This window comes from Lathyrus oleraceus, chromosome 6, assembly GCF_024323335.1.
Source record: "Lathyrus oleraceus cultivar Zhongwan6 chromosome 6, CAAS_Psat_ZW6_1.0, whole genome shotgun sequence".
Taxonomy (NCBI): Eukaryota; Viridiplantae; Streptophyta; class Magnoliopsida; order Fabales; family Fabaceae; genus Lathyrus; species Lathyrus oleraceus.
The window spans coordinates 207157979-207230067 of record NC_066584.1 but is presented as its reverse complement, the minus strand read 5'-3'; the positions used below and the strand labels follow the sequence as shown (position 1 = coordinate 207230067).

The window sequence follows — 72089 nt, the reverse complement described above, 5'->3', positions numbered from 1 at the left end:
GTTCTATTTCTTTTTCTCTTGTATACGCACATTTTGCAAAGTAAGATATAATATAATATCTCAATTTGAATTTGAATTGAGGCCAGACGTATCCATAACGAGGTCGATTGAGGAACTGGCTAAACAAATCCTTGTGTACTCTCTCTCTCTCTCTCTCTCTCTCTCTCTCTCTCTCTCTTTTATTTTTGTAGTTTGCAAACTATCAATTGCATTGATCATTTGATCAACATTGTTTGGATCATAATTTTGAATGCATTTTAAATTTTGTGTTATTGTGTAGATCACAAACCATTTGGTTGTGATTTGATTTTTAAGAACAACAAACCCTACATAACGTTCCAAACATTGTTGATTGCACATTAAGTGTTCGATAAATTATTTGACTTAAGTTTTTGTGTGTTTTGATAATTGGAGATAAACTTTTCCTATTATATTGTATTCAACTAGTTGTAATTAGTTGTTGTTGATTGACTTGTGGATTATTATCATTGCATATCCAAACTTTTTGATAGTAGGTTCGGTTAGACGATTTTTGATTTGGGAGATTTTTGAAACTTGCTTCCGCGCTATAATTTTTTTCAAAACCAATTTTGATTCAAATTTTAACTTGTGATCTATTCACCCCCTCTAGATCTTGACCTATCGTCTAACATCTTGAATAGAGTATCTACGACTTTGTTTGATGCGCCACTTTTATATTTAATTGAAAATTGAAACCACAACAATTTATGCACATAAGCATGTTAGTTTGGTGTTCGAATGACTAGCTGCAACAATTCTTTAATTCTCTTATGTGGTTAGTGTGAATAGTAAAGAAGTGTCCCAACATATATTGTCGGCATTTGAGAACTGCCTCCATAATAGCATGTAATTCTTTGATGTACACTAACGCCCCCTGCATTTTTAGACCCAGTTTCTTAATGAAAAATGCAATTGGATGTCCCTCTTGCATAATCATAGCCTCTATGCCTAACTTTGAAGCATTTGTCTCAATGATAAACTCTTGAGAAAATATGGTAAGCGAAGGACCGGGGTCCCAACTGTTGCCTGTTTTAATGCAGTAAAAGCAGGTGCGGTTGTGTGCGTCAAACTAAATGACTCATGGTGCAGTAGATCTGTTAATGGGGCAGCAATGCTCGCATAATTTGCAATGAAACATCGATAGTAACCAGTTAAACTGAGGAAGCCTTTGAGTTGTTTCATAGTATTTGGTTGTGGCCAGTTGACCATACCCTCAATTTTTCCGGGATCCCTATTGACGCCTTGGGAGGGTACAATGTGACCAAGATATGCAATAGATTCATGGCAAAATAAACATTTGGAGAGCTTGACATAAAAACAATGAGTTAACAAGCACTTCGAGACCTGTTCCAAATGCACGCATGGTTTTCTAAAGATGAGGTATATATCAATATATCGTCAAAGAAAACGATGACAAACCAACTTAAGAATTGTGAAAATAGTTGGTTCATCGTTGCTTGGAATGTGGATGGGGCGTTAGTGAGCCCAAATGGCATCACTAAAAACTCAAAATGTCCTTCATGAGTCCGAAAAGAAGTCTTGTAGGTATCCCAAGAATGAACGTGAATCTGATGGTAACCGACACATATATCCAGCTTAGTAAACATTGTTGCACCACCAAGCTCATCCAATAACTCGTCAATGGTAGGGATCAGAAACTTGTCTTTTACCGTGGCTGCATTGAGTGCATGATAGTCAACACAAAACCCCCATGTGCCATCTTTCTTACGGACCAACAACAGTGGCAAAGAGAAAGGGCTACAACTAGGAATTATAATTCCTTGATTAAGCATTTCACAAATAAGCTTCTCCATTTTGGACTTTTGGAACTAGTTTGGATCATTCGACCAAGTGAATATGGTGATCAATAGAGAGGTGTGGGGGAAGACCAGTGGGTGTAGAAAACACCTTCTCAAAGCATTGTAGTAACTCTGAAATTGGTTGGGGTATGCTTTGGGAAAAAATGAGGGATTGATTTAAGTTGGGTTCAGGTTCTGGGCAAGATTGAGTGAGGGTGAAAATACCAGAGATTACATCGCTCTGAACCAAGGCTTGCAGCTGATGAAGGGACACCGATTGGGAAGCTAAAGAGGTATCTCCCTGAAGGTTAACCTTCTTATCATGCCACATAAGTTCCACCGTAAGGGATGAGTAATCATGTAAAACTTTCCCCAAGAACTGAAGCCATGGAAATCCCAACACCATATCAAGGCCTTCAATAGCCAAATCAAACAATTCCACGGAGAATGAGATACCTTGCAACAGTAGAGGATCAACATTGAAACAATATTGGCAAACCAAAAAAGTCCCACAACCAATAGCAACATGAAATCGAGGGAAATGGGATAATGTCAATCCCAATCGTTCCACTAGCAAAGGCTTGCTGAAAACCCAAACCAGCACGATTCTTGTTCTCGACGACCTCTACCATCTGACCCCACTGATCAGAACTACCATCTTTAACAACTTTCTGCGCGTCTTTAAAAGAGGACATATGTGCCCCAACTCTCTTTTCTCCAGCAATAGATAGAGCTTGGAACGGAGTTCCAATCTCATCCTCAGCTTCAACATATGAGAAAGACGACAGGTGGCTGACCAATAAAGCTTTCTCTCCACCCACAATGACGAGCTTTCCATTCTTCACAAATTTCAATTTCTGATGCAGAGTTGACGTAACAGCTCCCACTTCATGTATCCATGGCCTTCCTAACAAGCAGCTATAGGCCGGGTGGATATCCATTACTTGGAAAGTAATTTGGAAATCACTCGGACCTATCTTCACTGGAAGGTCCACCTCACCAATAACAATCTTGCGAGAACCATCAAAAGCTTTGATGATCACTGTCATACGGTGAACTGACTTTGTGTGTTTTTGCTTTGGAAAGCAAATGTCGCGGATAGCAAGAGTCGCCACCGACTTTTCTTTTATCCAATAAGGAAAGGCGGAAAAGAACAGGAAAAACCTTGATTAGATTTTGGGTTCGGGAGGTACATTATACAAAGGGAAGGTGTTAGCACCCTTTGTATCCATGGTTATCCATGGGCTCTTAATTGCTTAATCACTTATGTTTTTCTTGTCTGAAAAAGTGTGTGAGAGCTGTTTAGAAAATGTTTTGAAAAAAAAGTTTAACTTTGTAATGATTCTTGTACGAATGTATACAAAGTATTTACCTCGTTTAATTTTGAAAGCTGTTTAGAAAAATATAACTTGGTAATGATTCTAGTATGAATGTATACCAAGTGGTGATTTTCTAATAGATGTTTTGCCAAGTGTGAGGTGTGAAAAGTATTGTAAGTTGTGAGTCAGCATTTAAGAGTTGTACCTAACCAAGGTTTTTATAGGTATTTCCTATCCTTAGGAGGGTAAGACTGTCCTTACTATTGAGAAATAAGTAGTCTTATCCTTTGGATGTAAAGGGACATTGTAGGGTCATCGATTGGTCATTGGAGGCCACATTTGTAAGGATACCTTAGCATTCGAAGGGACAATCATCATTAACTCATAGGCTACAACGAAGGGTCATCAAGGGACAAAATCATATATTCGCAGGCGACATCCGAGGGACTATGATTTTTCTTGTAGGGACATGATGATTTAACCGAAGGGTCTTTGCTAAGTGTATCCCCACATTCGCGGGACATGACCGTAATACCGTAAGGCAATAAAGAGAGGGCCAAGATCATATATTCAAAGGCAACAATTTATAATCAGTTAGGTAATTAGGATGAATCTCCACAAGGGTATCCCACAAATAAAGTGGAATACCTAGCAAGCTACCTTCTCCGGGAGTATGTGAGCCCTCACAAAATTCAGCAAACAGGTCAGAATACCAAATGGGGTGCGGTCAATAGTTGCACCGAACAAAGGAATCGCAGCAGTAATAATGTCGGGCAAATAATACACAGTTATGATAGAACATGTCAAATAAGCACATAACAGAACCAAAAAAAACAGCGACTGTCACGTTCGCTACTGCCTCGCCTAGCGAAGGCTTGGCGAACGCTCGCTACATGTTCGCTTAGCGATGTGCTAGCGAACGGCTACGGGTTTTGAGTCTAATAACAGTACGATTTCAGCAAGCTCCAAACCCTATGGCATCCCTTACAGAAATTACATGGTTAAACATTCAAGATATCCATGCATACTTAAATCCACATGCAAACCTAAGATATATTTATAAATTCAATCATTATGTCACATGTAAATTGGAAGCATAAAGCGGTAGTGGTAGTGCAAACCTGTTTGCAATTGAATTGCAATGTTGAATTGGCAGATCACTCTTAGGGTTGGTGTCGGATTGAGTTGGGCGGAGGTAACATTTGTGCAAATGAGTTTCCTTCAGGGTTTCCTTTAGGGTTGTTCTGAATTCTCTTGGTTAGCCTCCAGGGTTTTTCCGGTTGCCTCTGTTAGGGTTTGCTTGTTCCCTCTCCGTCTGTCCCTTTTTCTGAATGAGGTCTTGGTATTTATAATAGTTTTTGTGACCTAATGGGCTCAGAATGAAGCCCAAAATTTCTGGTATTCGCAAGCTTCGCTAGGCGAGTGGTGCAGCGATGAGTTCGCTAGGCAAAGGATTTTGCTCGCCTAGCGAGCAAGCCAGTTTAAGTCATTTTCTGGATTTGGCCACCTGTGTGCTGGGTCTTTGTTCCTTTAAGATCAATGTCTTGAAAAATGTCTTGCAAGATTAACGGGCAAATTTTGGGGTATGACAGCTGCCCCTGTTCAATATTCTTAAACCGAGAGAGTTAGAGTGGTATGTACGTCATTCGTGGTCTGGAGGTGGAAGATTATTGAACACTTAGAATGCCCCTAAAATTTGCGCTTGCTAATTAGAAGTTAGTCTTGATGGAGATGGGCTTAGAGATGCCATCCGGGAAGTTTGATGATGAAAGATCAGAATGGATCATACGCTGCTGGGGATAAAGGATCAGAGTGGACCATACGCTAGATCGTATCTGAATTGCAGAATGAACCGTCTATTAGGCTGCCTCTGGAGAGGTAAAGATCAGAATGGATCGTACGCTAGATCATATCTGAGTAGCAGAATGAGTTATCCGTTAGGCGGGTGACTTCACTGGGGATGAAAGATCAGAATGGATCGTACGCTAGATCGTATCTGAGTTGCGGAATGAGCCGTCTATTATGCTGTATCTGAGATATAAGGGTCAGAATGGATCGTACGCTAGATCGTATCTGAGTAGCAGAATGAGCCGTCCATTAGGTTGTATCTGAGATATAAGGGTCAGAATGGATCGTACGCTAGATCGTATCTGAGTAGCAGAATGAGCCATCCGTTTGGCTGTATCTGATGATAAAAGGTAGTCGTACGCTAGGCTACAATTCAGAATATACCGTATGTTAGGTAGTATTTGAGGAATAAAGATCAGAATGGATCGTACGCTAGATCGTATCTGAGCAGAATGAGCCATCCGTTAGGCTGTATCTGATGATAAAAGGGGTAGTCATACACTAGACTACCCTTCAGAATGTACCGTACGCTAGGCAGTATCTGAGGGGATGAACATCCAAATGGATCATACGCTAGATCGTATCTGAATCAGAATGAACCGTACGTTAGGCTATATCTGATAATATTTGTATATGATGTATTTGCAATAAATGTCTGGGATGGGCTTAAAGATGCCATCATTAGGAGGATGTCAGAATGCTCATCAGAATGAACATCCATATGGATTATATCTGTAAGATGCATCTGAATCTAAAATGTAACCGATGAGGGCGTCCGTCTGAATGAACCTTTATTTTGACTATATCGGGAGGATAATTAACCTGAAAAAGTTAGCCTCATGCCATGTCATGATGCATGAGATGTTTTATGCTTGTGAAAATAAATGTGAACATTGCATGCATGTATATGATGCGAAATGATGCATGAATGAATTATGCGTCTGAAAATTTTGCCGGGGTAAAATAAATCCCGAGATTCCGGTTGGAGACATTTGTATTGATGAATCTTTCTTAGCTGGGGGTATTTGATTTCTGTCTGATGGTAGAAATATTCAACAGAGCCTGACTGGGGGATAAAAGAGATGACCAGTCTGTCTAGTAATGCCAATTTCTTCTGGGAAATAACTGGTTTTTGCTGGGGAAAGGATTTGTAACCGGACTTGTTAGAAAGCATGGTTAGACCTTATCCTCGACCCTAAAGTCTTTTAGTAACTGCTATTGCTATTTTATGCATGTATTTTCGGTAAACATCAATCATGTTCAAATGCATATACTCATTCGAATAAAATCAATGGACGTTTATGCAAACAAAACAGAGAAAGTAAAACAAAAGCATCTTTTTGGAAATAAAATTGTATCGATTTTGACAGAGGGCCTATAAACAGGCAATTTGTGTACAGGGAGACAGAAATCCTAGTAAGAGGAAGTTGTCAAGAAAACAAAGACAAAGCTATGCAGAAAAAGTCCCATCGATTTTAATTCCACTACTATCATTATGTCTTCAAGCCTCTCATTTCCTGCTGTTGGATAAAAGTGATTGGCTTGTTCAGTCCCTTTGATATGGGTGAAGCTTGTAACACCCTTCTAAATACCCCAAATATTTAATTAAAATAGCAGTATATCATCAGAGTAATTATGCCCTTAAGGGTGTCACACAATCATTTCACACCATTTTCCAAAATATCCTGTCATGCTCATTTATTTAATCAAATAAAACATTTGCATAATACGCAGCGGATACAGATCAAATCGATCATTCAAAAACATGTAACTCATACATGTAAAATCATTCAACAACCAACAATGAAAATAAGACAAAACATCCCGTCCCGATGTTACATCTATCAGAGCATGACCCACTAAGGAATTACACTAGACTCCGAACATTAGCTTCTACTCAACTCACTGCTCGTTACCTGAAAAATAGTTGTAAGGGTGAGTTCCTCAATCGATATAATAAGCATTATAAATTAACATGTAATGCCAAGTAATTTAACACATTGATCACCCTAATCACATCGCACATTCGGTAACGGCACATCAGTTCAAATATCATACTCAACACAAATACAACTCATGCTCATACTCAATATCAACACAAACACACGTATAATATTGGAATACATCCATTCATATTATACGCCATACACATATTATGCAATGAGACTCCATGCATGCGGTACCGACTATTTGTGAACATATAGTTCACCTCACCGTCCAAATCCAGGCACGGCTACCAAGCCCACTAGTCCCACTCATTTGAGACCTAGTGACTCACTCACTAATTCCTCACCATGGGAATTAGCTACCACCCCCAACGGGCCATGAAATGCACGCTAATCACCTAGCATGCAAACATCAACAACAGTCCAAAATGACTAACTCACTAATTCCTCACCATGGGAATTAGCTACCACCATAAAGGCCACAATATGCATGCTAATCACCTAGCAATGCTAAATCATCAACCACAATTCAAGAATAGACATATGCTCACACTCTAAGCCATAAAACAGTCTATTCACAAATGCACACATAACTGATTCATTCACAGCATCATGCATACCATCACACATAATCAATATTTTATCACATAAGCATATCATATCATGCCAAATAACAACCACAGTATTAGCACACTCTACTAATACCTATACTACTCAAAACAACGGGAAATGATCCCTAATATATCATACATCAGTTGAATTACGTTACCCAGCTGAACAGTGAAAAACTGCACAACAACAGCTCAGGAAACTCACAATCCTGCCCATACGCGTATTGCCTATTCCCATACGCGTATGGCCCATTTCCACGCCAATCCCATACGCGTATCACCTGTCTCATACGCGTATGCTACGCGTACCACTTCCCCATACGCGTACCAACAGAGACCAAACCACGTTCAAAACCTCATCTTCCTCATCCATACGCGTATTGCCTAGTGCCATACGCGTACCAGGCCATCTCATACGCGTATTGCCTAGTGCCATACGCGTATGACCAGAAACCAGATTTCTAGATCTGCTATGGCTTTCTCTGCTACGAGATCTATCCAATTCAACCTTCCACAGTCCAATTTTTACACAGTATTCGTCATATCATCTAACACAAATCATATCTTATTCAATCTCACAAATCCTAACACTATTGCATCTAATTCCTACGAATTTCCTTAAATTTTAATCCAAATTCGTTCATCCCAAAAGTTCAGAATTTTCAGCACAATTATTCCAATCAGAGGTAAATCAATGGTTTATCACTACCCATGACATATTATCCCATAATACCCATTAAACGATGATAAACCCCCTTACCTGAGTCAATCCGGCAATCTCGGAGCTCCTAGCTTTTCCTTCCTTCAACCCTTGTTCTCTTGCTCTTTGCCCTTTTCCCTTTTCCACTTTTCTGTCTCCTTTTCCTTTTTCACGTGAAAATAACTCTTTTTACCAAATGGAACCCTTTTTACTGATTTCTACTTTTATTCCAATAATAATTATTCCAATAATAATAATAATTCCAATTATTTAAGTAAATTAATAAATATATTATTAACTCAATTTAAATAATTACCTTATTTTATCGGGGTGTTACAAAGCTGACTGAGAACGGGACATAGTCATACGCTTTTATCCTTAATTTTTGCCTGGACCGCGTTTTCAGGTTTTCAGTCCACCAGGATACCCTTTTTTGCCCAAGCCGCCTTTTCAGGTTTTCGACTTGCCGGGTGTACCTTTTTATATGTTTATCCCTAATTTTTGCAAGTGACGGCGGTAAAGCGATACGATAGGCTACCTCCCCTATCCTCTCCAAAATCTAATAAGGACCAATAAATCGAGGTGTCAACTTCTTCGACTTCAAAGCTCGACCAACCCCAGTTATCGGAGTAACACGAAGAAACACATGGTCTCCCTCTTGAAACTCAAGTGACTTCCTTCTCTTGTCGTGATAACTCTTCTGACGACTCTGAGCAATCCTCATCTTCTCCTGAATCATCTTAATCTTTTCCGTAGTTTGTTGAACAATCTCCGGTCCAACCACAACACTCTCACCGGACTCATACCAACATAAAGGTGTCCGACATCTCCTACCATACAAAGCTTCAAACGGTGCCATACCAATGCTCGAATGAAAACTATTGTTGTAGGTAAACTCAATCAAAGGTAAATAACAATCCCAAGCACCTCCCTTTTCTAAAACACAAGCTCTCAAAAGATCCTCTAGTGACTGAATCGTCCTCTCAGTCTGACCATCAGTCTGCGGATGATAAGCAGAACTCAATCTCAGCTTAGTTCCCAAAGCCCTCTGCAAACCTTCCCAGAATTTTGATGTAAATCTAGGATCTCTATCCGAAACAATACTCGACGGAATACCATGCAAACTTACAATCTTCTCAATATACAGCTCAGCTAATCTCTCTAACGGATAATCCATTCTGATCGGAATGAAATGAGCCGATTTCGTCAATCTGTCAACAATCACCCAAATAGCTTCAAAATTCTTAATCGTCCTCGGTAAACCAGAAACAAAATCCATACTGATACTGTCCCACTTCCACTCTGGAATAGCCAACGGTTGCATTAGCCCAGACGGCTTCTGATGCTCAATCTTCGACTTCTGACAAGTCAAACAAGAATAAACAAAACTCGCAATTTCTCTTTTCATTCCCGGCCACCAAAATAACTTTTTCAAATCGTGATACATCTTCGTAGCTCCAGGATGAATACTCAAGCCACTACGATGTCCTTCCTCCAGGATGCTCTTCTTAAGTTCGGTAACATCCGGAATACACACTCGATTACCAAATTTCAAAACACCATTCTCATCAACTCTGAATTCACCACCTTGACCTTGATTTACTAAAGTCAACTTATCAACCAAAAGCACATCGGATTTCTGACCCTCTCTGATCTCATCCAGAATACCACTCGTTAACTTCAACATTCCCAGTTTAATACTATTGTGAGTACTCTCACACACCAAACTCAAGTCTCTAAACTGCTCAATTAAATCCAATTCCTTAACCATTAACATAGACATATGCAATGATTTCCGACTCAATGCATCAGCTACTACGTTTGCTTTACCCGGATGGTAATTCAAACCAAAGTCATAATCCTTCAGAAATTCTAACCATCTCCTCTGTCTCATATTCAGCTCTTTCTGATCAAACAAATACTTTAAACTTTTATGGTCACTGAAAACCTCAAATCTTGACCCATATAAGTAATGCCTCCATAACTTCAGAACAAAAACCACAGCTGCCAACTCTAAATCGTGTGTCGGATAGTTCCTCTCATGAACCCTCAGATGTCTCGAAGCATAAGCTATAACCTACTTATTTTGCATCAAAACACCACCCAAACCCAACAACGAAGCATCACAGTAAACCTCAAATGGTTCCGATGGACTCGGTAATATCAGAATAGGAGCAGTAGTTAACCTTCTCTTTAACTCTTGGAAAGCTTCTTCAAGATTTGAGTCCCAAACAAACGCTTGCCCCTTTCTAGTCAACATCGTTAACGGTAACGCCAACTTAGAAAATCCCTCAATGAACTTCCTATAATATCCTGCAAGTCCAAGAAAACTCCTTATCTCAGAAACTGACTTCGGAGCTTCCCACTTAGATACCGCTTCTATCTTAGAAGGATCAACAGCCACACCACCTCTGGAGATCACATGACCAAGAAAACTAACCTCCTCTAACCAAAATTCACACTTAGACAGTTTAGCAAATAACTTCTTTTCTCGTAGAACTTCTAAAACCACTCTCAAATGTTCAGCATGCTCTTCTTCCGATTTCGAATACACCAAAATATCGTCAATAAACACCACAACAAACTTGTCTAAATACGGATGGAAAATCCTATTCATATACTCCATAAATACTCCAGGCGCATTAGTCACACCAAAAGGCATTACAGAATACTCATAATGTCCATACCTTGTTCTGAAAGCAGTCTTCTGAATATCCTCAGTTTTCACACGTATCTGATGATAACCCGATCTCAAATCTATTTTGCTGAACACACTCGCACCAACCAACTGATCCATCAAATCATCAATCCTCGGCAAAGGATACCGATTCTTGATCGTCACTTTATTCAGTTGCCTGTAATCCACACACAACCTCATAGTACCTTCTTTCTTCTTAACCAATAACACTGGTGCACCCCACGGTGACACACTCGGACGAATAAATTTCTTATCCAACAGATCTTCCAACTGACTCTTCAATTCAGTTAACTCAACAGCAGACATACGGTACGGAGCCATCGATATCGGTCTAGTACCAGGTACCAAATCAATCGAGAACTCAACTTCACGCTCTGGTGGCAATTCATTCACTTCTTCAGGAAACACATCAGGAAAATCACACACCACGGCTAGATTACCAATTACCAGTTTATCTTTAGCTTCCAAAGTCGCTAACAGCATAAACAACTCTGCCCCATCTGCTACTGCCTCATTCACCTGCCTTGCAGATAGAAACAAACTCTTCTCTTCCTCAATCCCAGGAAAAATCACAGTCTTATCAAAACAATTGATATAAACTCGGTTAAACACCAACCAGTTCATACCCAGGATAACATCAACCTGCACTAGTGGAAGACACACTAGGTCCATCCCAAAGTCTCTACCAAAAATACTCAAAGGACAATTCAAACAAACCGAAGTAGTAGTCACTGAACCCTTCGCAGGAGTATCAATCACCATACTACCATGCATCTCAGATATCTCTAACTTAAGTTTCACAGCACAATCCAAAGATATAAAGGAATGAGTCGCACCTGTGTCAATAATAGCTACAAGAGGAAAGCCATTAATATAACACGTACCTCGGATCAAACAATCATCTGCAGCAGTCTCAGAACCCGATAAAGCAAAGACCTTACCTCCCGACTGGTTCTCTCTCTTCGGCTTAGGACACTGTGGACTGATATGACCCACCTCTCCACAGTTGAAACAAGTCACAGTCTTCAACCGGCACTCTGCAGCCAAGTGACCACCCTTTCCACACTTAAAACACTTCTTCTCATTACTGGTACATTCATGGATACGATGCCCAGCCTGACCACATCTGTAACACTTAGCAGGGGCACTGGAGTCTCCCCCACTAGGCCTCTTCATCCCACTCTGTCGCTGGAAACCTTTGCCAGCTGCATACGGTTTCCCACGATCATTCTGATTCTTGCCTTTCCTATCAACCCTCTGCTGATAGCTCTCCGCTCTGGCTTTGGTATCCTGTTCAAAAATCCTGCAACAGTCAACCAAATCAGAAAACACTCTAATCCGCTGATACCCAATAGCCTGCTTGATCTCGGGACGCAACCCGTTCTCAAACTTCACACACTTTGAAAATTCCCCAGTAGCCTCGTTATAGGGAGTGTAATACTTCGACAGCTCTGTGAACTTAGCAGCATACTCAGTAACAGACCGGTTGCCCTGCTTCAATTCCAAGAACTCTATCTCTTTCTTTCCTCTAACATCCTCTGGAAAATACTTCCTCAGGAATCTCTCTCTGAACACAGCCCAAGTGATCTCAGCATTCCCAGCAGCTTCCAATTCAGTGCGGGTAGCAACCCACCAATCATCTGCTTCCTCTGACAGCATATGCGTACCGAACCTGACCTTCTGGTTATCGGCACACTCAGTCACTCGGAAAATCCTCTCGATCTCCTTCAACCACTTCTGAGCACCATCTGGATCGTATGCTCCCTTGAACATTGGAGGATTGTTCTTCTGGAACTCACTCAATTGACGAGCAACTCCCATTCCTGCAACATTCGGATTTCCTCCAAGTACTCCAGCTAGCATACCCAGAGCCTCAGCAATCGCAGCATCGTCTCTACCTCTTCCAGCCATCTCTATTCTGAAAACCCAACAACTAAAACAATAAGTACTGATAGGGTTACACAACACCTATCCCGTACAGGGAACAGAATAATTACGACTCGACTCGACCGACTATGCTCTGATACCACTAATGTAACACCCTTCTAAATACCCCAAATATTTAATTAAAATAACAGTATATCATCAGAGTAATTATGCCCTTAAGGGTGTCACACAATCATTTCACACCATTTTCCAAAATATCCTGTCATGCTCATTTATTTAATCAAATAAAACATTTGCATAATACGCAGCGGATACAGATCAAATCGATCATTCAAAAACATGTAACTCATACATGTAAAATCATTCAACAACCAACAATGAAAATAAGACAAAACATCCTGTCCCGATGTTACATCTATCAGAGCATGACCCACTAAGGAATTACACTAGACTCCGAACATTAGCTTCTACTCAACTCACTGCTCGTTACCTGAAAAATAGTTGTAAGGGTGAGTTCCTCAATCGATATAATAAGCATTATAAATTAACATGTAATGCCAAGTAATTTAACACATTGATCACCCTAATCACATCGCACATTCGGTAACGGCACATCAGTTCAAATATCATACTCAACACAAATACAACTCATGCTCATACTCAATATCAACACAAACACACGTATAATATTGGAATACATCCATTCATATTATACGCCATACACATATTATGCAATGAGACTCCATGCATGCGGTACCGACTATTTGTGAACATATAGTTCACCTCACCGTCCAAATCCAGGCACGGCTACCAAGCCCACTAGTCCCACTCATTTGAGACCTAGTGACTCACTCACTAATTCCTCACCATGGGAATTAGCTACCACCCCCAACGGGCCATGAAATGCACGCTAATCACCTAGCATGCAAACATCAACAACAGTCCAAAATGACTAACTCACTAATTCCTCACCATGGGAATTAGCTACCACCATAAAGGCCACAATATGCATGCTAATCACCTAGCAATGCTAAATCATCAACCACAATTCAAGAATAGACATATGCTCACACTCTAAGCCATAAAACAGTCTATTCACAAATGCACACATAACTGATTCATTCACAGCATCATGCATACCATCACACATAATCAATATTTTATCACATAAGCATATCATATCATGCCAAATAACAACCACAGTATTAACACACTCTACTAATACCTATACTACTCAAAACAACGGGAAATGATCCCTAATATATCATACATCAGTTGAATTACGTTACCCAGCTGAACAGTGAAAAACTGCACAACAACAGCTCAGGAAACTCACAATCCTGCCCATACGCGTATTGCCTATTCCCATACGCGTATGGCCCATTTCCACGCCAATCCCATACGCGTATCACCTGTCTCATACGCGTATGCTACGCGTACCACTTCCCCATACGCGTACCAACAGAGACCAAACCACGTTCAAAACCTCATCTTCCTCATCCATACGCGTATTGCCTAGTGCCATACGCGTACCAGGCCATCTCATACGCGTATTGCCTAGTGCCATACGCGTATGACCAGAAACCAGATTTCTAGATCTGCTATGGCTTTCTCTGCTACGAGATCTATCCAATTCAACCTTCCACAGTCCAATTTTTACACAGTATTCGTCATATCATCTAACACAAATCATATCTTATTCAATCTCACAAATCCTAACACTATTGCATCTAATTCCTACGAATTTCCTTAAATTTTAATCCAAATTCGTTCATCCCAAAAGTTCAGAATTTTCAGCACAATTATTCCAATCAGAGGTAAATCAATGGTTTATCACTACCCATGACATATTATCCCATAATACCCATTAAACGATGATAAACCCCCCTTACCTGAGTCAATCCGGCAATCTCGGAGCTCCTAGCTTTTCCTTCCTTCAACCCTTGTTCTCTTGCTCTTTGCCCTTTTCCCTTTTCCACTTTTCTGTCTCCTTTTCCTTTTTCACGTGAAAATAACTCTTTTTACCAAATGGAACCCTTTTTACTGATTTCTACTTTTATTCCAGTAATAATTATTCCAATAATAATAATAATTCCAATTATTTAAGTAAATTAATAAATATATTATTAGCTCAATTTAAATAATTACCTTATTTTATCGGGGTGTTACAAAGCTGACTGAGAACGGGACATAGTCATACGCTTTTATCCTTAATTTTTGCCTGGACCGCCTTTTCAGGTTTTCAGTCCACCAGGATACCCTTTTTTGCCCAAGCCGCCTTTTCAGGTTTTCGACTTGCCGGGTGTACCTTTTTATATGTTTATCCCTAATTTTTGCTCGAACCCTTTTGGTTCGCCGGGATGCCCTTACTTTTGCCTAGATACGTCGACCTAGCAGGTCTCTTTTATGCGTAGTATCTTTTAACTATGTCTGCGTTCACGGGATGTGAGAAGTCTTCGCCATCCATTGTAGCAAGTATCATGGCTCCACCAGAGAATACCTTCTTAACTACAAATGGCCCTTCGTATGTGGGAGTCCATTTGCCTCTGGGATCACCTTGTGGTAGAATGATACGCTTGATCACCAAGTCGCCAATTTGATACACCTGTCTCTTGACTCTTTTATTAAATGCCTGGGTCATGCGCTTCTGATATATCTGCCCATGACAAACAGCCGCGAGTCTCTTTTCATCAATCAAATTTATCTGATCGAGTCGAGTCTGAACCCATTCATCCTCGTCTAAACCTGCTTCTTTCATAATTCTTAGAGAGGGAATCTGAACTTCCACTGGTAAAATAGCTTCCATTCCGTAGACCAAAGAGAAAGGAGTTGCCCCTGTCGAAGTGCGCACTGAAGTGCGATAACCATGAAGGGCAAAGGGTAACATCTCATGCCAGTCTTTGTATGTTACTGTCATCTTTTGTATGATCTTCTTAATATTCTTATTGGCAGCTTCTATGGCGCCATTCATCATTGGCCGGTACGGAGAAGAGTTATGGTGTTTTATTTTGAACTGCGTGTAGAGTTCAGTAATCACCTTGTTGTTCAAATTAGTACCATTATCAGTGATAATTCTTTCAGGGATGCCATACCGACAAATAAGACTATTCTTGATGAACCGTGCCACCACATTCCTGGTGACAGAAGCAAATGAGGTTGCCTCTACCCACTTCGTAAAATAATCAATAGCAACAAGAATGAAACGATGTCCATTAGAAGCAGTAGGTTTAATCTCTCCAATCATATCAATGCCCCAAATTGCAAAGGGCCAAGGTGCTGTCAACACGTTCAATGGAGTAGGAGATACATGTACTTTGTCCGCATAGATCTGGCACTTGTGACAAGTTCTGGAGTGATGGTGGCAATCAGCTTCCATGGTAGACCAATAATACCCTGATCTCAGAATTTTCTTGGCCATCGTATGTCCACTAGAATGAGTCCCAAAAGTACCGTCGTGTATGTCTTCCATAATCTTTTCTGCTTCCCTTTTATCCACACAGCGAAGCAAAGTCGAATCATGATTACGTTTGTATAATACTCCATTACTCAAAAAGAATTTAGCGGAGAACTTCCTCAGAAACTTTCTGTCATTGATGGATGCCCCTTCAGGGTATTCTTGAGTTTCTAGATATCTTTTTACTTCGTGGAACCAAGGTTTCTCTTCCACTTCATTAGTATTCAGTTCATAACAATATGCCGGTTCATCTAATCGTTCAATGGTAACCATGGGAGCTTCATTGTCCCATCTGATTCTGAACATAGATGACATGGTAGCCAATGCGTCTGCCAACTGATTCTCTTCTCGCGAAATATGTTCGAATGTAATCTCTTCAAATTATGGGATTAATGTCAACACCCGCTCTCGATAAGGGATGAGATTCAGATGTTTAGTGTCCCATTCTCCTTTGATCTGACTGATTACTAAGGCTGAGTCTTCGTACACACTCAAAAACTTGATTTTTAGGTCTATAGCAGCCTTGAGTCCCAAAATACATGCTTCATACTCAGCCATATTGTTGGTACAGTCAAAACATAGTCTAGCAGTGAAAGGCGTATGGCAACCCCTGGGAGAAATAATTACAACACCAACACCATTGCCCAACGCATTAGAAGATCCGTCAAAAACCATAGTCCATCGGGATCCCAGTTCGGGTCCTTCATCTGGTCCAGGTTCTTCATAACAAGCATGACATCCTCATCTGGGAACTCAAAATTCATAGATTGGTAATCATCAACTGCTTGATGAGCCAAATGATCAGCTAACACGCTTCCTTTGATTGCTTTCTGAGTAGTATATTGGATATCATACTCTGTCAAAATCATCTGCCACCTTGCTATTCTTCCGGAGAGGGCAGGTTTCTCAAATATATATTTGATAGGATCCATCTTAGAAATCAATAAAGTGGTATGATTCAACATATACTGTCTTAGTCGGCGAACAGCCCAAGCCAAAGCACAGCAAGTTTTCTCAAGCAGTGAGTATCTTGTTTCACAGTCGGTAAACTTTTTGCTAAGGTAGTATATGGCGTGCTCTTTTCGACCAGACTCGTCATGTTGCCCCAACACACACCCCATTGAACTTTCTAACACGGTCAAATACATGATTAGAGGTCTTCCTTCAACTGGGGGCATCAAAATCGGAGGTTCTTGGAGATACTTCTTGATTTTGTCAAAAGCTTCTTGACATTCATCATTCCATATCATCTCTTGATTCTTTCTCAGTAATTTGAAGATGGGTTTGCAGGTAGCAGTCAAATGGGAGATAAATCGGGAAATGTAATTCAAACGTCCCAAGAAACCTCTGACTTCTTTATCTGTACGAGGAACTGGCATTTCTTGAATAGCTCTCACCTTAGCCGGGTCAACCTCAATTCCTTTACTACTGACAACAAAGCCCAAGAGTTTACCGGATCTTACTCCAAAGGTGCATTTGTTCGGGTTCAATCTCAACTTGTATTTCTTCAACCTCTCAAACAATTTGTATAAATGATCGAGATGTTCTTCTTCAGTATGAGATCTGGCTATCATGTCATCCACATATACCTCTATTTCATGATGGATCATATCATGGAACAAAACCACCATAGCACGCTGGTACGTTGCCCCTGCATTCTTTAAACCGAATGGCATTACTTTATAACAGAAACTGCCCCATTGCGTCACAAACGTAGTTTTCTCCATGTCCTCAGGTGCCATCTTAATCTGGTTATAACCCGAGAATCCATCCATGAATGAGAATACCTTGTGTTGAGCGGTGTTATCTACCAGAACATCAATGTGCGGAAGTGGAAAGTCATCCTTGGGACTCGCTTTATTCAAATCTCTATAATCTACACACATTCGTACCTTACCATCCTTCTTTGGCACTGGTACCACATTAGCAACCCATTGAGGATAAGAAGTAACAACCAGAAAACCTGCATCGAATTGTTTCATAACCTCGGCTTTGATTTTCTCAGACATTTCAGGACGCATGCGACGAACCTTTTGCTTAACAAGACGACAGTCTTCCTTCATTGGCAAACGATGCACTACTATATCAGTATCCAGTCCTGGCATGTCTTCATAAGACCAAGCAAAAATCTCTATATAGTCATGTAACATCTGAATCAATCTTTCTTTGACACTGTTTCCCAAGCCTGCTCCTATCTTGACTTCTTTCTTGTCTACTTCAGTACCCAGATTTACAGTTTCAATTGATTCCTCATGCGGCTGTATAGTCTTTTCCTCTTGCAGTAACAGTCTGGCAAGCTCTCCAGGTACTTCACAATCTTCCTCACTTCCATCCTTGGCTTGGTAGATCGGATTTTCAAAGTCATAATGAACAGTAGCAGAATTATTATCAACAGGATCCAGAGTGGATATGGATCTGCATTTTGTTACGTGAGTGTGTGTAAGAAAGCATAGCTTATTTGAAAGATGACAGGAAAGATAAAGAGCGCAATATTTGAATGCGAAAAAGTCCATTGATTTATTGAATGTGGATATGCTTATGAAAATGACAAAACCCTTAACAAATTAGCTATTTGTGCCCCGGGCATAGACACAATGCTTTAAGAAAGTTCAATTGTAAAAATTAAAAATTTGCAACACTAAAATAAGCAATAACAATTACTCCTGACTAAACGAAATTGAGATAGTGTCTTCAGCCTTCCAATTATTGAGTCTGTCACCAATTGTTGGGAAAATCCAGCTATCCCAGTCGCAATCGCTATCAGCATCTTCTACAACATTAATCTGATTTTTGACCACCTTTTCAGAGCTAAATCCCAGGCCAAATCTATCAGACTTATACGGTACATCGATCAGTTGACCCCAGCCAGTACGACCACCATCTTCAACCACAGCTTGAGCATCTTTCAGAGAAATCATAGCAGGAGGAGCACGAATAACCTTGGGCACACAGGAAGTTGGCTTAAGGACAGGACTGGTCGGAGGAACTACTTCAAATGACTGAGAAGGAGTCTCAAAGAATTCACCATCCATCTCGACGTATCTGAAGGTATGCACACTACTGACAATATACTCTTCTTCCCCACACACAGTGACGATCTTACCCTCTATTGGATACCTCAGCTTTTGATGGAGAGACGAAGCTACAACACTTGCCCCATGAATCCAAGGGCGTTCCAGCAAGCAGGAATAGGCAGGACGAATGTTCATTACGTGAAAGATAGTGTTGAAAACCTGAGGTCCTATCTTGATAGGGAGAACCACTTCACCATGGACAACACTCTTCGCACCATCGTAAGCACGCACCATAACGTCACTAGGCTTCAGTTCAATGCTTTTACAATCAAGCTTATCGAGTACAACTTTCGGTAGCACATTCAAAGAAGAGCCATTATCGATCAACACATGAGCCAAGGTGATCCCCTTACACTCAATGGAGTGTGCAGAGCTTTGTTATGATTCTTTCCTGCTGGTGTCAGGTCAGCATCGGAAAAGCCTAGGCCATTGTCAATAGTCAGGTTAGCAACATAGTTTTCGAACTGATCGACAGATGTCTCCTGAGGTACATGGGCGGTCTTCAGGAATTTTATCAATGCATTGGCATGAGATTCAGAAGATAACAACAAGGATAACATCGAAATTTTAGACGGAGTATGCCCCAACTGTTCTACCACATCAAAATCACTCTTGTAGATGATTTTCAGCATTTCTTCCATTTCCCGTTTGGCAACATCTTCGGTAGTAACTTCTACCGGTGTCCTTGACTGAGAAGGATTGGTTACTGGTTCCTTTCCTCGAGTTTCAGGGGCGGGAGGTGAGATTTCTGGAGAGAAAATCCTTCCACTTCGAGTAATTTTACTAGTCCTAACAATGTCATTAGGATTAGCAGAATTATCAACTTGCTTTATGCCGTGGATGTAAACATCACCTCCATAATTCCATGGAATGGCTTTGCTTGAGGAATACGGTATTGGGCCAGGTGCAGTAATAATTAGGGGAGCTACCTTGGGCTCAGCAGTAATCTTCACAGGCACTCTAGTAGCGGTAATCTTCACCGGAACTTTGGACCTAGCAATCACAGATATTTCTTCAATAGGGTTTTCCACCTTAGGAATCTTTTCGAAGAGAATTGTGCGATCATCCATCAGCCGTTGAATACCACTCCTCAACTTCAAGCAATCATTGGGTCGGGGTATACAGAGATCGCAATTTTCGGCACAACCTGGAAATAAACCAGCTTGCAACAACTTCTTCTTGATGGTCAAGAGAGGAGATGCTAAGTCAGCTACATTAGAAATGTGAGAATTGTCATCCACAGCATTAACAGTCTTGTCATGGTTAGGCATAGGAGCAGTGATGACATTAGGAGTCTCCGGAGGATCAAATTCAATTTCTCCAGCGTCGATCATATCCTGAATCTTATTCTTCAACAACCAACAATCGTTTGTATCATGCCCGGGACTATCGGAGTGATATGCACACCTGGCATTGGGATTATAACGAGGAGAAGTAGTGTTGGGATTTGCAGGAGGATCTCTGAGGGTAATTAAATTCGCTTTTAGCATACCCTGCAGTGCTTGTGCTAAAGTCATATTGATCTTCGTAAACTGTCTTCTCGGCCTGTCTTGTCTGTGTTGGAAGTTATGGGATGGCGGTGCTGCAATCGTAACTGCTCCGACAGCATGGTCACGATTTTTCTTGTTATGACCTCTTTGACCGTACACAGCATTTGATTCATTCTTCCCCTGATAGGACTTTTTGGTGCTTGCAGAGGTAGTCACCTGTATCTTTCCATTTCGAATGCCACTTTCAACACGTTCACCCGTTAATATAAGTTCAGTGAAACCTGATGAGGAACTTCCCAATAGATGGTTGTAGAATGGGCCAGTCAGTGTACCCATGAACATGTCCACTAATTCTCGATCAGTCATAGGGGGTTTGACTCTGCCAGCCAAATCTCTCCATTTTTGAGCATATTCTTTGAAGCTTTCTTTAGATCCCATAGTCATATTCTGCAACTGTAGCCGAGTAGGCGCCAATTCAGAATTATACTGGTAGTGTTTGTAGAAAGTTGTCGCTAAATCAGTCCAGGTGCGGATGTTAGAGCTCTCGAGCTGATAATAGCACTCTAACTGTGTGCCAGACAGACTCTCTTGGAAGAAATGGATCCATAGCTTCCTATCAGTGGTATATGGCTGAATCTTTCTCACATAAGCTCTCAGATGCATCTGAGGACAAGACGCACCATCATACTTAGTGAAAGCGGGGACCTTGAATTTGCGGGGAATGACCACATCAGAGACTAGACCTAAGCTTTCGAAATCCAGACCGGGCGCCTTTTGACCCTCCATAGCTAGCATACGTTCTTCTAGCAACTTATACTTATCATCTTTTGGAGAGTACTGTTCATTTTCATAGTCGTCATCGTCGTCCTCAGGGTTGAAGGGATCAACATTTTCCTCTTCCGAATCATTTTCCGTCTCCTCTTCGTGATCCTTCGGAATTCTAATCTTGACTCCTGCGGCCTGTCCTTTAAGCCTTCTTCCCGGGTTAATGTAACTCACAGCTTTCTTGTCTTTCTTCTTCTCGAGCAAGAGAGCCTTCAGCTCCTCCTGCCCCTTGGATAAGTTCAGGATCATCTCCTGGAATTGAGCATTCTGAGCCTGGAGATCTTTGACAGTTTGTTCGAGAGCCATCTTTCTGTTTAGAAGGAAGACCGTGAGAACAATGATCCTTTAGAATACCTGTTATGCAATATTATGTTATGTTATGCAATGTATGAAATGTTTTCAAGGACTGTTGGATTTTAACTTTGCGTAAACCACCAAAAGAGGGAAACTTTTATTAATAATTTCTTTAATCAATGTTCATTACAAAAAAGAAAATAATAAAAATACAACGAAAGCTCAAGTCTCCCAGGGACGACTTCTTTTGGGGCGGAGATATGCATTGAGTCTTCTTTCCTCATTAAGTTGGCTGGTGAGCTCTAATACTTTCTTCCTTTCTGCACCGAACTGAGTTTCAAAAGTATCCCTTTCCTCTCTCAACTGGATCCAGGATTTCTTCAATTCTTCAACATTGGTAGGCATATCTGGATAAGGAATGATCTGAGGGGCACCTCCTTCAACTTTCGGTTCGACAATCAGAGGTCCGATTGCAAGATATGGCATGGTAAGCTCACGAGCTCTGGCGCGTATCCATCTGAGATAAGGTTCCATAGGAATAGAGTTTTTCTGTCCTAAAGTACTTCTTTTCACCATGCCCCAAGCTCGTACAAACCTTTGACGGAGACCTTGAGAGTCGTTGTCATAGTCAAACACAGTGTCTTGAATAAGTATTTCATGTGGACTGTCTCTTCTAGCATAACCGAACTGTCGTAGGGCTAAAGCTGGGCTATAAGTAATACCTCCTCTTATCCCCAGGAGTGGTACGTTAGAGAATTCTCCACAACGGTCAATGATGATAACATTTTCTTTGGGTTGAGGACACCAATGGATGTCTGAATGGGAGAGCGACATTATCCGTTGAGACCATTTCAAATTTTGCTCATTCTTCAAGACTGATTGAGGAAGGTGCGAAATAAACCACCTAGATAATAAAGGTACACAGCACATGATAGTCCCTTGCCTTTTCATAGTACGAGTGTGAAGGGAGTGCAAAATGTCTCCAAGCAAGGTGGGCACAGGGTTATGAGTGAGAAATATCCTAATAGCGTTCATGTCTATGAATTGATCCGGATTAGGAAATAACACTAAACCATAGATTAGCAGGGCTAGAACATCTTCGAAAGCATGGACATTCATAACTTTTAGGAATTCTCGGGCCTTATTTATCAGAAATTTGGCAAGTAAACCCTTAACTCCACTTCTTGTTACCCAATTAGTTTCAATGTCGGACTTTGTCATGTGTAAAGCTGCGGCAACTTCTTCAGACTTCGGAATCTTTTCTAAACCACTGAAAGGTGTTTGATCAAGGATAGGTATCCCAAGCAGCCTGGAGAATTCTTCTAATGTGGGTACCAACTGATAATCTGGGAAGGTGAAGCAATGATATTTAGGATCGAAGAACTGGAATAGAACCCTCATTATATCTTCTTTGAAACCGGTGGTAACTAAATTGAGGAGAGAGCCATGTTTCTTGATGAACTGAGCATGATCGGGAAGCTCTGACACTAAATTCTTGAGTTGAGGAGAGATTGTTACAAGATTGATCCGGATGGTCTTCCTGGAAGCCATAGCCTGTTTAACAGAGCAAAGTTAAATCCCTAAGTCCTTGAAATGGTTAGTACAATGCCATGATGTCATGATGTTATGATGTTATGATGTTATGATGTTATGTAAGTAACAAACACAAACAAGTCACACCACAATCATTCCTAGGTTTTAAGGCTTGCATGAGTTCCATAGGTAAGTACCCTCCCCACTGAAGTTTGGTTGGTTTCACCTGTCCTAGAATAGTAACCGGGTTCTAGCAGGATCTCAAATCATCGACCTTTCCTTAAGTCCACTTCAGTGCAACACCAAGCGGTTGACCAAAATTTCCCTAAAGTCCAATCTCAAAGAGTGTAGTATCGAGTATCAACCAACCCCAGTCGGAACCGAAGTCAGTTATCTCACTACTTTCTAATGGCTAGGATGAGTCAATTAGGGTTCTAAAGGTCTGGTTAATACCTTGATGACACCACGCAGACGCCAAATTTTTCCTCGAGTAAACATGAGGAACATCAGGACATCTAAAGTGTCACATTAACCGTAGCCATCATTTTAACCATTCCAGTATACACCGGATAGTCGCGATGATCTTCCGCTACTTACCTAAGGTACACTAGATCCGGGTGTAGGATCTTTCACTCAAGCAGAAAATACCCAAGCAATCCCTTAAAAGTAAATCAGACAATTCAAATAAGTGATCTTGTCTTTTTTTTTAAGGCAACCTCTCTTTTTAAGTCCCCAGCAGAGTCGCCAGTTCTGTCATACAGTGAACTGACTTTGTGTGTTTTTGCTTTGGAAAGCAAATGTCGCGGATAGCAAGAGTCGCCACCGACTTTTCTTTTATCCAATAAGGAAAGGCGGAAAAGAACAGGAAAAACCTTGATTAGATTTTGGGTTCGGGAGGTACATTATACAAAGGGAAGGTGTTAGCACCCTTTGTATCCATGGTTATCCATGGGCTCTTAATTGCTTACTCACTTATGTTTTTCTTGTCTGAAAAAGTGTGTGAGAGCTGTTTAGAAAATGTTTTGAAAAAAAAGTTTAACTTTGTAATGATTCTTGTACGAATGTATACAAAGTATTTACCTCGTTTAATTTTGAAAGCTGTTTAGAAAAATATAACTTGGTAATGATTCTAGTATGAATGTATACCAAGTGGTGATTTTCTAATAGATGTTTTGCCAAGTGTGAGGTGTGAAAAGTATTGTAAGTTGTGAGTCAGCATTTAAGAGTTGTACCTAACCAAGGTTTTTATAGGTATTTCCTATCCTTAGGAGGGTAAGACTGTCCTTACTATTGAGAAATAAGTAGTCTTATCCTTTGGATGTAAAGGGACATCGTAGGGTCATCGATTGGTCATTGGAGGCCACATTTGTAAGGATACCTTAGCATTCGAAGGGACAATCATCATTAACTCGTAGGCTATAACGAAGGGTCATCGAGGGACAAAATCATATATTCGCAGGCGACATCCGAGGGACTATGATTTTTCTTGTAGGGACATGATGATTTAACCGAAGGGTCTTTGCTAAGTGTATCCCCACATTCGCGGGACATGACCGTAATACCGTAAGGCAATAAAGAGAGGGCCAAGATCATATATTCAAAGGCAACAATTTATAATCAGTTAGGTAATTAGGATGAATCTCCACAAGGGTATCCCACAAATAAAGTGGAATACCTAGCAAGCTACCTTCTCTGGGAGTATGTGAGCCCTCACAAAATTCAGCAAACAGGTCAGAATACCAAATGGGGTGCGGTCAATAGTTGCACCGAACAAAGGAATCGCAGCAGTAATAATGTCGGGCAAATAATACACAGCTATGATAGAACATGTCAGATAAGCACATAACAGAACCAAAAAAAACAGCGACTGTCACGTTCGCTACTGCCTCGCCTAGCGAAGGCTTGGCGAACGCTCGCTACATGTTCGCTTAGCGATGTGCTAGCGAACGGCTACGGGTTTTGAGTCTAATAACAGTACGACCTCAGCAAGCTCCAAACCCTATGGCATCCCTTATAGAAATTACATGGTTAAACATTCAAGATATCCATGCATACTTAAATCCACATGCAAACCTAAGATATATTTATAAATTCAATCATTATGTCACATGTAAATTGGAAGCATAAAGCGGTAGTGGTAGTGCAAACCTGTTTGTAATTGAATTGCAATGTTGAATTGGCAGATCACTCTTAGGGTTGGTGTCGGATTGAGTTGGGCGGAGGTAACCTTAGTGCAGATGAGTTTCCTTCAGGGTTTCCTTTAGGGTTGTTCTGAATTCTCTTGGTTAGCCTCCAGGGTTTTTCCGGTTGCCTCTGTTAGGGTTTGCTTGTTCCCTCTCCGTCTGTCCCTTTTTCTGAATGAGGTCTTGGTATTTATAATAGTTTTTGTGACCTAATGGGCTCAGAATGAAGCCCAAAATTTCTGGTATTCGCAAGCTTCGCTAGGTGAGTGGTGCAGCGAAGAGTTCGCTAGGCGAAGGATTTTGCTCGCCTAGCGAGCAAGCCAGTTTAAGTCATTTTCTGGATTTGGCCACCTGTGTGCTGGGTCTTTGTTCCTTTAAGATCAATGTCTTGAAAAATGTCTTGCAAGATTAACGGGCAAATTTTGGGGTATGACAATCACACCACTGTATCTCATCGGAGCTCCTTGATACGACAATCTTGACAGAGTTGACTTCAGGAGTACATTCAATGAAGAACCGGTATCAACCAACACATCCTCCTTACAATTCATCGATATATCCAATGCCAGATTATGATTTCTTCCTTCCTCGGGAAGTTCTTCGTCACAAAAGCTCAAATTGTTGCAAGAAGTGATATTATCCACAATATGGTCAAACTGATCTACTGTCACATCGCGTTCCACATAAGCTTGCTCCAATACTTTTTGCAATGCTTCTCTGTGCGCTTCAGAAATCATAAGCAGAGACAACACTGAAATTTTGGAAGGATTTTGGAGCAGTTGCGCTACCACATTCAATTCACTCTTCTTAATTAAACGAAGCACCTCATCATCATCATTAAGCTTCAAACTGCTGGATTCACCAGACTGACACTTTAGAGCACTAACCGGATCTACTACATGCACTTCCACCTTCTTACTGACATCCTCTACATCCTTTGGGAAAACAGGACCAAAAACACGACCACTACGGGTCACCTTCGCTATATCGATAATATTCACAACAGAATTAGTCGTAGGCAATGGAACCTCTTGACCATTCTCTACCATTGTCGCATTATACTGATACGGAACAACTCTATCGGATGCATACGGGACTGGACCTGCTAACCGTATTACCAACGACAATACCGATCTGTTGCTGTTGTTACTACTGCTGCTATCAAACTGAATTACCACCCGCTCAGGGGTCTTAAACACTAGCACTATTACATTGACATCATCTATATCCCTTGACTGTTGAATCTGAATTACATTCTCCTCCATCAACTTCTGGATATCTCTCTTGACAGTCGAACACCCACAGGGGTTCACACTACAAATTGTACAACCGACATGGTTATTCTCACAATCACTAATGGTGCACAGGGTCTTATACATCTCAACCAAAGATCGATGAATACACTGCACATCAGATACTCGGAAACTTCCTGGACAACCATCTACCATATTAACAGAGGAATTACCATGAGCAGACAATGGGTTTGCTTTCACATTCGGCGCACGGTCCTCAAAGGACACCATCCCATTCTTCACTAGATTTTGGACTTCATATTTCAACGGGTAGCAGTTCTCAATATCATGGCCGGGAGCCCCTTGGTGAAAGGCACATCAGAGTTCTGGCTTATACCACCATGGAAGTGGTTCTGGAATTTGTGGCGGATTTCTTGGTTGGAGAAGGTTCTTGAGAACCAAAGATGGGTACAATTCAGCATACGACATAGGAATGGGGTCTAAAGAGACCTTTTTCCTCTCAAAATTCTATTGTTATTGATTATTGTTAGTGTTGTTGTTGTTGTAGTTGTTTGTTCTTTGTTGTGGTTGTTGTTGACGTTGTTGTTAAACTGGCATTGATTGATTGTTGGAAAACACTAGAATAACAGATGATACTTTATGATGATGTTGACGGGGTTGCGGACTTCTTCTGACATTGAGGCCTCCTCTGCCTCCCAACTGACACTGCATTAGTCTCTCCTTCCTTCTTCCTAGCGAAACTGTTACCATACTTCTTGCTTGAAGACACCTCTTCCTTAGATAACCGTCCCTCACGGACACCTTCTTCTAATCTCATCCCCATATTTACCATTTAGGTAAAGTCACTTGGGGCACTAGCAATCATTCGCTCATAGTAAAACGAGCTCAGGGTCTTGAGGAAAATCTTGGTCATCTCTTTTTCTTCCAACAGAGGGTTGATCTGAGCAGCAAGCTCCCTCCATCTTTGGGCGTACTCTTTGAATGTCTCTTTGTCCTTCTGAGACATCGACCTCAACTGGTCCCTATCTGGCGTCATGTCCATATTGTATTTATACTGCTTCACGAAAGCCTCACCCAAATCATTGAATGTGCGGACACTGGCACTATCCAAACCCATGTACCACCTCAGAGCGGCACCAGTCAGACTATCTTGAAAGTAACGAATCAGTAATTGATCATTATCAGTTTGTGCCGACATTTTCCTGGCATACATGACAAGATGGCTAAGTGGACAGGTGTTTCCCTTATATTTTTCAAAGTCGGGGACTTTGAACTTCATCGGGATCTTGACATTGGGCACCAAGTAAAGCTCCGCAACACTATTACCAAACAAATATTTCCCCTCAAGGTCTTCAACTCCTTTCGTAGCTCAAGGAATTTGTCTTTCATCTCGTCCATCTTTTCATAAACATCTGGACCCTCAGACGGCTCGGAATGGTAGATGGTGTCCTCAACACGAGGCAACGTGTGAACAACTGGAGGCGGAACAGACATAACCGGGCTAGATGTCTACATGGAAGCAAAAGTAGGCGCAAATCCTTCGGGCACAAAGTTCGGCGACATTCCCCATGGGAATCCGGCAGGCATAGCAGGCGCAAACTGAATGGCAAGCACGGTTGAAGTAGCAATCTCTGAAATGACAGTCCTCTAAGGAGGAGGAGTTGCAGGCGTTGGAGACGACTGACTCTGAGCAGCTAAAACAGACTCTGTAACACCCCGATAAAAATAAGATAATTATTTAATTTAAGTTAATATTATATTTATTAATTTAATTAAATAATTGGAATTATTGGATTATTATTATTATTATTGGAATAATAATTATTGGAATATATATATATGTTGGAAATAAGAAAAAGAGTCCCATTTGGAAGAGAAAGGGTTTCACGTGAAAAGCAAAGAAGCGGCTGAAAAGAGGAAAAGGGCAAAGAGACAGAGCAAGAGGAAGAAGGTTGGAGAAGAGAAAAGCTTGAAGCTTAAAGATTCGCCGGATTAACTCAGGTAAGGGGGGTTTATCGTCGTTTAATGGGTATTATGGGTTAACATGTAATGGGTAGTGATAAACCGTTGAATTGACCCTAATTGGGATGTTGAATGCTGAAAAATTGTGTTGGATAAGTTGTGTTAAAGCTGTAATTGAATCTGCATTTGTGTGAGTTGTGATTTCCCGAACGTATAACTTTTTACGGAATCGGAATCGGAGGTCCGGAAGTCCTCCAACGGCGGAAAATGCGGAGAATTCTGCATTCTGCTTCGTGTTAGCGCAGGAACAGCTTTCTGTCTTGCGTTAACCGGTTAACCCAGGGTGTTAACCGGTTAACACTGTTAGGAATTGTGAGGTATTGCTGTTTTGCTTGCGTTAACCGGTTAACCCAGGGCGTTAACCGGTTAACACTGTTGTGAGTTGTGAAAATATTGTTGTTCTGTCTGCGTTAACCGGTTAACCCAGGGCGTTAACCGGTTAACACTGTTGAGTTTTGCCAGAAAGCGTGTTCTGTGTTGCGTTAACCGGTTAACCCAGGGCGTTAACCGGTTAACACTGTTGGAAATTGGAAAAATTAATATTTGAATAATGTGTGCATAATTGGTGTTTGGCCTATATTGGCGTATGATGTAATAGGGATTAATTCCCGCTGTTTTGAGCAGTATAGGTATTAGTGGAGTGTGCTAATACTGTGATTAATTACTTGACATGATATGATGTTTTGATACATGTGTTGATGAATGTATGATGGTATGCATAATGCTGTGAATGTATATGTTATGTATGCAATTATGAATGGACTGTTTATGGCTTAGAGTGTGAGCATATGTCCATTGTGGATTATTGTTGATGATTTTGCATTGCTAGGTGATTTAGCATGCATATTGTGGCCTTTATGGTGGTAGCTAATTCCCATAGTGAGGAATTAGTGAGTTAGTCATTATGGACTGTTGTTGATGTTTGCATGCTAGGTGAATTAGCGTGCATAGCATGGCCCTTGGGGTGGTAGCTAATTCCCGTGGTGAGGAATTAGTGAGTGAGTCACTAGGTCTCAAATGAGTGGGACTAGTGGGCTTGGTAGCCGTATCTGGATTTGATCGGTGAGGTGAACTATATGTTCACGAATAGTCGGTACCGCATGCATGGAGTCTCATTGCATAATGTATGTATTGTGTATAATATGAATGGATGTGTTCCAATATTATACGTGTGTTTTGATGTTTATGTTGAGCATGATTATGATGTTTGAGTGGAGGTTGCCGTTACCGAATGTGTGATATGATTAGGGTGATTAATGTGTTATTTACTTAGCATTACATGATATTTTATAATGCTTATTATATCGATTGAGGAACTCACCCTTACAACTATGTTTTCAGGTAACGAGCAGTGATTGAGTAGAAGCTAGTCCTTGGAGTCTAGTGTAGTCTCCTTAGTGGGTCATGCTCTGATAGATGTAACATCGGGACGGGATGTTTTACCTTGTTGAATAATTTTACATGTAATGTGTTACATGTTTTGCATGATTGATTTGATTTCTATCCGCTGCGTATTGTGCAAATGCTTTATGTTTTGAATTAATAAAAGAGCATGACAGTTATTATGGTGAATGGTGTGAAGTGTTTGTGTGACACCCTTAATTGCACCTTTACTCTGATGTATATATTTGTTGTTTTAATTAAATATTTGGGGTAATTTAGAAGGGTGTTACAGACTCCATCATGGTAGTCAAGCAGGCGATCTCGTCCTTCAAGTCTCGGTTCTCTTGTTCCAAGTGCTCCATGATTCTCGGATGATTGGCGTGAGTATTGCATCGATGAGTCAGCTTGGCTGAAGCACAGAAGGATAACCAATAAGACATCTGGCGGAAGAAAAACCTGTTATGCAAATGATGCATGAAATTCAATGCTTTGATTGTTTTTATTTTCAAGAAACATACTATTTTATTTTCAAATATATAATAATAACAATTGTAACAATTTGATTGACCATAAAAAATCTCTTTTATTTATATAATTTGGAAGGATTACACTGAGTACAATTTCAGAAACCAAAAATAAAAAATACAAGAGAAAAGGAAACTACTCATCCTAAGGATCCCTTAGCAACTGTGTCAGATGACCTATCTGCAGGTGCGTACTTCCTTCGGATGCGTCGAATCTCGGACTCAAAATAAGTCTTCATCTGATCCTTCTCGAGGACAAGCTGATCTACAATCTTCTTTCAAGCAACGGAAGGCTGAGGCATACTAGAGGAAGATGGACCCTCTGGTTCTCTTTGTCTCTTCATTGCCCGGTCTTCTAGAAGCTCAATAAGTGCATCTTTGTCCTTAGACTCAAGCTGCAACTCCTCATTCTTTCGGCTCAAAGCATGAAACCGCTCTTCCCATATATCCTTTTCTTGCTTCATCTTGGCAAGTGTTTCTTCCAACTCCTCTACATCTTGGTTAGGGAGAGAAAATGGCTTAACCACAACCATAGACATAGGTCTTTCACAAGCATACAACATATTCAATTCCAAATCTCTCTACTTCACCCAAGAAGTGTAAGCTTCCAAAGCTACACAGTTGCACGGACCAAGCTCGGATCTTCCTTTCCTATGCACATTATGCCAAGCATGCACTATCTTTTGCTTTAAATGTTAGGGATCTTTACCCTATGGATAGAAAAGACCTTCTAACTGAGTGTTATTAGGTTTGTCTCTTAAGGGGAACCCAAGTTGACGACGAGCCAAAGCAGGGTTGTAATTGATTCCTCCTTATGTACCAATGAGAGGCACATTAGAGAATTCACCACAATAATCAATAATCTCCAATCTCCCCAATGAAGAATCATACCAAACTATATTATCATTAGTGAGAGACATAAGTCTTTGAGACCACCTTAGACATTGTTTGTTCTCCACAAAAGCAGGCGCCTGAGGCAAGTGCAAAATAAACCACTTGTACAGAAGAGGAACACATCATACAATAGTTCCACCACCTTTAGAATTCCTTAGATGTAAAGAGAACTACATATCACCCAACAAAGTAGGCACAGGATTTCCAATCAAGAAGATTCTAATGACGTTAACATCAACAAAACCACCAATGTTAGGGAACAAAGCCAACCCATAGATGAGCAACACAAAGATAGCTTCAAAAGCATCCACACTACCGACTTGAGCAAAGGCAGTAACTTCCCTAATAAGGAACTCAAAAGTCAATCCAAACATTCTTCCTTTCTTCACCCAATGAGCCTCAATCTCAGACTTCTTCAGATGAAGAGCTTCAACTATAATATGAGATCTGGGAATCTCCTCCAATCCACTAAAAGGCACCTTATCAGAAACAGGTATTTCCAAGAGATAGGCACACTCCTCCCACGTAGGCACGTGATGATAATCGGGAAAAGTGAAGCAACGGTAGAGAGGGTCATAAAACTGAACCAACACGCTCAAGAGTCCTTCAACTACATCAGCAGACAAAATAGATAAAAGCTTCCCATGACGTTTCTTGAAGTCCAAGGGATCTAATACAAAAGATGATAACTTCCTTAGCTCTTTCAAATCCAGACATCTGAAACTGTACTTCTTAGTGTTCCTTCGTCCATAATCCATGGTCTGAAAATATTTGCAAATAAAACCTCAGCTCCTTGAAGTCATTTTTCGTGTGATGAATGTCATGATGCGCATGAATGCATTCATGCAACAATCACAAGTAAAGGATCACACACAAGGAAAATAAACAAAGGTCAAGGGATGAATCAAGTCATTGTCAAGATCAATCATCCATTTTGGTGGATTATGGTTTTCACCTTATCAACACCCAAGTTCCATTGATATTGACAAGACTTGATTGGATCAACTAAGAATCAAGGTTTGTTGTGAGTCACGAGCATGGAGTCGGGTTAAGAACCATCCAAAAGGAGTGTACTAAGGATAAAACCTATAAATCATGTTCTAAAAAGTTCCCAGAGTCTTAATTCCATCTATCGGATATTACAGGTTAGGATGACTGACTCATCAACCCATAATATTCTCAAGAGAAACTCGCCTGAGTGTAGTATCGCGTAACAACTGTTATCAAGTCTACACTTGAACAGTCTCCGCACTACGTCCTAAATAAGCCAAGTTGGGTTAAATGTTCTAACGGTCCTCAGCTTCTCGGACCCCAAATCAGAGAAAGTAATGCCTAACCACCAATAACTTGTGTGACATCAATAGCTCCAAAAGGGTCTCCACTTAGTAGATGGGTCTCAAGCCAACTTGTTAAGGACTACTCCACACAAGTCGAAATCACTATACCATCCTCCTATCTTAAGTGCACTCAAGTTCGAGTTAGAACTTATCTTATCACTCAGAGATCACCAAGCAAACAAGCAGATTATATCATACAAACAAATATACAAACATCAAATACACAATTATATACACACACAAAAGTAGGCTAAACCCACTAAGGACTACTCCCCAGCAAAGTCGCCACTTAATTTCTGTAGCGGTAAATTCATGACCATTAAGCTATGATAAACTTAACGTCAATAAAACCAGAGTCGCCACCGCGCTTTTATTCTTTCCAAGGGAAAAGGGAAAAGTACGAACAAAACCCAAAGATAAGAAGTTTTCAAATCAAAACTAATAAAATGCCAGAGATTACAAGTAAGGGGATTGGTTACACAGAGGGAAGGTGTTAGCATCCAAAGTGTCCTAGGTACTCCTAGGGAGCCATTTTTTGTGTGTACATGTGTTTTGGTATGAAAATATGTTTGCAATAAATAGAGTGTGGGGATGAGAAAATAATTCATTATTATATTTTTGTGTTTGACAAGACCTTCGGACTTGTGCCTACGTACCAACATAAAAATGAGGGATCAAAACCACGTAGTTCGTGGTAACAATTTCAAAGTGAGTGAGTTGCTTTTAACAAAATTTTAAGTTTAAAAGAGGCACCAAAGGCCTAAAAGAGTTTGAATGGGTGTTAGTTCTTTTTGTCTTTTGAAATTTTAAGTCAATATGGTTATATTCATTTACAAATTTGATTAAGAAAAAGAGTTTAAAAATGCAATGGCATAAGGCCAAAGTTTTTAATTTGCAATATAGAGTCTAAGTTTAGAAATCACAAGCAAAACAGATTTTTAAAAGGGGGGAGAGATTTAAAATTAAAGAAGTGAGAGGAGATGAAGAGACTAATCCTAAGCAAAAATTTAAAAGTTAAGAGTTGAAAAGGTCTGACCAACGGGATGCAATCCAATAGACAAGAATGTCATATAGAAACCCAATTTTCCCTTGGACTTTAGAATCAAGCAATAACAATACACACATAGCAAGATGAAGAGCAAGGAATTAAATAAATATAGCCACATCCAAGCAAGCAACTCCATAGTCTTCTTCATAATCTCCTATGCATCAGATGACATACTCCTTGAATAGCTCAGAATAAGGCATTAGACACAGGTTCTAAGTAACAACTTCATTAAGACCATGTAGCAGATGAACTCAAATGGATCTCAACACTTGCATCAAATGGAAATTCAATTCACAAGCACTTGGTTTCAGAAAAGTTGGCATTGGCCAAGTCCTTTTGCATAAGGAATGTTGCCTAATTCTAAATTCAAGTCTCAGATCAAATCCAACAATCCACGCAAATCTTTTTTTAGAGCTTTTTGTTGTTATTATGTACATTAAGGTCAAAAGACCACAAATACAAACAAAATACACAAACAAGTATATACAATCACAATATATGGCTCAAATGAGCAAAGTGAAAATGACATTAAGATAAATAAGTTAAATGGTATGAATAATGGCAAATGATAAAAGACTTGAATTTAAAGTGCATAAAAGTAAATGACTTGAAATTAAAAGTTAGTTAAATGTTAATTGATTATAAGTTAGTATTGTGTTTGCTTTTCAATTGTTTAAGTCATTCTTTGGAGAACACTCAACCCTCTATTCACAAGCATGGATCCTTGAACCAAGACATCTTCCAAAGGAAGGAAAAAAGACCAAGTTTCCACACAATACCATGAAAGGGGGGAGACTTACAATCTCACTTACTAGAATGCTATGCTTTTAGGTCAAAATTTAGCGCTATGTTAAGCAATCGTAATTGGACTTATGTAGAAGTCACAACTATCTGAGGTCGGGCAATATAAATTTTAGTGTTAATGCATGTTAGAGATATGGTATAATGAACCATACTCCTAAAACATACCACACTTAAAAGAAAATGGCAAAATGGTCGACCTAATCTTATCCATACTTATATTGGTTTATGAACCAATTATCCTTAGGGTATAGAGATATCATAGGTCAATGAAATGGATGGGATAGAAGGGGATTGGAGATGAAGAGGGAAGGGAAATGAGACAAACACAAATTGGTCATGGGAGGACTTTTATCAAATTAAAATTATTCATTCATTTTGGGAGATGAAATGTATATTTCATCAATCCCCTAAATCCAATGATTTTAATCCAACAAAGTCAAATCAATATTGACCAAGGCCCAAACAACATAGTCAAACTCAACAAGTCAATAGAAATACCTCAACACAATTTATTCACAATCAAACAATAAAAAAAACAATTAAAAATGCATTAAATTAATTTATGGTTGATCAAAAACCTAAAACCTCTTCAAAATACCAAATAAATGGCCAAGAGATTTATCATAGGTCAAACAAGGTCAAAGGACCTTGGAGAAAAAATTTCATTATTTTTGGAAACTTAAAAGTATTTTTAAACAATCAAAGATATGCACAAAAACAATTAAATTATAAAAAATGATAATATTGATCCAAAAAATAATTTAATTCAGAAAATGAAAGAGAAAAATATTTAAAAATATTTGGTGAAAGTCCCATATTTTTTGGATCAATATTATAATTAATATGAATTAAGGAAAATAAGACAATTAAAATAAAAATCAGAAATTACAAAAAAAACATGGACCACTTGATCTCCCTCATTAATTGAGGTGGCAGATCAAGTGGATCAGAGCGTGCTATCCAAGTGTTCCCTAGTCAAATGTCCCACACACGTGGTAATCACTTTGGACGCTCTGGATTAAAACAATTTAAACAGATCATGTGGTTCAAAAGGATGCCAACACATCGCCGGAGCCAAAGCTTCGGTCTTCTTCTCCGGTGGACCTTACCGGACCGGTCCACCCTCAACCATCACCAAAATGAAAAGGGAGGAAATGAATTTAAAGAAAAAATGCTCAGGAGCTCGAATCTGGCCTCATTTTTGTCTAACTCCAAGTATATAGAAAGATACAGGGAGTTGAAATTTAAGGATCATGATCTGAATTGCTTTGATTTGACCTCTAAGCAACTCAATCTTGTTGCCTACATTGGTAGGACTTCAGACAACCCAAAATCAACAAGAATAATGGATAATTGAGTGAGAATCGAAGAGATGAATTTTTTTGAAAATCACCTTCAATGTAGCTTCATATTGGCACCATCTTGCTCTCAATTATGCTTGGCCTTGCTTCAGATGCTTAATGGAGTGGAAATGGATTAAAGAGAAGGAAGGACTCTTGGAATTTCAATCTAAAAAATAGTGAGAGATTCAAACTCGATTTTCAAAGAAAATCTTCAAGCTTATCCTTTGAATATGAGGGTTTAGGGCTGCTGACTCAAAGCTTGCGCGCCAGGGTCCTTAATTCTGAGCAAGAGGACTTCTATTTATAGCCAAGGAGATTGATAATTGCACCCTTCCATTTTTGGCCAAAGTTGGAAATCTTACTTGCATGCTTGCATGGGCATGTGATAGGCCCATCAAATGATGCACTTAGGTCCAAAATCATGTGTAAGCAATGCTGAAATCATGTGGAAGGGCCATGCAATTGTGTATGAAAAGTGGAACTTCAAATCTTCCAAATAACCCTTCAACTTTAAACCATGCGGAAGTCATTCATATTTTGTCCAAATGATATGAATTTGGACTTTTTTGGAAAGGTTAGATCAAGAGGAAAAACTTTCATATTGAACATTTTTTAATTTGAAGCTTGGATCATGATTAATTTTGAGGTGGAAGTTTGGAAAATCAAACATATCAAAAAAAAATCTAAGTATCAAGCCATATGTTCACTTCTTCCACCTTGAGTAACTTTTTCTATGGACTTCAAATAAGAAATGTTCCTACATCAAAGTTATAGCTCTTCCAAATCCCTCCAATTAGGTCACAAATTTGACCTCATTTGGATTTAGAATGAAGGAGTTATGCATTTTAGAAGTTGAGGAAAATCACTTGTTCAATGGTATTAGCCCAAAATGAGCTATAATATTTCCCTTTATCACATGTATTTTCATGTTTAATTTGCAATTACTCCAAACATCAAAGTTGAAGTAGACATCATGAATTTGATCATGCAATTTTAATCGATTTCATATCATGAAAATTGAGCAAGTTATGGTCTTGAGAAGTTGACCTCCAAATTAGGGTTTAAACAAAATGACCTATAATCTTTCACCATAAAAAATGACTTTCCAAGAAAACATAGCTCTTGACCTCAACATGAAAGTTGTTTGGAATGTCATTTAGAGTAACTTTGATCTTGGAATAATTTTCACATGACAAAAATTGTAGGAGATGGGGTCTAGGGAGCCCCAGTTTTGACTAGTTAAATTCCTCTAGCCAACCACCATGAACCAACTTGCTAGCTTGACATTATCTTGACTTTTGGGACTCATGGAGGATCATATATGCATAATATGATGAAATGTGAAGTATCCATTGAAATGTTTGACCATGTGGTGAAGAAACTTGTTGAAGAAGTCACATAAGATACCCAGATGAATTAGGGTTTCCAAGGCAAACCAACTCTAAACTCTTGATGATTTATTGATCAGAATAACATGTGAAGATCATGGGGATCCATATATGATACTTAGAGCCATAGTAAACCATTTATTGATTGACCTCCTTGCAATGAGGGTCTTAAACCCTAGATATGAGCTTGATGGAGCATGGGTGATTACACACACTACCTACAAAAGTTCAAGGACTGTTTCACGTGGGATTACGATGAGATGCCTGGTTTGAGCAGAGATCTGGTCAAGTTGAAGTTGCCAATCAAGCCTGGAAAAAAGCCCATCAAGCAGAATCTAAGTTAATTTTCATTTGCAATTCTCTCAAAGATCAAAGAAGAGGTCGAAAGGCTTCTTTGTTGTAATTTCATCCGTACAACCAGGTACGTCGAATGGCTAGCCAATATTGTACCTGTCATTAAGAAGAATTGTACTTTGAGGGTGTGCATAAATTTTAGAGATCTAAACACTACAACCCCAAAAGATGAATATTCAATGCCCGTGGCGGAGATGCTAGGAGATTCTGCCGCGGGCCATGAGTATCTTAGCATGCTCGATGGGTATTCTGGATATAATCAGATATTCATTGCTGAAGAGGATGTCCCAAAAACAACATTTTGATATCCTGGAGCCTTAGGCACCTATGAATGGGTGGTGATGCCTTTTGGCTTAAATAATACTGGGGCAACATACCAAAGAGCAATGAATTCGATCTTCCATGATTTCATAGAGACTTTTTATGCAAATTTACATCGATGATATTGTTGTTAAGTCTATTTCAGGGAAGACCCATATAGGCCATATTCGACTATCCTTTGAAAGGATGAGAAAACATGGCCTAAAAATGAACCCTCTTAAATGTGCTTTTTGTGTGCAGGCAGGGGATTTCTTAGGCTTTGTGGTTCACAAAAAAGGAATCGAAATAAACCAGAATAAGACCAAGGCCATAATGGAGGCGAAAGCGTCATCAACGAAGAAGGAATTGCAGTCACTACTGGGCAAGATCAATTTTCTGAGGAGATTCATCTCGAACCTTAGCGAAAAAATGCAAGCCTTCTCGCCTTTGCTTCGACTTAACAAGGAAGGTTTCAAATTGGGGCAGGCTCAGCAAAAAGCTTTCGAAAAAATCAAAGAATACCTGAGTCATCCACTAATTTTGACACCACCTTGTAGGAATAGGAGTATGAGATTATACATATCTACATCTGACAAGACTTTGGGGAGCATGTTGGCTCAAGAGGATGATAATGGCGTCGAAAGAGTCATTTACTACCTCAGTAGGGTCTTAAATGATACAGGAACTAGGTATAACATAGTTGAAAAATTGTGTTTATGCTTGTATTTTTCTTGTACGAAGTTGAAGCATTATATAAAACCTGTTGATGTTTATGTTTCATCTCGCTTCGATGTTATTAAACATATGTTGTCTAAGCCAATTTTGCACAGTCGAATTGGAAAATGGGCACTAGCATTGGCTGAATATTCCTTAACTTATATGCCATTAAAAGTTGTTAAGGGACAAGTGGTGACAGACTTTATAGCCTACCACTCCATAACTGAGAATGCACTGGACTACCTCGAATTAGAACCCTAGAAGTTGTACTTCGATGGGTCTAGTCATAAAGATCGAACATGCATATGAGTTCTGATTATTTCTCCTAATAAAATTCCAACAAAATTCCAATATAAAGTGGAAGGCCTGTGCTCGAACAATGAGGTTGAATATGAAGTTTTGATAGTCGGACTGGAGATATTGTTGGAATTGGGGGAAACTCGAGTCAGAATAATGGGTGACTCAGAATTAGTTATAAAACAGATCATAAAAGAGTACAAGTGTGTTAAAGAGAATCTCATAATGTATTTCATAACAACCAGTCGATTGTTGAAAAGATTTGAGATGGCTAATATTCGGCACATACCTTGATTGGAAAATAAAGTGGCTAATGACTTGGCTCAAATTGCGTAAAGAAAGCTTTAAAATATTAGCAATAGATAGCCTGACAGACAGAGATTGGAGGAAACCAATAGTGGAGTATTTACAGAATCTAACGGTGTTTACTGATTGAAAAACCAGGTATCGAGCTTTAAGTTATGTTCTTTTGGGGATGAAATTGTTCAAAAAGACTCCTGAGGGAGTTTGGTTACATGTCTTAGTGAATCAGAGTCATATTTAGCCCTTTCGACTGTCCATAGTGGGGCATGTGGGGCGCACCAAGTTGACCATAAGATGAAATGGTTATTATTTCGCCAAAGGATGTATTGGCTCATCATGTTAATATGATCATGGCAAATAAAATGGATGTACATGAGACATACATCTTATTAAATTTAAATGGCATTTTCAATTTAACTCAATAACCACAATCAAATGACAAATTCAAATGGAATTAAAATGGATTTTATTTCAATGAACATGGTATATGAAATTCAAGTTAGCAAAAAATAAAAGTTAACCTAATGAAACCTACACATGGTAATTGAATCAAAATGCAAAAAAACAATAGAATAAAAGATCAAGAATCAATGGCTAATCAATTATTTATTTTCCAAGGTATTTTCCAAAGTTTAACAACAAAACAATCAAAACATAAACATGTTAATTTCTAATTACAACTAACTAAGCAATTAATAGGTATTTTTATTTGTAAACATGGTAAATGAATAATTGAAATAAAAATAGTAAAAGCATTAGAAAACATGGAAAATATATGAAAGAAAATATATAAAAAAAACAATAAAAAATTATGTAAAGGGCCAAGGGGGTTCAAAATTGGAAAAGGGTGCTGAAAGTCAAACCAGACACATGGGCCTAGGGCCAAAGGCCCACTGGAATTTGAAGTATTAGTCAGGGGATGTAATGAACACAATAGGATGGTGGCTAATAAACTGAGGTTGGGCCCATGTACATGGAGCCCAACGGAAATAATGCATAACAATGGTGACAATTGAGCATGTGAAGTTCAACATTAATTGCTCACGTGGGACAAACGATTCAAATGAATTGAATTTAAATGAAAACATAAAAATGCACACAGGGTCACAATTTATCAACTCCGGCCATGCTCAGCTGAAGCCAACGTGGGCCACCGTGTTGGAAATTGCCTCTAGCGGCGGTGGCCACCAGAAACGAAAATTGCCTCCATCATCAACTTCGTCTTGTCCCTCTCTCGCTGAATCTCCCCTTTATTTCATGAAATCTTACACCTAATCCCAAAACCTAATCAAGTCCCCCAAGAACCATAACCACTCAGTCTTAAATTAATCCCTCGGCTCAAAGAACCAGAGCCCAGGGGATTGGGACTCCGATTCTCCTACTCTCTCTCCCTCTCTTTCTACATCATGGTGACAAAGAATTGAATAAAAGAAGGAATTTTGAGATTCACCTAGCCGGAGGTGACGACGACGATGGAACCTCTTTTTCTAGGTAATGACTCTAATTTCTTCTTCCCCACTCTTGACTCTGATTTTTTCTCTTCTCCTTTTCTTTTTCTTGATTCTGAGATGTTGTTGATTTGAGAGTGATTAAGATGAGTGTTGATGATGAAGGTTGAGGGAAATTGCAGGTTGAATGATGTGGGTGATTGATGAAGATGAAAATTGGGAATGAGAGAAGAATGGAGAGCGTGTGAATCAGTGATGATGAATGATGAAGATGTTGATTCTATTTAAGTGAGAGAGTGATTGGTGATTGATGAAGGTTGGAAATTGAGAGTGAGAGAATGAGGTTGATGATTGAATGATGAATGATTGGAGATTTAAGAGAGAGCTTGATCAATGATTGAAGTGGGTTATTTATAGGTGGTTGGCATTGGGATTGATGGAAATTCAGTTGGAGGAGTTAATTAGGGATTTGTGGAATTCAATGCAAGTATTTAGGAATTCAGTTATTCTGTTTGGGTTTTGTGTAGATCCCAAGGCAAAGTCCATCTGGAAATTAGTGAAGTGTTGATTCAGTTATTTTTGTTAGGCTAAATTAGTTCATGAGTGTTAGTTGGAAATAATGAGGGTAGTGTGAATGTTATGTTGGTAGGACAGGTTGTGTGATTTCAGTTATATTTCAGTCAGGGCATTGATTTAGTTTTGATTGATGTTTGAATGTGAGTGATAGCTTGTGATAGGTTCAGTTCTGGTTTTGATCATCCTCTGATTTGGTTTAGTTTAGTGATGCTTTGATATGTTGTTTTATGGTTCAGTTTGTGTGCAGACTTGTGAATTTATTTGTGTCGTGATGCTTTCATTGCAGATTTGGTTTACAGCACCAATATGTTCTGCAACATGTTCTGATTGCCATTCTGACTTAGGTGATTTCATCTCATGCCTTGCCCTGGTCTTGTAGGTCATGTATACATGTTCTGACTTGTGATTGCATTGCATTCTGACTTGGTTTCATGCTTGCATAGCTTCATGGTTGGTGTTCTGCAGCATGGCACTGCAGCGGGTACATTATGGTTCTGATGTGTTTAATTGCAGAATGGCTTTTTCCTGACCTTGCTTAATTTGTGCAGGATTACATGTCCATGTTTTAGGTACATAATTGTTTTAAATAATGAATTTAGTTGAAGTGAGGTCAGATTTTATTATGTTGCAAACGGACTTGTTGTACTGCAGGTCTGATGCAAAGTTGCAACAAGGATCTACAATTGGTTGCCATGCACTACAACTTGCTACAACAGGTTTGTGTTTTGACTTGGCTCAAAGCAAGTTTATGGCCTCAATACATTTGGCATGATTATGATTGGCTTCATGCAAAATTTGCCCATAGTTTATGTCTTTGGTTGGCTCATGTTTGGGTTGCAGCAAGTACGGGCAGGCTAGTCATGGAAGTATGGTTTGGATGGTCAAGTGCAAGGTTTATTGCAAGCTTATTGTGTTATTTTGATAGCTTGTAAAGGTAATAGATGATTGACCTTATTTGAATGCATATGATTCTGTTTGGAATGTGATTTACATAGGCTTGAACATGTTAGAATTCACTTGGTTGGTTTTGTAGGTTTGTGGAAATGAACGTGACATGGACAATGTTACTTGTAAATAAAGAAATCGGAATGGAAGCAAGCTAACATGAATTTTGGATGATAAATCAAGGCCCATGGGGGGAATTAGGATTAGGTTTGGGAAATTAGGGTTTTAGGATTTTAGGGTTGACTTTGGTCAAAGTTGACCTCAACATTTGATCAAAATTTCCATTTCTTATAATTTTCCATACTTTTGACATTTTCATGCTTGTAATGAATGGAATTGACATATAATGGATTATATTTTAATGGAATTGAACAACTTCGAAATTGTACATGAACATGATGCTTAAATGAACCATGACCATGAACTGTAATGGACTTTGAATCAAAGCAAAAGATCCAATGAATGAAACATGAGAGAATGGCCCATGACAAATCTTGAATGAACCATTAACATGAATCAATAAACATGAATGAATTGTGGGTGGACCAAAACCAAACTAATGGAAATATGGATGATACCAAGCATAGATGAACTTAGGTCTTAACATGAACCAATGGACAATGAAATTGCATGAACCAATGGACACCAAAATGAACAAACCTTAGATGTATCATAAACAGGACTTAATCAAAGATTCATGAACCAAGCAACAATGGCAAAAGATGGACTGGAAATACAATGACCAGATGAAATAGCAAAGTATAGACTAGGCACTTGAAATGGCCATATGAAATAGGCCTAAGCAAGACATGAACTTGGACTAGGCATGAAGAAATGATCATATGAAATGCTAGGGATGAATTGAATCAAGTGGAAATTAAGCCATAAAAATGGGATTGAACCAATGATCATAGACAGGCAAGAGATGAACATGTAAGGCCATAAGGTGAATGTCAATCAAACCAAGGAAACATCATGAACAAATGGGCCTTGACTGGATCTTAGCCAAGCATGTGATACACACACATACACCATGGAATGATGATGAACCAATGAAGTGGGGGTTAAGGGAACACCCAAGGAGTGGTGGCCATGATTAGGGTTTGGGAACACCATGATCAAGTGAGGATCCCAAATTAGGGTTTTGTTTCACCAGGAAGCCACAGATGAATCACCAATGTTGGGCACAAAACACAAGCTTCAAGAGTTTCCTTCAGTTAGGGTTTGATAGTTTGAACCACCTCTGATTGTAGAGAAACCCTAGCTCCCACTAGGTGCAAGCACAAAGCTTGGAATCCATGATACCTGTCCTCTTGTACTGGACCATGGCTATGCAGATGAAATGAATTATATGAAGATATGCATAGGATTAGGATTAGTGACCTAGATGAATCATGTGAATGGTAGGGTAAATTTTGGGGTATGACACTAATGTATGGCCCCCCAATTAGGATTTAGATGGCCAAGCTAAGGCCCAAAGAACATCCACAAGGTCCCATAAACACATCATTAAGAATTAGGGTTTTGCTCCCCATAGGAATGCCATGGAGAGGTATTCTTGAATTCATATCTCAAATATCAAACAATTAGGGTTTCACTCCCAAGATGATCAAATGAAAAGCCATGTCATATTCTTGGAGTTTGATCCACAAGTAAACCCTGGCTTTTCCAATCACAAGCTTTGAATCTATGGTGATCATTTAGCAAGTGTTAACATGAATGGATGATGCATATGAATGAAACATGAATGTGTAAATATGAATCTCAAGTCAAAGGTTGAGTGAAAAAGATGAAAATGGGAGGGCAAATTTTAGGATATGACACTCCCTAAACATGATTTTCCCAGCTATCATGGGTGGGAATTGTTGAAAGTGTTTTTTGGTGAGTATTTATTCTATCGTCTCCATAGGGATTGGTGTGATGCTACCTTCGTTCTACAGTTTAACTTATGTTTTAAGTAAGGGTTTCAAATGGTTTTTGATTGGTAAAAGTATTGTTCACATGAAAATAAGTAACAATGGTAGAATATTTGGAAAGTTTAACGTTTAAAAAGCATATCAAGACTAGATTTCATCAACCTATTTTGTATGTATTCGATTAATCAAGCATGTGAAATTCATTTATAACCATCATAACCTATTTTGTATGTATTCGATTAATCAAGCATGTGAAATTCATTTATAACCATCATAACCACATATCTCTCATCTATAACGCTCATGTCAAAGACGGTATTGTGATTTTTACCGTATTGTTTAATCGATAATGTCTTAACCTATTAAATAATACAAATACCATTAATGACCCGATACAAAGTGAATATCAACATCAAATCCATGTTTAGACTGTGGTTATTGATAGATAATTGTCATACCCCAAAATTCGCTCCACCCCTTCACATAATCATATAGGTCACTAAACCCATACATTTACATATCATCTTCATCCATTCATTTCATTTGAATAAGCATGATTTGACATATGCAGTCATCATTTTGTCATCGTGTCATAATAATTGTTCCGATTAATTCTAACTTCATTTTAATTTCAACTTCAAATTAACTTTTAATGTTTAAGTTGATTTTGAGGTTAGATTTGATCTTTGAAAATAATTTTGATTTTAGAAATCATTTCGCTCTTTTTCGAATTAATTTTAGAAGTTCAAGTTGAATTGGACAATTTAAATTGATTCTTGGAAAGTTAGAATTGATTTTTGAAATTTTAATCATTGTAGAATTTTTTTTAATGGGCCATGGTTTGGCCAAATTCTTTAAGCCCATTCACAATCATTTTTAAAGCCCATTTTCATTTTCATTATCCATTCATTCTGACCAAAAATCCAAATCCATTTTTTTACAATTTCTAAATCCAAAATCCATTTTTTATCATAACCATTTTTTAAAACAAATCCATTTTAACTCATAACCATTTTTTTAATCCCTAATCCAATTCTTCAACCCATTTCAATCACAAACCAATCATCATAATAGTAGCAATTATATACATACAATACTAACTTCACATTGAATTCTATTATTTTTACAACATACATCCAACATTAGCATAATAAATCATTTCATCAATGCCCCATTAGCAGCAGTGGTTCTCACAATTCTAGTGTTTAGCTAACATCGACAATTAAGTAACATAACCGCAATACGTCGGCCTTGGCATAATAAAGAACAACTTCGGAGATAGCAATTCAACAATTTCAAACAGAAAGCAGGGAAGGGAGAATTCTCAGGAAAAGCATATCAAAAGAACCTTAAATAGAAATGAACAAAAATTGGACCAATAAAGACCTCTAATCTTCATAACCATCCTATAGTAGGGTAAACCAACTGTTAGAATAACATTTTTTTCCTAACTTATTCAACCGCCTTCTAATACCAACCGGAGACGGCACATCCTCGATCCTGAACACAACACATTCAGAGTGGCGACATTGAAGATCTCCTCTCACGTTCCTCATCCATTAGAAGACAGTGAACAATTACGTGGTGCTTTTCAAGGATGGGGAACGAATGAAGGCTTGATAATATCGATCCTGACTCATAGAAATACATCCCATCTTAAGGCAATTCGTGAGACTTATGCTCAAACACATGGAGAATATCTTCTTAAAGATTTAGACAAATAACTTTCAAGTGATTTTGAGAAACCTGTGTTGTTGTGGACCTTGGATCCTGTTGAGCGTGATTTAGCTAACCAAGCAACTAAAATGTTGACTAAAAAAACAACGCTATCATCATCGAAATTGCTTCCATGAGAACTCATTCAAAACCAAGTTCTCACCACAAAACTAGCAACTCCCGAAAAAACCTGCAAAACTGGCAGCAGAACCAAAACTCCAAATAGAACCTGAAAAAGAAATCGGCTAACTGTCACCAACAGAACCCAAACAAATTTCTCAATTCAAATTTTCTAACAGGCTGCAAAACAATCAAGTAATGCTTCATACAACAGTCCATAAATCAAGATTCATAACAGAATAATTAAACCACAACATAGTTCATAACCAAGTACAAAACCGAAACTGAAAACCAACCACCTAACCGGCAACCAAAACCTCTCAAAACACTCTAACAGAATCTCAAACCTCCCCTAACAGATTTCTAACCTCCCCTAACAGATTTCTAACCTCCCTAACCAAATTAACAACCATCCAACTGAATCACAATTCATAACAGATTTCTAACCAATACACAAATTCAATCACATACAAAAAACTTCTCCAAAACCCTGCATAAAGAAAACAGAACTGAACCTGCTAACTGAAATTATTTAATTCTAACCAACTTTCCTACCAGCATATAAGAACCTTCATTACTCTCAAACCCCTTCTTCAACCTCACCCATCATCATCCTCCAACTCTTCTTCAACCAAATTTACTTCCTCCAACCTCCACTTCCAACTTCTAACTTCTTCCACCTCCACTTCTAACTCATAACAGAACCAACCCTCTTCTACCCTCTTCATCACCCTCTTCAACCTTCACTCTTCAAGAAAAAAAACAGGGGACTTTTCACAACAACGAGTTCAATGGCGAAATTGAGAACAACGGTTCAAAAAAGCTCATAGCAGAATGAAAAAGAATGAGCTTCAAAGAAAATTCTAACAGGATAAGGGAGAAGTGATAACAGATGCATCAGGAATCATTATCACGCAACAAAATCTCTTTCACTCATCACTCGTACACAACAACAAAAACGAAGGCACAAATAAAAAGGATTACCCGAAGTCATCGTCGGGGCCGCCCGGTAAGCTTTCTCCAGTCGCGGTCGTCCATTTGTACACAGTTCTTCCTCCATGTTCCGAGGGCGATTCGAGATGGCATCACCTCGTCGTTTATATTCGTTCGCTTTTGGGGGATAGGTCTATGACGGTTCCGCCGTAACCGCTTCTTGGCCACGCCGTTATGGTCCGTATCTGGTTTTTGAAGGGAGATACGCGTGAGGTTCAAGAACATTCGTTGACATGGGGAAAGAGATGGGAAGTTTTCAGCAGAACTTGGATCCGTTCATGGTGGCGTATGCGATTGGGGATCTAGGTTAGGGAAGAAGCTCCCCGCGTCGGATCCATTTCGCGCTTTGAATCGGTGGCTTGTAAGAACGGTTTGTTTGGCCTTTGTTTAAACCCAGTTCTTGGTTTTTTGGGGAAGGCTTGGGCCTCAGGCCCATGCAATTCCATCGCCACACACCCCTCCAATGCCACTTCACCCATGATCCAATGTTATTCATGTTCATTGATCCTCATTAACCCATTTTAATTATGCTAATTTAATTTTAATTCTAGTTTTGGGGTTAATCTTGAGGTTGGTTGTTAATCTTTTAGATATTAGGATTAATTCTTAGTTTTAGAAATATTAGGATTTAATATAATTTTAGTGATGATTATCTTAATTCTTAATTAGGTTTAATTAGGTGATTAGGTTTTAGAAATTAGGTTTAATCAATTGTTAGATTAGATTTAGTTTCTTAATTTTCCATAATTTAGTTGATTTGATTAACCATGCCATGAGTAGAATTTAGTCATTAGGGCTTGATTTTCTTTTTTCTTTTGGATTTTGTTTTAAGATTAATATAGCTAGATATTGATCTTACTATGATTAGACCTTAGATTGAATTTTCATTCAATGGGACTATTGTATGATGATTTGTAGGATCATGTTCATTAGATTCAATTCTTGAATTTAGGTTGTGAGTTTTCCGTTTGGTTAATTTTGATTCTACTTCATGTTTAGGTAGATTTTAATTTTTAGAATTAATAGTCACTTTAATTGTCCATTTAATCGATTCGTTGGTTTATGATCATATTCTAAATTGAAAATCCCATTTCAATTTAGGCGATGAATGCCTTGTATATCTAATTTCATTTACCATGATCATATGATATATCTTTGATTGTTTTTCATTTATTAATCCATTACCATTCGAATCGATTTTAACCATTCAGTGTGCTTACATATTCTTGCATCATTCTCACTCATTTGACTTAATCTCATGCTAACCCGTTTGTTGTCTTGTGTCCACATGTGACTTGGAGATTCAAGCTCACTCCTAGCTAGCCATGCTCCTAACCATTTCATTCTCATTCAATAGCCATGTATTTATTTGACGTACCATGCCACCTGTATGCTCTAGGCATGGTACATAGTTTAATAGTTTGTAAATCATATAATTCTTTTCATTCCCTTATGTTGTATTGTGTGGATCCATCCCCCCATTGTGGGTTAAATGTTCCCCCACCTCATAGTCATGTAATAACTTAGATTTATTGCTTTCTAGTTAGTTCACCATCCATGTTAATCGAAAAAGATAAAATACAAAATGATAAATAAAGCATTTCAAAAGAAACAAAAGGTACTTGATTCAATGTCAAGTTATTTTCCGAATAAAACTCACACCATTGCAACGTGAATACTTGATCCAACGTCAAGTATTCTCCATCCATTCCATGATCCATTATTCACATCCCTTCTCCATTCTATTCTCATCTTCATTCTATCTCTTTCCTCCATTCTTCACACATTATTTTCATAATAACTTCAAACACTTGATTCAACGTCAAATTCCTTTTTCAAAACCATTTTCATAACAAATTGGAATGCAAAATGGGGTGTACGTGTTTGTACACAACATTCAAGTACTTGGGTCGTCGACCGTACCTAGCCTGAGGACCCGACACTTGACTTTCCCCCTAAAAACATCTAATGATTCAAACAAGTTAGATCTAGGTGCTATGAGGGAGAAAAAGAGTAGTTAGGACTTCATTGTTCTCTCAATTTCCAAGTACTCTAATTGTTGACCGTAATTAGTCAAGGGTCAGATACTTGTCTCCCTCTAAGTTCCAATGATTAGACTTACCAAACTCTTTTCACAATTCAAATCTCTTTTCTGGATGAAAAATAGTGGTTAGGACAACATTGTCCTCTTAACTCCTGAGTTATTAGACCGTTGACTATATCTAGCCAAGGGTCTGATGCTTGTCTCCGTACATAAAATCAACCCCAAAAAATCAAATCATCTTTTGCCTTAGGGCTTTCTTTTCAAAACCTTTCAATAAGAACGTGTTACTTCCGTTCAACCGTGAACGAAGCTTAAGCCTCCATGCGCGAGCAAGTAATGTTTAACTGCTAGAGTGTGAACCAAGCGTATCCACTTTACAGCAAACAATCAAATACTTTCCGCTCCCATGACAGAGTATACAAGCAAGTGAACAGTAGCGCGGGGACGTCAATATTGTTCAATAAAAACAACCAAACAAATGCTCCATTTATGATCCGAACTACGAAGCTCTGACTTCCTCATTGCACGTATAAGGATACGTAGGCACAAGGGCCCAAATCCTTGGTGAGCACACTAACTTAAAACTTATTTTCTCTCACACTAACTTAAAACTTATTTTCTCTCACACTAACTTAAAACTTATTTTCTCTCCCATCTTATCCTTTTACCTCATTCTTAATAGCAAGCAATATACAGATAAACAACATCAGTATGCATTTGATACGAGCAAGTGGTTCCCATGGAGTACCATGGATGTGAGGGGTGCTAATACCTTCCCCTTACATAACCGACTTCCGAATCCGCTCTTGGTTGCGAGACCATTTATCTCATTTGGGGTTTTATCACTATTTTCCCTTTCCTTTGGAATAAATAAAATCCGGTGGCGACTCTATATTTTTCACAGCGCTTCAATAATAAACTTATGTCAATACTTAAAGGATGTTTCTCAACAATGATTTAAATCACACATATAAATAGAAATAAAGCTTATTACCTATATTGATCATAAAGTTATTCACATACAAAAGATCAAAATAAATACATACTAGTTAGGTTAACTACCTCTAATCTTAATACAAAGTGTTTAGCTACACATCATCGTAGCTTGATTCACAAGAAATAAAGAGAGATGAAGGAGCACCCAAGTTGAATAATCGACAAAAGATGTGAATCCAACTCCGATTAAATAAATGTGACTTCTTTTGATCCAAACTGAGTTTTCTAGGGTTTTTGTATGATGATGAATGAGGTAAATATGAGAGAGCTCCAAAATCAAAAAAATGACTTATTTATAGAAAGTTGTGATTGTCATGTCTCGCCCGACGAGCATGAGCTTGCTTGACGAAAGTCACCTTTTTGGCCCATCACCTGTCAGAATGCATCAAACCGTCTTAATGAAAATATCTGGTCCCGTCCGACGAACTCAAATTCTCAAACCTTCGCCTGGGGACCAACATGAGTTTTGCCCCTAGATTTTTCTGAATTCTCCTCGCCTCGGGCTCACCACCTCTCTCCGAGCGAGCTCTCTTCTTGCTCGCCAACTCTCGTCGGGCGAACAAGGTTAATTTTGTCTTTTTTTCCTTGTGCCTTCTTTCATGTAATTCCTGCCTTCAATTTGATTTCTTGCCTCCTTTTCTGCATACTAACACACATATTAAGGACTTCAAGGCAAAATGCACATCAATTGACTTTTTATGCAAACTCGGGTTAATAAATGATCGAAACCGCGGAATAGAACCGAAAAATACCAAATTTATATGCACAAAATAAATCATGATTGACACTTATCAAACTCTCCACAACTCAAATATTTTTTTGTCCTCAAACAAAGTGTATTTTTCATTAACACAATAAGGTGTACGCAAGCATGCCATTCAACAAGAGAGAAAACAATGGTTCAAATTCAACAAATGAGCACGTACATGTAATGCTCAACACTTCCTAGAATCAAATCATGACAAAGAATTAAGTTCTAAAAACAACTATCATGCAATACATTTTCAAGCAACAACTTCTTCATACCTGAATCATCATAACTCTCCTTTTCATAAAACGGATGAAGACTTTTGTGCATTTAAAATATGCGGGACAATTACTCTCACTTGTTAACCTTGCTAACATTCTGGTAAATTCATGCATTTCATCTAAACAATCAATTATAAAATCATGGAAACAATTCATGCATTTCAAGGTTGTAACTTGGCCGGGTTTCACAAAAAAGGGTCCTTTCTTAGATTTTTGAAACGAAGTTGTCAAACTCACAAAGAGCATTCATTTTTCATTACACATCACAACTTTATTCATCTATTTTTTTGTCAATTGATCCACCCTTGATCACTCTTTCTTAGCACACATTGTTTTCCACTTTTTCTTTCCAACAATTTCTTTTTCTCTTTTTCTTTTTCACATTTTTCATTCTTTTGAACTTCTTATTCACAATTTTTTTTAAACCTTTGCAACCTACCATTTCTTTCTTCTCCCCAACTTGAATATAATCAACCCTATATGAATGCTCTTTACTTTTCATGGCAAGGGATAAAATTTTAACACAATTTTCAAGATTCAAATGTTTCAAGAAGAAAAATTTAGAATCCCACAAAATACAATGATGAACCAATTTTTATGTACACATTCATAGTTCATCATCAAAATGGATCCTAACATTTTAAGGCTCAATGGGGGTTAAGAAATTCTCACTACTCACAAGGTAAGCTACTTTTGGTCATGGTTGTGCTCAAAATCAACAAAATGTCTTGATCATTTCTGTGGTCTCACAAAATCACAACAATTAAAAGATTTGATATGAATCAACCGAGTTAGACAAGAATTAACATTCATCCGTAAAAATTTGGTGAACAATGGAGAGCTTACTCACAATTTATGCTTTTGACCTAAACGATTCAAGTAGTATAAATAAGTCTTTGCACTATGAGGTATTAAAATGATTTTTGCAAAAAGTACAACATTCAAAGTCATACTAACATTCTAGAAAGTGGTAACCATGTACCATTCTTGTGTACATCACCTCAAATTTTTTATCATCACCATCCAAACTTGGTTGAATCTTCATGGATTCTTTTGAATAATCATAGCAACTCTTTTGAAGACAAAGACAAGATTTCCTTGTAGAAAAACTATATAAAACAAAAAGTAAACACTACTTGACACATTCAACATAATGCAATCAACTTTTATAACAAAAGGTTACGGTATAAAACAACAACAAAAGTACTCTTCCAATGAGTCAAAAGTAATTAGTAGTACACATCCCAAAAGTAGTTTTGAAACTACAACTCAAATAAAAACTAAACATCCTACAATAAAAACTAGAACATAATAAGAAATATTGAACAAAAAGCTTAAAAAATATTCACTTTGTCGAATAAGCCTTTTTTTATCAATGTCAACCCTCTACTCCTTATTAGAATCTTTATCATCATTACCATCCTCATCATCTCCAACAGTTGTTGCCTCCTCCCTGTAAAATGGCCTGCCCTCAGGCTAACTCGCATGAGCTAAGAACTGATCACGGGTACCAATTGAATGATCAACATTAGTCTCCCTCACTTACAGTTGCAACTACTACATCGAATCATGCATATACACATGAAAGCCATCTGATTTTCCTCTAACATGTCCCAAGTGTAGTTGTAAACCGCCTTCTGCCTAGGGTCCTAATTCTGGAAACCCATGTTTCCAGAACTAGAAGCTTAAGCTGCAGCTTTCTTCTTCTTCGGCATACAATATCTCGCGGCATACAGATCGTTAATGAAACCTGAAAGAGTACCATGAACCTGGAAAGGGATGTTAACATGACTAAAACCACAAATGGAAATGATCAAAGCGAGAAAAACCAAAGGGCAATTAGCTTTAGCCCCCAGTTGTCTTCCACTCTTTGCCACCAATTTAAACTCATTAGCAATAATCTGGGCCACATCAACTTGTCCACCTCTAAGAATTGTGTGAACCAAATGTTCGGTGTCTAAGGGAGCAGATGATTTGTGCATCCTAGGCTTAATGTTCTATAGGACAAGAAGCAAGACAATCTGAGCTTGAGGCTTCATATCCTCCCTTAAGTACCTAACAGCAATACCAGATCCATTATACTACACGCTTCTCCTCACAAGCAAGAGAGAGCGGGAGATCTCCTCAATGTTTCTATGCTTATTGAGCTGGAGGTGGTATTCATCAATCTCTCCAGCTTCCAAAGTGAGAGGATTTCCTAAGACCTCATTTCTAGCATCTCTATCAAATCTCAAACCTTTCCTCGCACAAAAGTGGTCCAAGTGAAGGCTTCTTCATCATTTGGAAGGGCGTTTGCATGGAACTCCCTTACCAAGTCGTAGTTCATGTATTTCATAGTACTTATCAAGTCATCCCACTTTTTGCTTACGAAATATGTGCCACTTCTCTATATGTCCCTTCTCGATTAATATTGAACTGTTTTTCAGACCAAATCTTTATTTTCTCAAATTCCTTATACCTCTCATCCTGCTCAACACCCTTGAAACAATTTGAATCGAACGACCTAGGATGACGAGAGGTACTTCCTCCCATCTTTTGCTTCTTTGAGGCTCCGAGAACTTTTGGAGGTGCCATCTACAAAACAAGAACAACAACCAGCAATAGCAAACACAATTGTTAGGAATGAAGGAAAGCAATATACAACAAACCAACAATCATGAATCAACAAAATTCATAATTTTCACAAGTTCTGCCATGCTCGCCCGACGAACTAGGGGTGAGCACATCCATTGAGCCAGAGCTCGCCCAACAAGCACATGGAATTTTAGATCTTGTGCTGCCAGACCCCATGGTGGAATTGACAAAAACAAACTGGTTTGTATCATAGAGAAACCTCATACCAGTCATGCATATAACTCAACATCAATAATTAGTCTACCTATCATGTAAACCATTTCTATCATGCATCAACAAATCTAATCAACCCTAATCATTGACAGATCCACATCTTCCCAATGTTTCAACAACTCAACTATAAAAAATATTCAAAGATTAAAGCATAAAAAACATACCTGATGAGATGAGTGACCAACAAAATTACAAGGAAAAATGATTTGACTTCAAGAATTGAGTAAGACAAAGTTTGGATTTGAAAATCTCTTGAATTAGGGTTTGGAGTGTGTGAGAGAGTGGGAGGAACAGTGAGAGGAATGAATAACCAAAACACCAAAACAAAATTTTGATGATGAATTAGACCCACGCACATGAAGCCTACAGGAAAATTAAAATTTTACATAAAAACAGTTGTGGTAAAAAAAAGGTCAGAATTCGCAAAGCTCGCCTGGCGAGACAGAGCGACCTCAGGGGGAGCTCGCCTGGCGAACCAGCCAGACACCAATCTTATGTATAATTTTACCACACAAACTTTGCATAATTCTATACTAACACTTAAACATAATAAAAAATTAAAACAAAACAGAATACTTACAACATTGGTGTGCCTCCCAATAAGCGCTTGTTAAACGTCAATTAGCTCGACGGTTCAATGGCGAATTCATGGATCACAAAGAGAAATTACAGTTATCCCCTGATCTAATTCACCACCAAGATAGATCTTTAGTCTTTGTCTATTTACTGTCCAAACCTCTTTTGACACCGGGTCCTCTAGCACAATCACACCATAATGTTTTACCTCTTTCACTATTAACGGTCCTGGCCATTTTGACTTTAGCTTGCCTAGAAAGAGTTTAAGTCACGAATTGAACAAAAGCACAATTTGTCCGACCTTAAAATCCTTGTAAAGAATTTTCTTGTCATGATAATGTTTTACCTTTTCTTTGTAAAGCGTGTTTGAATCATAGGAATGATACCTCATTTCTTCCAACTCATGCAATTGCATCTTTCTATTGTCCCCGGATAACTTAGGGTCGAAGTTCAAAAACTTCAAAGCCCCGAACGCTTTATGTTCAAATTCAACCGGGAGATGACAAGATTTACCGTATACCATTTGAAATGGAGTTAGGCCAATTGGAGACTTGTAAGCGGTGCGATACACCCTCAATGCCTCACCAAGTTTTAGAGACCAATCTTTTATTTAATTAGAGACCGTATTTTCCAAGATTTTCTTAATCTCTCTATTGGATACCTCGGCTTGACCGTTTGCTTGCGGATGGTACGGTATCGCCACTTTGTGTTTTACACCAAAATTCTTAAAGGCTTTTTCAAGTTGCGAATTGCAAAAGTGTGATCCTCCATCACTTATCAACACTGTAGGAGTACCAAAACGGGAGAAAATATTTTTCTTTAAAAACTTGATCACCATTTTACCATCGGCTTTTTGTGAAGCAATCTCTTCAACCCATTTGGATATGTAATCCACCGCCACTAGAATGTACTCATTAGAAAAGGATGGGGGAGATGGGCCAACAAATTCTATGCCCCAACAATCAAATACTTCAACTTCTAACATACTTTGTAGGGGAATTTTGTTCCGTTTCCTAATTCCTCCAACCCTTTGACAACTATCAAATTTTTTAGCATGCACGTGTGCATCTTTAAACAATGAAGGCCAATAAAAGTCCAATTGAAGGACTTTTGTTGCCATTCTTAAACCATTATAGTTACCACCATAAGGTGAGTTGTGACAATGCCAAAGAATACTTCTAGACTCCTCCTTTGTGTCGCAACTGGTGCGAAAGAACAACCGGCGAAAAAGAAAACAGAAGAGTTGCCACCGTTCGTTATTTATCCTAAAGGAGGGAAAGGAAACGATCGAAGAAAACCTGAAGAGAAGGAAAAGACAAGGTCTTGCAACCAAATCTAGGGTTCGGGAGTCGATTATGCGAAGGGAAGGTATTAACACCCCTACGTATCCGTAGTACTCTACGGGATCCACTCTTGTTGTTCTCGTCTAAAGGGTGTAGGTATATCTAAGGTACTATTTACTAAAGAAAGGTCAAAAGAAAATGAAAATGACTCGCAAGGATGTCGCATCCACTGCCTACGTATCTCACCTGAATATGAGAATCAGAGTCTTCGTAGCTCGGCTACCTATGGGTTAAGGAGAAGTGTGCTCGATAAGACATCGCGTCTTATGCCTACGTATCTCATCTGAAATGAGAATCAGAGCAAAACGTAGTTCAGCTAACTACGGGAACAAAGGTCTCGATTGCAACTAGGGCAAGAGAAAGGGAAGGTCTCGATTGCAACGAGGGTGAGAGAAAAGAATCGCAGCAAGGATTAATTGTTAGTTGTCAGTCAAAACTCGGCAAGACATCGCATCTCGTGCCTACGTATCTCATATGAACATGAGAATCAGAGTTGTCGTAGTTCGACTAACTAGGGGTTAAGGATTGCCATCTGAACATGGACTTACAAAAGAGGACACCAGTTGTGTCGAAGGAAAGTTGGCAATGTGTTCACGTCCTAGCAGTAGGTGTCGCAGCTCGCTGAATCGAGTCTTAGGCAGTTACCTCTTTGCAATAGAACGGACTGACATGCCACAAGATTGGAGACGCACGGAAGGTCTAAAAGTGGGGAAGCTCTGCCCTAATGTTGTCATGCAATGTGGACCTATGTGTTAGGATTTACAGAGGGGAACATCTATCTAATGTTAGCATGCAAAGAATAAGGGAATTCTACCTATGTTATCATACAAAGGGTTCTACCGAATGGGTGTTACCTAAACGGAACAAGAGTCGACGGATGGAGCGAGGAGAGGAGCCACGGATAAGGGTAGATGGCGATGCATGAAGCAACCGACTTATAGGTAGATGGCGATGCCTGAAGAAATTGACTTACAAGAGGATGGATGAATACGTGTTGGTTCTGTTAAGTTTTGAAAATGATTACTCGACGTTGGATCGAGCTTTTGATCTTGTTTTGAAATGGTTATCGGATGTTCGTTTTAATTCTTGTATTAACAGATGAATAAAGAATGAAAGAATAAATATTATACACTTCATGGGAGAGGGGTACATTTGTTAGGAATGGGGATTGTTCATGGCAATCAAACAATAAGAATATGTGCCTCATACATCATACAAGTAGGCAACAGTTATCAAACAATAGATAAGTAAACAGGTGTATAATCCAATCAAAGAATCAAAGAATGAAATAATGGAGCATTAAACAATACATGAGAAGTATGAACATGTTAAACAATCAAGACATAATAAGCATGGATGAAAGAAACAAGTATAAAAGATGATAGATGAATCAGACAGATGAAAAGAAATGCACAAAAGGGTTCACTGAATAATTTAATCAGGAAATGAGGTGAGGATCAAATAAAATCAAGATAAAAGGCCTCTAATACATGGCATATGAGATGAACAAGGGAGGATCAAAAGATCTCTTCAATTTCCATAAGCAATCCCTAAGTCAAACATCGATAATAAAGAAGTCAACTGAAAATTCAAGTCAACTTAAAAAATATCAAATAAATAGCAAATTAATCAAGAAAATTATGAAAAATTAAACTAAGTAAGGTGGGCTCAGGACATCATCATCCCCCAAAAATATTTTAAAAATAATGCAAATTGGTACATATATTAATTGAAATAAAATAGAGGTAAACACAAAAGTCAACCAACCAAACTAGGTCAAAAATAAATCCAAAATAAATTGAAAATGGGAAATAAAATTTCAAGAAAAGGTCAGGTTGACCATGGGACAGTGGTCAACCTTTATCCCAAAAATCGAAGGCTAAAAATAATTTTAAGATATGAAAATAAAATCAAGAGTAACATGTATGCTAAAATGGACCACTTGGAATAAATAATTAAAATAAAATACTAATATTAAATAAATATGAAAATAAAAAATAAATAAAATTAAATAAGGCATTAAGAGATATGGAAAATATTTTTGGATATTTTTATGAATAAAGAAAATATTTTAAATTAATTAAAATCAAAATAAAAAATAAATGTGAATTAAAAAGAAAATGAAAATGGAAGGTGCATTTGTGCTGATGGGCCTTGAAATGCAGGGTGTGAAAAGCAACAGCGCTGGCCCATGGTCCAAATCAAATATTCAGGGCGTGACACAACTTAAATAACGTTTTATTAAAAAAACTCATGTGACATTGTTATCAATTGGTCAAGTTCCATAAGTGACTAAAAGACAAAATAAGGATGGGCGGCCAGGATTAGAACAAAAGCCATAGATCCAATGGTTCAGAAGATGACACGTAGTCATCTTCCTCATGGAACAAACCCTTGCGCCATAACCATGCAGGAACACGTGAAAAACAATGGATTTTTCCAAACTTCCATTCAATAATACGCATGCCATAGTGCACCAAATGACATGAAATAAAAACCAAAACTCAAGTACAAAATGTGTAGATTAACATGGTGACTTTGTTTGAGTAAAATGATGGCTTGATCATGTAGCAATGTTTTCAACAAGGTGACAACATGGGCACGGGCTAGGGCAAAAAACTCAACATGCATAAACCAACATCAAGAATTACAAGCATATGATTAGCATGGTGATGATGATGAGCATGATGATGGCGTGAAGCAAGCATGGAAAACATGATGATGAGCATGGATATATTAATACATGGCCATGGAAGATAGAGTAAGAGTTTACCTAGTGGAAGTTAGGTCCACTGCCTCTTGATTGTGGAGAGAAATAGAAGAAGATGAGGCTGCCTTGATGCTTCAAGAATCTTCAACTTGAGAGCTTGATGAGAAGAATGGAATCTGACCTTGCCTTGCTTACCACGAAATTCCAATGCCTTCTTCTAGGTTTAGGGTTTGCAGATTTTAAATAGGGTAGGTCTAATGTTTAATGGGCTCAGAAATAATTGTTTTGGTTTATGGGCAAAATATGTAAAGTGAGGTGTATTAGGAATGAACACATGAGGTTTGTGTTATTTTGGGCCAAACTTAAGTGAGTGAATATCCAATGCATGGCCAAATGAGGAAACAAACATGACTTGGTGTGTGCAGCATACAACATGGCTGGTTTGGCAAGCAAGAAAACATTCCAAGGTGGTGACTTTGAGGCCATGTAACTTGATGATCAAGTCACCAAATGATGAAATAATGCAAACAGTAGCAAGACCTCATGGAGAATAGTATCTTTCATGTTGAGCACAAGTTGAAATGATGAGTGGAAAAAGGTGAAAAATGGTCTCAAACTCATGTCACAACATTGCAAAACTGGTTGGGCCAGCCAGACCTAAAATCTGCCTAGAAAATCAAGTCATGATGCCCACTTTAAGTGATGCATCTCTCAAACCATGGATCCAAATGAGATGATTCCAAAAGGATGTGAAAGAGGACATGGTAAGGTACAATTATTGTGAAGAAAGTATTTTCAAATGATGCCTTGAAGTGCAAGAAAATTGGCCAGGAAGTCTTGACAAACTTTGAAGATTTTGAGACTTAGAAATTTTTCTAAGTGTCCTAAAAATATGTCTCACTTTGACTAAGTATAACTTTCTCAATCTTGATCCAAATGGAGCAAACTTTATAATTCTATAAAGCTTGGAACAAGAGAAACAACTTTCATGTTGGAGAAATTTTCAAATGGAGTTTTTATCTTGATGGAAAATAGGCTTAAAGTGAGTGCAACAATCATGAAAACATGCCCTAATTGGAAAGTCAACCATTTCCAAATTAAGTAACTTTTCCAATTCCTGATTAAATGATGAATCCATGATCCAACCTTGGTCAAATTTCACATGTAGGCTCCCCTAGGTATGAATTTTGAGATTCCACTCTCAAAATGTCAGGAGTTGACTTTTCTGGCCCCACATTTGACTTTTCCCAAACTGCCTGATTCCCGATTCCATTGATCAATTGAAGCACTTCTGGCTCAAATAAAAAGCTGATTTTTTGTATGTAGACCCTTGTGGACGTATGGAGGGCCATGGAAAAGAGTTTCACCCAAAGAATAAGAAGTAAACTGATTTTATACCAAACCCTAATTTTAGGGCAAAAATGATCAGGAACTGATTGCACTGATTGCCAATGGATCTTTCTGAGATAATTGTGAGTCTTCCTAGGCCAAGATGCCTCTCTAATCATGACATGGATAAGGTCCTCTACTTCCAACCAAACATTGTCTGTTGCAGGTAGCCATGAAACCATAATTTCTGATTAAATCCAGATGAACAGTCTGATAGCTCTGAATCCTTCACTGATGAACTGGGGACCATAATAAGATACCTGGAGCCCCCTGAGACCTTTGAGACTTGTATACTTAGAGAATGAAGTCCAATTCTCAATCTTGCTTTGTGTGGGCTCCTTCTATTAAGGAGTGATCAATCAAAATTTGATTTCCATGTCACTAATGCAGTATGCAATGAGTATGACCTAGTATGATGCCAATGAAATGTAAAACATAATCCCATGCTTCCAGGAAAAATGAAGGGTAAATTTTGGGGTATTACAGCTGCCCCTATTCAATCAGCTGGAGACCCGAAAGGAAGATAGCAACGGCTTTCGCACTTTCGAGGTATCAAGGGATTGAATATGATAAAAGCCTGAAAATTTACACTGAAGTGAAAAATGAAGTAATAATGTCTGTCAGAATCGGCAAAGAGGTGGGAAATTGGGCATCAACAAAGAATCTGTCTGGTACGGGGAGAGTCGGTCTGAACACCGAAAAAAGAAATGTTAGCCTGAATACCAAAATAAATGGTAACACAGAAATAACCATGGCCTGAACGCCGCTCATCAATCCGAATACTGGAAATGACTTCGATCTGAGCATCAGAAGATATGAGATTATCAAACATCGGTTTGAACACCGGGAAACTGGCCTGAATGCCACAAGTTGCATCAACCTGAACGTCGGAAACTTCTTCGATCTGAACATCGGAAAACTGGCCTGAATGCCACTTCGGTCTGAATACCGGAAACTGGCCTGAATGCCACAAGTTGCATCGACCTGAACGTCGGAAACTTCTTCGATCTGAACATCGGAAAACTGGCCTGAATGCCACTTCGATCTGAATACCAGAAACTGGCCTGAATGACACAAGTTGCGTCGACCTGAACGTCAGAAACTTCTTCGATCTGAACATCGGAAAACTGGCCTGAATGCCACTTCGGTCTGAATACCGGAAATTGGCCTGAATGCCACAAGTTGCATCGACCTGAACGTCGGAAACTTCTTCGATCTAAACATCGGAAAACTGGCCTGAATGCCACTTCGGTCTGAATACCGGAAACTGGCCTGAATGCCACAAGTTGCATCGACCTGAACGTCGGAAACTTCTTCGATCTGAACATCGGAAAACTGGCCTGAATGCCACTTCGGTCCGAATACCGGAAAACTTTTATGCCTGTCAGCATCGGCAGAAATAGGGAAAATGATAATTGAGGCGGCACGTGGCCCACGACCCCTGTTGGGAATAATAAAGGATAAGTCATGAATAACCTTCAGTCTGAGTACTGGAAACGAACTTCTGGCTTATCACTTGGGATACCGAGAATGTCATATGCTTTACATGTTGGTGTAAGCCCTAGAGGCCAATACTTTTGGTACTTGTATCGAATTATTTATTAATAATAAAAGGCTTTTTCTTTATTACGTTTGTTTAATAAAGTCCCTAGAATAGCTAGTCTATTTAATGTATCAAGTATGACTTAATCATGAGATCACATTAAACATAAGGACATTATTCTTAAAGTATCCGTAGTCGAGCTTTATTGTGAAGTGGGATGACATTAAAGCATTAAGACTATTATGTATATAGACTGATGATCACGTCTCATGGATCATGGATAAGGAGTTATCAAGTCTTAAACATAGGTATGAATATTAAGAGTAATATTTATACCGGATTGACCCGCTATGAGAATACTATATAGAAAGTTATGCAGAGTGTCATAAGTTATTCTCATGGTGATAATGGTGTATACCACTCTTCGACCTGAAACCACTATGGACCCTTGATGTAGAGTCGAGTGCTTTATTGCTGATCAAACGTTGTCCGTAATTGGATAACCATAAAGACAGTTGATGGGTACTCCACGAAGTATGCAGAGGGACATGAGTGACCTAGATGGAATTTGCCCATCCTGCATAACAGGATAAATGTCTATGGGCCCAATATTGAACTGGACAAGGATGACACGGTCTATGCTTTGTGTTCAATATAGACATAAGGGCAAAAGGGTAATTATACACATAAGTATTATCACAGAAGGAATTGTCAGATCACATGACATTTTCGTGTCTTAGGTAGCAGTGATGTGTTGCTAGATACCGCTCACTGTTTATTATTTTAAATACATGATTTAATATAATTGCCAATGCCACGAAAACCTACAGGGTCACACACAAAGGACGGATTGATGAGAGATAGAGTAACTAAGGAACACCGTAAGGTACGGTGCCCTTAAGTGAATTGTAGAACATCGTAAAGGTACGGTGTACTTAAGTAGAATACGAAATATGATAAGGTACCATGAGCTTAAGTGATTTTGGGCATATTATAAGATATGGGCCAAAATACACTTAAGTGGGCTTTTTTTAGCTTGAAGTCCACACAAGTGGTTCTATAAATAGAACCCTTATGCAGAAGCATTGTTTGCGGTTGCATTATTTTCGTTTTCTCTCTCTCTCTCTCTCTCTCTCTCACTCACTCACTCAAAGCCTTCATTCGTACCCGCTAGCACTGAGATTGAAGGAATCCGTTCGTGTGGACTGAGTAGAGACGTTATCATCGTTCAACGTTCGTGATCGCTCCGTGGATCTGCATCAAAGGTTTTGATCGTCACAAGAGATCTGCACCAAAGGTTTCAATCGTCACAAGAGGTAAATATTCTATCACTGATCATGACCATTCGTAAGGATCTCTAAAGGAGAAAACTTTTAATTTCCGCTGCATTTTGGATCGCAATTCTCCTTCAGTGGTATCAGAGCCACTTACGAAGCCATGACTCGGATAGCTGTTTATTTTCTGTATTAATATGATTAAAAGATAGAATGAATCAACTAATTAAACGAGTAATTAAATTTGGCATCATGAGTGTACGAGTTGGATGATTGATGTTGACTATGCTTCGGAACCGACATTAGTATGGTGAAGCAGCGATACATCGATCGTCCATAGGTTACGCAATTGAGACCGATCAACTTATATATGATATAAGTAATCCTAATGCAAAGTACGGTATATGTGATATATTGTTTCTGTTTCGTTCATTCAAACACTAAATGGTTGTTTTCCTTTGAGCGATCAATGGTCATTTACTTCGGAATCCGACATTAGTATGGTGAAGCAATGACCTGTTGATCAATCATACTGAATCAACAATCAAGGTGTGTTTGACGGTCTGAAATTGGTGCATTAGGGTTAGTGACGGCGCAAGGGTTGTGCCGTCAAGGAGTTGTGAATTGAGGGCTTGGGAGAACAATTGTGCTAGGGGCCATAACTGTTTCATTATGTATGTTGATGCATGTGTATGTATGTTGATGCATGTGTATGTATGTTGATGCATGTGAATATATGTTGATGCATGTGAGAGACGATTTATATGATAAATAAGCCGGTGAGATCATAACAACTACAATTCCCTCAAATTAAATATTATGTTTATGCTTTCCAAGTTTTAGCACTCATCAAGACTAGTATCGGATAATGTAGGTTTCGCCTACGCGAGGTGCATGTTCTATATTAGTAAGGTGCGATGGGATAATTGTAATATCCAATTGCTAAAACAATGGGTCGAACTTAACTAAATAAATTATAATAAGATTATATATGTTTAGAAGCAAGAGTTGGGAATGATCCATATGATGGATTGGAATAAGGAGTTATTCACCCAACTGAAATTTTTGAGAGTTGTATGAGATACAATTGGAAGGAGTTCCTAGCTAAATAACCTAGTTTTATATAATCCGCCTACGCGGACTTAGAACAAAGTGAAATATGGATCTCGACCCACTAGAAAATCTTCCAACGGGATTTTCCGAATCAAATGATGAGGGTCATTTGTTTTGAGTAAAATAGTGGGAGCATATTTAATTAAAGGCCTAATTAAATATGTTATTGATACTTATATTTTCATTAATTCTTATGTAGATTACCATGACAACAAACACCTCTAACAACATCTTGCGATCAATCCTTGACAAGGAAAAATTGTCTGGGACAAATTTCTTGGATTGGCACCGAAACCTGAGGATTGTCCTCAAACATGATAAAAAGTTGTATGTCTTGGAGAAACCTGTTCCTGAAGAGGAACCTCCTAGTTCTGCACCTAAGGCAGAAAGAGATGCTTATAAGAAGCATGTCGATGATGCCAATGAAACTGCTTGTCTCATGCTAGCTACCATGAACTCAGAATTGCAAAAGCAACATGAGAACATGGCAGCGTTCGATATGATCGAACACTTGAAGATGCTCTATCAAGAGCAAGCAAGGCATGAGAGGTTTGAAGTTTCAAAAGCCCTTTTTCAAAGCAAGTTAGCTGAGGGAGCCCCTGTAAGTCCCCATGTGCTCAAGATGATTGGATATGTGGAAAACCTTGAAAGGTTGGGTTTTCCCCTCGGAAAGGAACTTGCGACTGATTTGATCTTGCAATCGTTGCCAGATAGATTCAGTCAATTTGTCCTAAATTTCAATATGAATGATATGGATAAATCTCTTCCTGAACTGCTAGGCATGTTAAGAATAGTTGAGCAGAATCTAAAGACAAAAGGGAAGTCCATTCTGATGACCGGAAATGGAAAGAGACAGAACAAAAGGCCCACCAAGCAGGGTGATAAAGGGAAAGGCAAGGAAGTTGCCAAACCCAGACCCACTGTTGCTGCTTTGAAGCCTAGTGGAGGCATAGCAAAGGCAGGCACCTGCTTCCATTGCGGTAAGACCGGACACTGGAAGAGAAACTGCCCAAAGTACCTGGAAGATACGAAGAATGGAGTAGAGACTTCAACTTCAGGTAATTTTGTTATTGAAATAAATTTATCTACTTCTGCATCATGGGTATAAGATACTGGATGTGGTTCTCACATTTGTACAAATGTGCAGGGGCTAAAAATAAGTAGAGATTTGGCAAAAGGTGAAGTTGACCTACGAGTTGGCAATGGAGCAAAGGTTGCTGCTTTAGCCGTAGGAACTTATGTATTAACTTTACCTAGTGGTTTAATAATTCAGTTAGAGAACTGTTATTATATACCTGCAATTAGCAGGAATATTATTTCCATTTCTTGTTTGGACAAGTTTGGTTTTTCATTTATAATAAAGAACAAATGTTGCTCAATTTATTTGAATGATATATTCTATGCTACTGCACAAATGAGCAATGGACTGTATGTCCTTGATCTCGAAATGCCTATATAAAACATTAATACTAAAAGGATGAAACCTAACGAGTTAAATCCAACTTACCTTTGGCATTGTCGATTAGGCCACATAAATGAGAAACGCATTTCCAAACTCCACAAAGATAGACTCTTGGACTCTTTTGATTATGAATCATATGAGACATGCAGATCTTGTTTAATTGGAAAGATGTCAAAGTCTCCATTCACAGGAAAAGGTGAAAGAGCGAATGATCTTTTGGGCCTAATACATACTGATGTATGTGGACCACTGGTGCCAGAGGAGGTTTTCAGTACTTCATCACATTCACTGATGATTTCAGTAGATATGGTTATGTGTATTTAATGAAACACAAATCAGAGTCCTTTGAAAAGTTCAAGGAATTCAAGAATGAAGTACAAAACCAACTAGGTAAGAATATTAAAACTCTTCGATCAGATCGAGGTGGTGAGTATTTAAGCCTAGAGTTTGATGACCATCTGAAAGAGTGTGGGATCCTATCCCAACTTACTCCTCCTGGAACACCCTAATGGAATGGTATATCTGAGAGAAGAAATCGAACCCTGTTAGACATGGTCCGATCCATGATGAGTCACGCCGATCTTCCAAACTCCTTTTGGGGACATGCATTATTGACAGCAGCTTACACACTTAACCGTGTTCCATTCAAAAAGGTTGAGAAGACACCATATGAGATATGGAGTGGTAAGAAACCACATATGTCTTACATAAAGATTTGGGGTTGCGAGGTTTATGTGAAACGACAAATTTCAACTAAGCTTGAGCCCAAATCTGACAAATGCTTATTTGTGGGGTATCCTAAAGAAACAAGAGGGTATTACTTCTACAATCCTTCTGAGGGCAAAGTGTTTGTCGCTCGAACTGGAGTTTTCCTAGAAAAGGATTTTATTTCCAAAGGAACCAGTGCGAGGAAAGTAGAGCTTGAAGAAATTCAAGAATCACAAAGAATAGATACACCTATGGAGGAATTAGAGCAGGAAACACAAGAAGTTGTGGAAGAGCAACCTGCTCAAGTAGAACAAGAACATCGTAGGTCAAGCAGGACACGTCAACTACCTGAGAGATATGGATATCTCATAACTGATCAAGGTGATGTATTACTCATGGATCAAGATGAGCCTGTGACCTACCAAGAGGCCATAACTGGTCCCGAGTCTGAGAAGTGGCTAGAAGCCATGAAATCTGAAATGGATTCCATGTACACAAACCAAGTTTGGACCTTGGTAGAGCCTCCTGTAGGAGTTAACCCTATAGGATGCAAGTGGGTCTTCAAAAAGAAGACTGACATGGATGGTAAGGTACATACCTATAAGGCAAGACTGATTGCAAAAGGATATAAACAAATTCATGGGATTGACTATGATGAAACCTTTTCACCAGTTGTAATGCTTTTTTATGAAGGACCTAGGTGAAGCAGCCTATATATTAGGAATCAAAATCTATAGAGATAGATCACAAAAATTGCTTGGCCTAAGTCAGAGTACATATATAGACAAAGTGTTGAGACGCTTTAATATGCATGATTCCAAGAAAGGATTCATACCTATGCAACATGGCATGTGTCTATCAAAAACACAATCCCCTTTAACTAAGGAAGAAAGGGATCGCATGAATAAGATTCCATATGCATCTGCAATAGGATCTATCATGTATGCCATGTTATGTACTCGACCAGATGTCTCGTATGCTTTAAGTGCAACGAGTAGGTACCAATCTGATCCTGGTGATGCTCACTGGGTAGCTGTTAAGAATATCCTTAAGTATTTAAGAATGACTAAGGACTCATTCTTGATATATGGAGGTCAGGAAGAGTTGGCTGTAATTGGATACACCGATGCTAGCTTCCAGACAGATAAGGATGACTTTAGATTGCAATCTGGTTATGTGTTTTGCTTAAACGGTGGCGCTGTGAGCTGGAAAAGTTCAAAGCAAGATACAGTTGCTGATTCTACAACCGAGGCCGAGTATATTGCTGCCTCAAGTGCAGCAAAGGAAGCTGTTTGGATCAAAAAGTTCATTAGTGAACTTGGCATAGTTCCTAGCATTGTGGATCCCATTGGTCTCTACTGTGATAACAATGGTGCTATCGCAAAAGCCAAGGAGCCTAGATCTCAGCAACGATCCAAACACATACTTAGGCGTTATCATCTCATTTGAGAGATAATAGATAGAGGAGATGTGAAAATATGCAGAGTACCTACACTTGACAATATTGCTGACCCACTGACAAAGCCTCTTGCGCAGTAGAAGCATGATGGCCATACTAGATCTATGGGTATTAAGGGTATGCCTGATTGGATCTAGTGCTAGTGGGAGATTGTTGGTGTAAGCCCTAGAGACCAATACTTTTGGTACTTGTATCGAATTATTTATTAATAATAAAAGGTTTTTTCTTTATTACGTTTGTTTAATAAAGTCCCTAGAATAGCTAGTCTGTTTAATGTATCAAGTATGACTTAATCATAAGATCACATTAAACATAAGGACACTATTCTTAAAGTATCCGAAGTCGAGCTTTATTGTGAAGTGGGATGACATTAAAGCATTAAGACTATTATGTATATAGACTGATGATCACGTCTCATGGATCATGGATAAGGAGTTATCAAGTCTTAAACATAGGTATGAATATTAAGAGTAATATTTATACCGGATTGACCCGCTATGAGAATACTATATAGAAAGTTATGCAAAGTGTCATAAGTTATTCTCATGGTGATAATGGTGTATACCACTCTTCGACCTGAAACCACTATGGACCCTTGATGTAGAGTCGAGTGCTTTATTGCTGATCAAACGTTGTCCGTAACTGGATAACCATAAAGACAGTTGATGGGTACTCCACGAAGTATGCTGAGGGACATGAGTGACCTAGATGGAATTTGCCCATCCTGTATAACAGGATAAATGTCTATGGGCCCAATATTGAACTGGACAAGGATGACACGGTCTATGCCTTGTGTTCAATATAGACATAAGGGCAAAAAGGTAATTATACACATAAGTATTATCACAGAAGGAATTGTCAGATCACATGACATTTTCGTGTCTTGGGTAGCAGTGATGTGTGGCTAGATACCGCTCACTGTTTATTATGTTAAATACATGATTTAATATAATTGCCAATGCCGCGAAAACCTACAGGGTCACACATAAAGGACAGATTGATGAGAGATAGAGTAACTAAGGAACACCGTAATGTACGGTGCCCTTAAGTGAATTGTAGAACATCGTAAAGGTACGGTGTACTTAAGTAGAATACGAAATATGATAAGGTACCATGAGCTTAAGTGATTTTGGGCATATTATAAGATATGGGTCAAAATACACTTAAGTGGGCTTTTTTAGCTTGAAGCCCACACAAGTGGTTCTATAAATAGAACCCTTGTGCAGAAGCATTGTTTGCGGTTGCATTATTTTCGTTTTCTCTCTCTCTCTCTCTCTCACACACACACACACACACACTCAAAGCCTTCATTCGTACCAGCTAGCACTGAGATTGAAGGAATCCGTTCGTGTGGGCTGAGTAGAGACGTTGTCATCGTTCAATGTTTGTGATCGCTCCATGGATCTGCATCAAAGGTTTTGATCGTCACAAGAGATCTGCACCAAAGGTTTCAATCGTCACAAGAGGTAAATATTCTATCACTGATCATGACCATTCGTAAGGATCTCTAAAGGAGAAAATTTTAATTTCCGCTGCGTTTTGGATCGCAATTCTCCTTCATTACATGCGTATGTTTGAATTTTTCAATGGCGTAATGCTCCATGAAAATGGAGATGCTACGCGATTTGGGAGGATGCAATGCAATATGATTCTACATGCAGGGATGCGGAATGCTAGGTTAGAGAGAAGGCCAAGCCGAGGCAAGGAGTTCTTCTGGGGAAATGATCACAATCTTCTGGATCCAGGCAATGCTGTTGGAGATACACAACACAATGAACTCTGTGGGGACAAGACCAGCCACACGGTGTTCTGGAAATAATAATAATATTGAGACTCTGACTGGGGAGAGAAGGGTACTGAAAGCTTGCTGCTGAGGAAAGCGACAGTGGTTCTGGAAACCATAATCTGCGAGGGAGACGACTCAGCAGGGGAAGCAAACACCGATACGGTACCGAGATTCTGCTTCAAGGAAAGAGACCATAGATCTGGCGTCGAGATCATCGATCTGGCATCGGACTCTGAGGAGTGGCCGCTTCTGCTGGGAAGATACAGTTTGACACTGTCGACTCCACTGGGGATATACAGTCTGACACTGTCGACTCTACTGGGGAGTGTATAGTCTGAAACACATGCTTGGGGAAGTACAGTAGTGAGAACCTGCTGGGGATTGAAGAATCCAACGCTTGAACCAACTTTAAAGGTATAAGATGCCAAATACCAACTGTTAAGGAAAAACATCCGCGATCATCTGCTGGGAACCTTAAGGGAATGTCCCAAGTGTACCTGTTCTGAATAGACGATCCAAAGCACTTAATATTTACAGCAATTTTAAATGTTTATTAAGCATGTACCTGTAAAGCTCTTATGTTTCATGATGCAATGTTTATCAAAAGTTCGGACGTCATTTTTGCAAACAAAACAGTAAAATGAAAATGAACACAGGGATATATTGAATAACATGATTTTATTGATTGAATGGCCTCTGAACAGGCATTTACATCAGGAAGTAATCCCTGGAAAGAGGTAATTGCACAAAAGATAAAAACAGAAATTAATCTAATAGCAATGTGAAATGGATTTCTATCGGGTTCCAATTCTGCTATGACTCGCTTGTCTTCAAGATCCTCCAGATGATCAACTTTCAGAAAAGGGTGATTGGACTGTTTCCTATCCTTCGAAAGTTTCCAGTTATCGACACGAGATGAGATTCAGAACTACTCAGAACGCAGTCATTCGCTTAATCCCTAACTTTTGCCTGGATCGCCCTTTCGGGTTTTCGATCCACCGGGATACCCATTTTTGCCTAAGTTACCTTTTCAGGTTTTCAACTTACCGGGTGTACAATCTTTTCATTTTTAATCCCTAACTTTTTCCCAAACCTTTTTCATTTTCTTGGTTCGTCGGGATGCCCATTTTTTTTTTGCCTGGACTATTCTTTTTATTGTCCAGCGGGTCTGTTTCATGCGAAGTATTTTTTAACTGCGTCTGAGTTCACAGGGGAAGTGAAGTCTTCACCATCCATAGTTGCAAGCATTAAGGCTCCACCATCAAAAATCTTGGTGACAATATATGGTCCATCATAGTTAGGAGTCCACTTGCCCCTGTGATCTGTCTGAGGAGGAAGGATCCTTTTCAACACCAAATCTCCGACTTAGAAGCATCGAGGACACACTTTCTGATCAAAGGATCTCTTCATCCAACTTTGATACAACTGGCCATGAAAAACGGATGCCATTCGCTTCTCTTTGATAATACTTAACTCATTGAACCTTGTCCGAATCCATTCAGCTTCATCTAACTTGACATCCAGCAGGACTCTTAGAGAAGGAATCTCCACTTCAACAGGTAGGACTGCTTCCATACCATACACAAGGGAGTAAGGGGTTGCCCCCGATTGATGTACATACTGAAGTACGGTACCCATGCAAGGCGAAGGGTAGCATCTCATGCCAATTCCTGTACGTAACGACCATCTTCTGCACAATCTTCTTTATGTTCTTATTTGCTGCCTCAACAACACCGTTCATCTTAGGACGATAAGGGGAAGTATTGTGATGCTGAATATTGAAGTTCTTGCACAACTCCTTCATCACTTTGTTATTGAGATTAGAACCATTATCAATAATAATTCTTTCGGGAATCCCATAACGACAAATGATTTCTTTCGTAATGAATCGGGCAACCACATGTCTGGTGACCTTCGCGAATGACGCTGCTTCGACCCACTTGGTGAAATAGTCGATGGCAACAAGGATGAAGCGATGCCCATTGGAAGCAGTCGGCTCAATCTTTCCAATCATATCAATGCCCCACATAGTAAACGGCCACGACGAAGACATCACGTTCAGAGGGTTTGGCGGCACATGCACCTTATCAGCATAAATCTGGCATTTATGACACTTCTGAGCATATTTGGAACAATCAGATTCCATGGTCATCCAGTAATAACCCGCTCTCAACAATTTCTTAGCCATTGCATGTCCGCCGACATGAGTACCGAAGGAGCCTTCATGAACTTCCTGCATTAACATGTCCGCTTCGTGTCTATCCACGCATCTGAGCAAAACCATGTCGAAGTTCCTCTTATACAACACATCATCTTTGTTCAAGAAGAAACTGCCTGCCAATCTTCTCAAAGTCTTTCTATCATTGTTGGGTGCCCCTGTAGGGTACTCTTGATTCTTCAGAAAGCACTTGATGTCGTGATACCAGGGCTTGTCATCAACTACCAGT

General features: G+C 39.0%; 2 long non-coding RNA genes across 3 annotated transcripts; one reads left to right on the top strand and one right to left on the bottom strand.

Moving 5' to 3' along the window:
• Positions 1-40686: 40686 nt before the first annotated feature.
• LOC127096590 (uncharacterized) lies at positions 40687-42985 on the top strand. Of its 2 annotated transcripts, XR_007792725.1 has the most exons (5): positions 40687-41140; positions 41960-42017; positions 42117-42389; positions 42514-42607; positions 42707-42985. It is a non-coding gene; the product is annotated as an uncharacterized LOC127096590 (long non-coding RNA). The 2 variants fall into 2 exon arrangements; XR_007792724.1 differs by having other exon boundaries at positions 41960-42389.
• A 2691-nt stretch (positions 42986-45676) lies between these two features.
• Positions 45677-47894, bottom strand: LOC127093198 (uncharacterized). The gene is made up of 2 exons (XR_007792473.1): positions 47355-47894; positions 45677-46479 (listed from the first exon to the last, which is right to left on the bottom strand). It is a non-coding gene; the product is annotated as an uncharacterized LOC127093198 (long non-coding RNA).
• Positions 47895-72089: the final 24195 nt, after the last annotated feature.